Source organism: Mesoplodon densirostris, chromosome 7 (genome assembly GCF_025265405.1).
Source record: "Mesoplodon densirostris isolate mMesDen1 chromosome 7, mMesDen1 primary haplotype, whole genome shotgun sequence".
Taxonomy (NCBI): domain Eukaryota; kingdom Metazoa; phylum Chordata; class Mammalia; order Artiodactyla; family Ziphiidae; genus Mesoplodon; species Mesoplodon densirostris.
In genome coordinates, this window is record NC_082667.1 from 61717495 (window position 1) to 61789583 (window position 72089).

General features: G+C 41.0%; 2 protein-coding genes and 2 pseudogenes across 2 annotated transcripts; 2 read left to right on the forward strand and 2 right to left on the reverse strand.

Annotated features, from left to right (window-relative positions):
• Positions 1-9384: 9384 nt before the first annotated feature.
• LOC132494177 (olfactory receptor 52B4-like) lies at positions 9385-10543 on the forward strand (annotated as a pseudogene).
• Positions 10544-14666: 4123 nt separating this feature from the next.
• On the reverse strand, positions 14667-23267 carry TRIM21 (tripartite motif containing 21). Its single transcript, XM_060104255.1, has 7 exons — positions 23202-23267; positions 21674-22128; positions 21078-21173; positions 19561-19791; positions 16602-16624; positions 15824-15924; positions 14667-15527 (listed from the first exon to the last, which is right to left on the reverse strand). Exons 2-7 carry the CDS (start codon positions 22079-22081, stop codon positions 14977-14979), a joined length of 1410 nt encoding a protein of 469 aa, XP_059960238.1. The 5' UTR covers positions 22082-22128; positions 23202-23267; the 3' UTR covers positions 14667-14976.
• A 12037-nt stretch (positions 23268-35304) lies between these two features.
• Positions 35305-38691, forward strand: LOC132494178 (olfactory receptor 51H1-like). Its single transcript, XM_060105200.1, is given in 5 exon segments — positions 35305-35367; positions 37721-38000; positions 38003-38468; positions 38470-38597; positions 38600-38691. Coding segments are annotated over 5 exon segments (1029 nt in total).
• Positions 38692-68499: 29808 nt separating this feature from the next.
• Positions 68500-69430, reverse strand: LOC132494331 (olfactory receptor 52M1-like; annotated as a pseudogene).
• Positions 69431-72089: the final 2659 nt, after the last annotated feature.

Sequence of the window (72089 nt, forward strand, 5' to 3'; positions counted from 1 at the left end):
GTAGAAGAAAAAGGATCTTGCTGTGATTTATGTCACAGAGTGTTCTGCCTATGTTTTCCTCTAAGAGTTTGATAGTTTCTGGCCTTACATTTAGGTCTTTAATCCATTTTGAGTTTATTTTTGTGTATGGTGTTAGGGGTGTTCTAATTTCATTCTTTTACATGTAGGTGTCCAGTTTTCCTAGCACCAGTTATTGAAGAGGCTGTCTTTTCTCCATTGTATATTCTTGCCTCCTTTGTCAAACATAAGGTGACCATATGTGTGTGGGTTTATCTCTGGGCTTTCTATCCTGTTCCATTGATCTATATTTCTGTTTTTGTACCAGTACCGTACTGTCTTGATTACTGTTGCTTTGTAGTATAGTATGAAGTCAGGGAACCTGATTCCTCCAGCTCCATTTTTCTTTCACAAGATTGCTTTGGCTATTCTGGGTCTTCTGTGTTTCCATACAAATTGTAAAATTTTTTTGTTCTAGTTCTGTGAAAAATGCCATTGGTAATTTGATAGGGATTGCACTGAATCTGTAGATTGCTTTGGGTAGTATAGTCATTTTTACAATGTTGATTCTTCGAATTCAAGAACATGGTATATCTTTCCATCTGTTTGTATCATCTTTGATTTCTTTCTTCAGTCATCATAGAATATATTTAACAGAGGAAAATGGTAGCTATATAAATATTCAATATTAGTGGATAGGTTAAACATATTTTAGTACATCACGAAGGTGGAATATTTAGTTACATATTTTTTCAAGAAATACTTACAGAGTACCAGCATACATCATTTTACTGTGCTTTGCTTTATTGTACTTTGGAGGTATTGCATTTTTATTTGTTTACAAATAGAAGGTTTGTGGCAACTCTGCATCGAGCAAGTCTGTCAGCTCATTTTTTCCAGCAGCATTTGTTCACTTTGTGCCTCTTTGTCACATTTTGATATTTTGCTCAGTATTTCAAACCTTTTCATTATTATTATATTTATTATAGTGAACTGTGATCAATGATCTTTTTTTTTTTTTTTTTTTTTTTTTTTTTGCGGTATGTGGGCCTCTCACTGTTGTGGCCTCTCCCGTTGCGGAGCACAGGCTCCGGATGCGCAGGCCCAGCGGCCATGGCTCACGGGCCCAGCCGCTCCGCGGCATATGGGATCCTCCCAGACCGGGGCACGAACCCGTATCCCCTGCATCGGCAGGCGGACTCTTAACCACTTGCGCCACCAGGGAGGCCCTGATCAATGATCTTTGATCTTACTCTTATAATTGTTTCGGGGTAGCAAGAACTGTTTGCACGTAAGACAGAGAAAACTTGATGATAAATGTGTGTGTTTTGACTGCTCATCTCTCTCCCTCTCCTTAAGCCTGTCTATTGCCTGAGATGCAATGATATTGAAATTAGGTCAATTAATAACCCTACAATGGCCTTCTTGTGTTCAAATGAGGGAAGAGTCACACATTTCTCACTTTAAATCAAAAGCTAAAAATGATTAAACTTAATGGGGAAGACACGTTGAAAACCAAGATAGGCCGAAAGCTAGGATTCTTGTGCTAAACAGTTAGCCAAGTTGGAAATGCAAAGGAAGTTCCTGAAGGAAATTAAAAGTGCCACTCCAGGGCTTCCCTGGTGGCACAGTGGTTGAGGCTCTACCTGCCGATGCAGGGGACACGGGTTCATGCCCCAGTCTGGGAAGATCCCACATGCCGCGGAGCGGCTAGGCCCGTGAACCATGGCCGCTGAGCCTGAACGCCTGGAGCCTGTGCTCTGCAACAGGAGAGGCCACAACAGTGAGAGGCCCGCGTACCACAAAAAAAAGAAGAAAAAAAAAAAAGAAAGTGCCACTCCAGTGAATGATGAGAAAGTCAAACAGCCTTATTACTGATATGGAGAAAGTTAGTGGTCTGGATAGAAGATCCAACAAGCCACAACATTCCCTTAAGCCAAAGTCTAATCCAGAGCAAGCCCCAAACTCTCTTAAATTCTATGAAGACTGAGAGAACTGAGGAAGTTGCAGAAGAAAAGTTTGAATGTGTAGCAGAGGTTGGTTCATGAGGTTTAAGAAAAGAAGCCATCATACAACATAAAAGTGCAAGATGAAGCAGCAAGTGCTGATGTAGAAGCTGCAGCAAGTTATCCAGAAGATACAGCTAAGATAGTTAATGAAGGTGGCTACACTAAACAACAGAGTTTCAGTGTAGATGAAACAGCCTTGTATTGGAAGAAGATGCCATCGAGCACTTTCAGAGCTAGAGAGGAGGTCAATGCCTGGCTTCAAAGCTTCAAAGAACAGGCTGACTTTCATGTTAGGGAATAATGCAGCTGGTAAATTTAAGTTGAAGCCAATGGTCACTTACCATTCCAAAATCCCAGGGCTCTGAAGAATCATGCTAAATCTACTCTGCCTGTGCTCTAAAATGGAAAAACAAAGCCTGGATGACAGCACATCTATTTACAACATGGTTTACTGAATAGTTTAAGCCACTATTGAGACCTACTGCTCAGAAAAAGAGACTCCTTTCAAACTGTTACTGCTCATTGACAATGACCTTGTCACCCAAGAGCTCTGATGGAAGATGTACAATGAAATTAATATTGCTTTCATGACTGCTAACACAATATCCCTTCTACAGTGCATGGATCAAGGAGTAATATATAAGTCTTGTTATTTAAGAAACACATTTCATACGGCTATAGCTGCCATTGATAGTGATTCCCCTGGTGGACATGGACAAAGTAAACTGAAATCCTTCTGGAAAAGATTCACCATTCCAGATACTATTAAGAACATTCATGATTTATGGTAAGAAGTCAAAATATCAATATTAACAGGAGTTTGGAAGAAGCTAACTCCAACACTCATGGATAACTTTGAAAGGTTCAAGACTTCAGTGGAGGAAGTAACTGCAGAAGTGGTGGAAATAGCAAGATAACTGGAATTAGAAGATGAGCCTGAAGATGTGACAAAATTGCTGCAATCTCATGATAAAACTTTAATGGATTAAGGGTTTCTTCTTTTGGATGAGCAAAGAAAGTGGTTTCTTAAGATGGAATCTACTCCTGGTGAAGATACTGTGAAACCGTTGAAATGACAACAAAGGATTTAGAACATTACAGAAGCTTAGTTGATAAAGCAGCAGCAGGGTTTGAGATGACTGACTTCAATTTTGAAGGAAGTTCTACTGTGGGTAAAATGCTGTCAAACAGCATTGCATGTTACAGAGAAATCGTTTGTGAATGGAAGAGTCAATCAATGTGGTAAACTTCATTGTTGTTTTATTTTAAGAAATTGCCACAGCTACCTAACTTTCAGCCACCACCCTCCTGACTAGTCAGCAACCATCAACACAGAAGCAAGATCCTTCACTAACAAAAAGATTAGGACTCACTGAAGCCTCAGATGATGGGTAACATTTTTTAGCAATAAAGTATTTTTAAATTAAGGTATGTACATTGTTTTTTAAAGACAATGCTATTGCACACATAATAGCCTAGTATAGTGTAAATATATTTTGGATACACGGGGAAATAAAAAATTTGTGTCATTGCTTTATTGTGATATTCACTTTATTGTGGTGGTCTGGATCTGAACCAGAAATATCTCTGAGGTATACCTGTACTAACAATGTGTGTGGCATTGTGTCATACTGAAGACAAATGCAGCTGTAATAAAGGAGCAGAACAAAAATGTTGAAAGAACGTTTGTTACCATTGAAAATTTCTATATTATGAAATTAAAGAGCATGGCACATGTACAATATGATCCATCATCACAATGTAAAAATCCATAAATAGAGCAGAGAAAAACTTGGAGGGTTATCAATGAAAATGTTCCAGTGAAAATCCCCTGAAAAAGGGAACTGTGGTACACTGTTGATGGGAATGTAATTTGGGGCAGCCACTGTGGAAAACAGTATGGAGGGTCTTCAAAATACTAAAAATAAAACTACCGACTTCCCTGATGGTGCAGTGGTTAAGAATCCGCCTACCAATGCAGGGGACATGGGTGTGAGCCCTGGTCCGGGAAGATCCCACATGCTGCGGAGCAACTAAGCCTGTGCACCACAACTACTGAGCCTGAGCTCTAGAGCCCGTGTGCCACAACTACTGAAGCCCATGCGCCTAGAGCCCGTGCTCCATAACAAAGAGAAGCCACCGCAATGAGAAGCCCATGCACCGCAACCAAGAGTAGCCCCTACTCGTCACAACTAGAGAAAGCCCCCACGCAGCAACAAAGACCCAACACAGCCAAAAAACAAAAACAAAAGAAAACTACCATATGACCCAGAAATTCCACTGTTGGGTATATATCCCCCCCAAAAATGCTAATTCAAAAAGATACACCCCAATGTTCATAGCAGCACTATTTACAGTTGCCAAGATATGGAAGTGTCAACAGATGAATGGATAAAGAAGATACACACACACACACACACACACACACACAATGGAATGCTACTCAGCCATAACAAAGAATGAAGATTTGCCATTTGCAACAACATGTATGGACCTGGAGGGTATTATGCTAAGTGAAATAAGTCAGACAGAGAAAGACAAATATTGTATGATGTCACTTATATGAGGAATCTAAAAAACACAACAAACTAGTGGATATAACAGAAAAGAAACAGACTCACAGATATAGAGAACAAACTAGTGGTTACCAGTGGGGGGAGGAAAGGGAGCAGGAGCTATATAGGGGGAGGGGATTAAGAGGTACAAACTATTATGTATAAAATAAGCTACAGGGATATATTGTACAACACAAGGAACATAACCAATATTTTATAATAACTGTAAATGGAATATAACCTTTAAAAATTGTGAATTACTATATTGTACACTTGTAACATATAATATTGTACATCAACTCTACTTCAATGAAAATAAATAAATAAATAAAAAAGAAAATCCTTCAATGAAAGAATCAAAGCATTAGTCTAAATACAAAACAATATAATTAAATTTTAAGTGGATTTAATTTTGTTCAACATCTCATTATGGTGTCATTAACATAGTTAGCACTTAATACACATTGGCTTGAATGAGTGATGAATGTGAATACATGAATGTTTGAGAGACTCTATAGCAGGGATCCCCAGCCCACGGGCCACGGACCGGTACCAGTCTGTGGCCTGTTAGGAACCGGGCTGCACAGCAGGAGATAAGTGGCGGGCAATCGAGCTGTATTTACAGCTGCTTCCCATTGCTCGCATTACTGCCTGAGCTCCGCCTCCTCTCAGATCAGCTGCGGCATTAGATTCTCATAGGAGCGGGAAACTTAGTGTTAACTGCGCATGTGAAGGATCTGGGTTGCAAGCTCCTTATGAGAATCTAATGCCAGATGATCTGAGGTGGAGCTGAGGCGGTGATGCTGGCACTGGGGAGCGGCTGCAAATACCGATTATCATTAGCAGAGAGGTTTGACTGCACAAAGACCATAATAAATCAATTGCTTGTCGACTCATATCAAAACTCTATCAGTGAGTGGCAAGTGAAAACAAGCTCAGGGCTCCCAGTGATTCTGCATCATGGTGAGTTGTATCATTATTTAATTATATATTACAATGTAATAATAATAGAAATAAAGTGCACAATAAATGTAATGCCCTTGAATCATCCTGAAACCTGCCTTCCCCCTCGCCCCCTCGCCCCCACTCTCTGTGGAAAAATTGTCTTCCACGAAACCGGTCCCTGGTTCCAAAAATGTTGGGGACCGCTGCTCTATAATACTTCAGCTCCTGAAGTGTTTCTATGCCTTCTGGAAGTCAGGGTTGATGAAGATGCACTGGAATAAGTTCCGGGGACTTGACCAAGTTCCGGGGACTTAACAATTCCCATCTTTTGCCCTGACCTCTCACTCCAAAACTTCTCTCCCACCTCCTTTTCTCTCTTAAGCTCATATAACCTCTCCGGCATTCTTTTCACATGAGGCTTCTGGCACTCAGACAAGAAGGGTTAAGGGCTTTACAGTTACATCACTAAGGAGATCCTCAGTAGAGGAGATCCTAGGGGAGAAGAGAGTCACATGAGTAAGCCCATGGTCCCCAAAGATGCTCAGAGAAAAAATAATTTGCCCTGCAGTTCCTCCTCCGGCTTGGTCCCCTGGCCATTGAACACAGTCTGCTGGTTATCGGAATACCCTGCCATCTAGGCAGGGGCATGGCTTCAGTCTGCGATTCCTGATGGCTGTGATAAACAGTTTGGGGTGAGGAGAGATGTAGGTTGGTACTGACCAGGATGGGCTGGTGCCTCTTTGGGTCCTTCTGCCTATGGGCAGGAATGGTGGGGATAAAGGAGGTGGGAAATGCTGAGTTTATTGATGAGAGAGATGGGAAACAATAATGAATCGTCTTCATCCTTTGGTCACCCAATAGAGGCTGTATTAGGAATTTTCCATCCCCTGAGAGCAGAGTCAGAGAGGACAGACCAGAATGTGTCTGCAGAATCTTTGTGGCATGGTGGAAACAGTGGCATGATAGGCAAGAAATCTTACTTCCTCTGTAGCCTTGGGAAAATTGCCTTTCCTTCTGTGGCTTTTGTAAGTAATAAATCATGCAAAATTATTCTAAAGCAGGGATTGCCAAAAATTTTTTGTAAAGGGCAACAGCAAATATTTTAAGTTTCGAATGTGGTCTCTGCTGCAACTCTTCAATCTGTTCCACGAAAGCAGTCACAGACAATACGTAAATAACTGGGCATGGTTGTGTTCCAATAAGATTTTATTTATAAAAGAAGGTGGTGGGCAGGATTTGGCCCACAGGCAGCAGTTAGACGACCGCTGGTATAAAGTGTCAACCAGCATTGATATTTTACATCTCTGATTCATGTTTGGGCAATTCCAGGGTGGAACTGGTGAAGCAGGGTGGGGGGTTGTCTTGTGAATTGCATTCCCAGAGAGAGTTCTTTGTTCTGGCATATGTTAGAGGACTGTCAGGCTGGAGGCAGAGGTAAGAGTTGAATAACATTTGGAATCTCCACCTCCCTGAGGAAACTGATTTAATGGGAGGAAAGCCAGCATGCTGAATGGAGATAGGCAAAGTTATGACTTAGATAAGTGAGAGTGAGTTTGACTGGGTAATGACTGTGCGAATTTCGGTGGGTATCTACATGAAAGAAAGTTTAAAAGTGTGTGTGTATGTGTGTGTCTGTGTGTGTGCATGCGCGTTCATGGGGAAGGGCTGTTTGTGTGAATAGGGAAAATGTGTGTTAGTGTGTAAATCATCAAAATTTGTGTGAGCAAATATGTGTTGTGACTGTATAAATGAATGTGTATGATAATATGGTAATATGAATGAAAGTTTGTGTGTTTGTGGATTTGAAGCAGGCAGAGCTGGAATTGAACTCAGGTAGGTCTAAAGCCCATATGATTTTTCCTCTATTACATTGTCTTACATGTCTCAGACATTCTGGCAAAATAAAAGAATGAGAAGGGAGTGGAGAGGAAGCCAAAGAAAGGTGGTTAGGTAATCAACAAACAAAAGTGGACGTTTCAAAAGCTAATGGAAGCTTTGGCTTTAATAATCTTGGATTCAAATATCAGCTTAGCCTCTAACAGGTTGTTTGACTTTGGGCAGTTGCCTATATGAGATTAGTTTCTTCACGCATGAACTAGTGATCCTTTCAATTTCATACATTTGGTGCAATAATTAGAAATAATAAATATATCTAACAGTAGATATTTAATGGTTGCTGTCATCAAATAAAGAAGTATTAATGATAGAAGTTGGAGATTACTAGTAATAAGAAATGAAAAGTAATATTAGATTTGGCAACTATGATATGATAGATTATTTTGGAAAAGAAGCTTTAATGGCATATTGGTGTTATAAGTAAAATGGCATTGGGTAAAGATTACGAGGGTGGTAAGAGGATAGATGAAGGGTGCACATCCCTCCTTTTGTAAAACTGAGGTGAACAGGGGAAGAGACACACTAAGGAGAAGGGGCCAGAAGAAAGGGAGAGTTTGAAATTACCAGAGTGACAGATTAATGCAGAGAAGGTTGGGGTCCAGTGCACCAATGGAGGGCTGAGCCTTGAATGGGAGCGGGAGGGAAAAGACAATTCAAATATAAATTTGTAGGTGGCAGAATGAGGGTGGTTAAGGGAATTAACAACAGGTGACTTTTGTTTTCTCCCTTTGATCAGGAGTCAGGAAATCACAAGCACCTGTTGAAGGGGACCAAGGTGGAGTAAGGTAGATGTGATGTGATTCAAAGCATGGTGTGGGTAGCCAAATTCTAGCTCCACCATTTACCAGCCAGGTGACCTTGGGTGGGGGGATGACGAACTCTCTAAGCTCTCTTTGCTCTCCATGGGTAAAATGGGAAAATGAGTACAGTTATCTCACATGGTGGTGATTGAGATAATGCACGTGCAGCCCTTAGTGCAGAGCTGCTCCTAACTGATCTCTGTCTCAGTCCTCCAACCTGCCTCTTCCCTTCCCCGGCCTTCTTACACAGTACTGCCAGAGAGAGAGCGACCCCAAATGCAAACTGCACCATGCCGTTCTCTCACTACAAACCCTTCAGTGGCTCCAACTGCTTCAACATAAATTCTAAACTCCTTACACTTGTACCCAGAGCCCTCAGAGATGTGGCCCCTACTTCACTGCCTGACATTATTTCCTATCATTTCGTGCCATGTCCTCCAGGCTATCATAACCCGAATCATGATAATTTTCCTTCAAACTCCATGTCCTTTCAGATCTCTGTGACTTTGTGTTCTCCTCTCCCCTCATGACTTTACTTGGCAAACTCTTACTTATTTTTCAAGGTTCAACTCAGGGTGGCACCTTTAGAAAAACTTTTCTGAACTCCTAGAAAACTTTCCATGTTTCCACAGCCCCTGTGTTTAACATTCTTCTACACTATCTGTATTGTATAGCTATTTTGTTTAATTGTCTCTCCCCTCAAGTAGGTCCTCCAGGAGCCATGGTACATGCTCAGTGTGTTCAGTAAGGTTTGTTAAATTGATAACTCAGTTACCATTTGCCTTTTGAGATGCATATCCCATTCTGATGGTCAAAGTGGAAACTGCAGTGATATTCACAGCTCTCAACTGTTTGTAATAATCTGATGCTAAGATCCTATGGCATTCTAGAGCTGGAACAACTCTCTTACAGATATCTAGTTCAACTTTAGTTTTAAAGTGATAAAAGAGAAACCCAGAGCAGGGAAGTAGTTTTACTGAGATCACATAGCTGGTGAATAGAATGGCAAGGAGTTTTAACCCATGTTTCCTGATTTCCTGACCAGGTCCCTTTCTACTTCTCATTCAGTGAAAAATGATCTGTTTCCACTTCCCCCACTCCAGCCCCATTCACCTTTTTGGAAAGAGAGAAGAGATGACTGCCAAATCCCATATACCAACATCCAAATGACTCATCCCAGGCATGGCAACCCCCAACCACACTGGTACCAACCATTCACTCTTCATTCTGCTGGGGATCCCTGGCCTGGAAGACCAGCACATACGGATCTCTTGCCCCTTCTTTATTTCTTTTTTTTTTTTTTTTTTTTTTTTTTTTGCTGTACGCGGGCCTCCCACTGTTGTGGCCTCTCCCGTTGCGGAGCACAGGCTCCGGACGCGCAGGCTCAGCGGCCATGGCTCACGGGCCCAGCCGCTCCGTGGCATGTAGGATCTTCCCGAACCGGGGCATGAACCCGTGTCCCCTGCATCGGCAGGCGGACTCTCAATCACTGCGCCACCAGGGAAGCCCCCTTCTTTATTTCTTACCTTGTTGCTGTCCTTGGGAATAGCCTCCTTCATCATCGTCACTGAGTGCAGCCTCCATGAACCCAAGTACTTCTTCCTCTGCATGCTGGCTGTGGCTGACCTCATCTTGTCCACTACCACTGTGCCCAAAGCCCTGGCCATATTCTGATTCCATGCTGGAGAGATTTCCCTTGATGGCTGTGTCACCCAAATCTTCTTCATCCATGCCACCTTCATTGCTGAGTCAGGAATTCTGTGGGCCATGGCATTTGACAGCTGTGTGGCCATCTGTGACCCACTGCACTATGTCACAGTGCTCCATTGTGAAGTAATCATAAGGGTTGGTCTGGCTGTGGTCCTGAGGATCTTCTCTGTGATACTCCCAGATGTGTTCCTTGTGAAGAGACTACCTTTCTGCCATAGCAATGTGAGTGCATGGCTGTTGCTAAATTTGCTTGTGCTGACATTCGTGTCAATGTCTGGTATGGCTTGTCTGCTCTGCTCTCTACTGTAGGGATAGATGCCTTGCACATCTTGGTTTCCTATACCTTCATCCTCAATGCAGTCTTCCTCCTCCCTTCCTGAGGAGTTTGGCAAAAGGCCCTAGGCACGTGTGGCTCCCATCTTGGGGTCATTTCCATGTTCAACTTACTGGCATTTTTACCATAATTGCCCAGCAGTTAGGGCATCATGTTCCTGCTTATGCCCACATTCTGCTGGCAAACATCTGCATGTTAGCCCCTCCTATGCTAAACCCCATCATTTATGGGGTCAAGACCAGGCAGATTCAAGAGTGTGTGGTTAGTACTTTGTCTTCACAGTGGAAACACTGCTGAGTTTGTATGACAAGTGATATGTTTATCAACATAGGACCTCACATTTCCTTTGCCTACTTTGTAGAGGTTTATGAACAAAAGGTGGTACTGACTGTGAACAAAGTGATTTGTCATGGCTTTTAAAGATAGAATGCCATGTTATCTTGAGAAGGGTGGTGTTTAGGAAAGAGCACAAGTTGTCGGATCAGAATTAGCTTTGAGTCCTGGGTTCACCAAAAGTGATGTGTTTGACCTGGAGGAAGTTACTTATTCTCTTAGAGACTCTTCATAGCGCATGCATAGGGTTCCAGAAAAATAGAAATATCAAAACCAAACTAAATCATATTAAACAATGAGAATTATTTTCTACAATGAACTTGTCTAGGACATTGAAATTAAAACCTATAGGCAGAATTATATTAATTTAATAATATATACATTTGAGATATCTATATTTATATCTATAAACTTTTATTCTGAATTAGAAAAGGGACCAATGGAACAGAATAAAGAACCCAGAAATAAACACTTGCATATAAGGTCAATTAATCTTTGATAAGGGTGTCAAGAATTCTCAATGAGGAAAGGACAGTCTCTTAATAAATGATGTTAGGAAAACTGGATATTCACATGCAAAAGATTAAAATTGGGCCCTTATCGTACGCCATACGCAAAAGTTAACTTGAAGTGGATTAAAGACTTAAATGGAAGTCCTGAAACTATAAAAATCTTGGAAGAAAATATAGAGAAACACTTCTTGATATTGGTCTTGGCAATGATTTTCTTGATATCACACCAAAAGTACAGGCAACAAAAGCAAAATAAAGATGTGGGACTACATCAAACTAAAAAGCTTCTGCACAGCAAAGCAAACAATCAGTAAAATGAAAAGGCAACTATGGAATGGGAGAAAATATTTGCAAATCATATATCTGATAAGGGGTTAATATCCAAATATATAAGGAAGCCATGAAACTCAGTAGCAAAACTCAATAGCAAAAACCCCACAAAAAACAAAAAACAAATAACCTGACTAAAAAAATGATCAAAAGACCTGATTAGAACTTTTTCAAAGAAGACATACAAATAGCCAATAGGAACATGAAGAGATCCTCAACATCATTAATTACCAGGGAAATGTGAGTCAAAACCACAATGAGATATCACCTGAAACCTGTTAGAATGGCTATCATCAAAAAAAAAAAAAGAGATAACAAATGTCAACAAGGATATGGAGAAAGGGGAACACTTGTGCACTGTTGGTGGGAATGTAAATTTGTGGAGCCATTATGAAAAACAGTATGGATGTTCCTCAAAAAAGTAAACATAGTACTATCATATGATTCAGAAATTCCACTTCTGGGTATATATCTGAAAACAATGATATCAGTATCTCCAAGAGCTATATGCACCCCCATGTTCACTGCAGCATTATTTACAATAACCAAGACATGGAAACAACCTAAGTGTCCACTGACAAATGAATGGATAAATAAAATGTGATATATATATATATACACACAGACACATATATATACATTTATGTTATTCAGACAAAAAGGAAATCTTGCCCTTTGTGACAACATGAAAGAACCTTGAAAACATTACATTAAATGAAATAAGTTAAAGATAAATACTGTATGATATCATTTATAAGTGAAATCTAAAAACAAAATCTAAAAACAAAAATCTAAAAACAAAAACAATCTCATAGAAACAGGGAACAGATTGGTAGTTGCCAGAGGTGAGGGGTTGGGAGTAGGGGAAATGGGTAAAGGTGGTCAAAGGTACAAACTTTCAGTTGTAAGATGAATATGTTATAAGGATGTAATGCACAGAATGATGACTATAGCTAACAATACTGTATTGTGTATTTGAAAGTTCCTAAGAGAGTAGATCTTAAAAGTTCTCACCACACACGTACACAAATGTAACTATGTGAGATGACAGATGTGTTAACTAACCTTATTGTTGTAATTATTTTGCATATATATGTATATTAAATCATTACATTGAGTACCTTAAACTTACAAAATGTTATATCTCAATAAAGCTGGGAGAAAAAGAAGAAAAATGTGGTACATATACACAATGGAATATTATTCAATCATAAAAAAGGAAATCCTGCTATTTGTGACAACATGAAAAAAACTGGAGTACCTTATACTAAATGAAATAAGCCAGACACAGAAAGACAAAAACAGTATGATTTCTCTTATATGTACAATCCAAAAAAATTGAACTTTGGTAAGCATAAATTCATTTTCTAGGTCTGTGGGTCTGTTTCTGTTTTGTATATGAGTTCAGTTGTATCATTTTCTTTTAAGAGTCCACATATAAATGATATCATATGATATTTGTCTTTGGCTTACTATGATAATCTTGTGTGTGACATGCAGGTGTGTACTTGGATCACTTGTTAGTAATTATTGGTGGGGATAAAAGTTGAGATATTATGAAATCTCTATTTAATTCCTTTTGGTGGAGACCCAGGGGATGGCAGTATGTCATCTGTGTAATGTACATCTCCAAGTATCAGGGTAACCCAATATGTCAAGGTATTCAGATTTTGAGAAATGAGAATATTTAAGTTTATATCATTATGGCAGTCTCCTCCCACCAGTATATCAATTGAAGGGAAAAACCCCCCACCATCATTTACATTGGTCAAACCCAAGACAGAGACACAGAGAAGCAGAAAAGCTGATATCATACCCTACTCTTCTATTAAAAAATATTTCTCTATGACCCATGTTGGGTATACAGAATCCAACCCTCCCCCAGTACATCCCATTCATAGAGGACTGAGTTCTCCTCCATATTCTCTCCAGTGTATCAACCAAGGCACTGGTCGACTTTGCCAACTTACACTGATTTAACTCTGTGATGTTGTCTCTTGCCTGAGGATTCTGTTCTTTTTATCTTTCCATCAAAGTATCTTCTTTCTGTCCAGTGTTAAGATAGACCATTACTCATTCCTAGAAACAACTCCTTTATTCAAAAAGCTCTTTTTAAGGTCACTGACATCTTTGTATAGTATCTAAGTTTTTCATGAAATATTTAGATGTGCTAAGGGCAATCTGAGATTCTATTTAGATAAGGAATCAGGGTTCCTAGAAGGATAGTGGCTCTCAGGCAGCCTACTGATGCTCAGGTGTAGCGCTTCATTGTGCCAACCTTAAAAGCTTAAATTCAAGAAAGAGTTTGCTGAAACCAAGTGATACCATTACCTCTATCCTGGCCTTCACACCAGTAAGGGTTCAACTGGAGAAGGAGAACTAGCAGGAGATAAATATTAAAAGATTTACTCATTTACTGCAAAACATTCACTTATACAACAGTGGGAGCTGGCAAAGCAAGTTGTAAATCTGCAGGGCAGGCTATCAGGAAGGGGAAGCTGGGACTCTTGGGCATGCATTGAAGCTTCTGTTCACAAGTGGAATAGCTTCTTCAGGAAAGCCTCAGATCTGCCCTTAGGGACTTTCATCTGATTGAACATTAGGTCCACCCAGCTTATCTAAGACAGTCTCCCTTATTTAAAATCAAATGATTATGGACTTTGATGACATCTACAATACCTTCACAGCAACATCTGGATTAGTGTTTGATTGAAAAACTGGGGGCTTATAGCCTAGGCAAGTTGGCATATCAAAACCCATCACACCTGCCATTTATATTGATATGCTCTTTAACCAACCCCACTAACAACAAGATGTGGTTGGGAGATAATAGTGGGAATGGGGGAGCACATCCGGCTGGATATTTAACATGGCAATCTAAGGCATGCATAATTCAGCCTTTATTTTACCTTTTTTTTTAAATTTGGCTGCACCACGGGGCTTGCGGATCTTAGTTCCCTGACCAGGGATTGAACCCACACCCTCAGCAGCGAAAGCGCGGAGTCCTAACCACTGGGCCACTAGGGAATTACCTCAGCCTTTATTTTAAAAGTGTGGCTGCTAATGGCTGTTTTTCTATAGGCAGTGGGGAGCCACTCGTGATCTGATGAGTGTATGTTGGAAAGATAATCCTAGATGTGTACGAGACAGGAATGATGGGATAGACTGAGGCCCAATTTATTTAGGAAGCCCTTTGCAAGATACATAGTAGGGATCTGACCAAAGGCCTAGAGATGGAGAGGAGAAAACAAAACTCGAATCACATAAGGAAGGCAGAAACGTGTTTTAGTTGATCCAGATGAGTCTGGGGGCCAAATACAAATAGCTTGTTTCATGGAGGGAAACATAAAGCAATGCAGGGCAGGAATATTGGTGTTGCAGGTCATTTGACATAGACCTCTGGTGACCTCCCTGCCAAAGTTTGCCTGCTGGCATCCTGACACCTCTGCAGAGACAAAGGTGGTTTGGAGTTCATGGGCAAAGGAGACAGGGCCAGTGGCTGAGAAGGGGAACCAACAGAGAGGTGCTGGTGTCCAGAGAGAGCCATCTGGATCCCTACCTGCCCATCGTCAGTGGACAGAGGATCAGAGGGGCTGCATTTCTTCCTCCGTCATTGAAACCAGGATTGAAGAAGGGCCGCAGAGGTCCAGTGAAGGCACATTCAGAGAAGGTGTAGATGAGAGAGCCATGGTCGGTGATGTTGTAGAAGGAAACAGTGCTGGCCTCATAGTCTAGGAAGATCCCAACTCGGCGTGGAGGCACCTGAAGGTGGAGGGGAGTCTGGGGGCAGGTGCCAGCCTCATAGTTTTGTTTGTTCCATAGCCAAATTGTCCAGAAGCCATTGTTGGGGCTGAGCGAAAACTGCCCCTTCCTCTGCACGGAGTCTCTACAAACCCCCAGGTCCCAGGCCTCCTTTCCCGTCACATCTACCTCCCAGTAAACTTTTCCGGAGTCAAAGCGCTGGGCACCCAGGACCATGGGGTAGGTATCAAATCTCTCCTCATTTTCAGGCACTTCTTGCTGGGTGTTTCCAAGCCTCACTTGTCTCCGATTCTGCGAAAGGATGAGCCACGGATTGGCTGTATGTGGATCCAGGGTGATGTGTACTGCAGAGAGAAGACCACAGTCAGGCCAGGAGAGTGTGGGGAGTCAGTGACCCTGTGCCTGTGGTGGGGGGATGAGGATGAAAGGGTGACCCTGAGCCTCACTGGGTGAGGAAATGACCCCCTAGCCAACTCTGACCCTTGCCCTGACCTTTGAGGGAACCACCTTCCCTATTTCTGCCCCTGCCCCACCTACTCTGACCTGCCATCTCTCCCCCACCCTGGGATGCACTGTGCAACCTCCTTATCCCCTTTCACTCCCCGGCAGGCCAGTCCCACACCCCTGGTACTGGCCTCACCTCCACATGTCCTCAGCATCTTCTTAACCCCGGGCACATAGTACACATTCCTCAGGTCTGGGGAGGTGATGTCCAGCTCCTTCAGGTTGCAGGACTCACTCCTGGGGGAGAAAGAGTTAGAGACCCTGACTCCAACTCCTACCTCACCCAAATCCTGTTGCTATAATCGCCTTCGGGGAGGACTGATCATTTAATATAATGCAAATTTGCAAAAACACCTCCTCTGTTAGGATTCCTGAGGGTGAAGGGCAAAAGGAGGTAGGATTTAGTTTCTATCCAAGCCTTGCTGGCTACAATGGGCCTCTGCAGCACCTGGACAGTCTGTATCTCCACTCCAAGCCTGAGGTCACCACGCAAGCACATTCTGTTTCATTGTACATCAAGGTGTCTGATACAGGCTGAATCGCTTCCATGAGGAACCTAAGGAGTCTCACCCCTATCGTGGGTCTCACCCATGGCTCTTTCTGGGAGGTTTGAAACTGGTTAGATTCTTTTTAAAGAAAGAGTCCCAGCAGGCTGTAGACTCAGAATTTCCCTGTTGGTCATAACTTCACTTTGTGAAGACGTTACAGTCCATTTACTTTGGGCAACTCACCAACTGAGATGTCCATTAATTAGCCTTCTGAGACCAGAAAATATTTCATGGAGGATTGGGTCTTTGAGAATAGGGAAGAGGATGGGGATAACTTCAGTGCATATTTTCTAACTCAAAACCATTTTTCACAGGTATATATGCCTCCTGCTGCCCCATCCTCTAACAAAGAAAACCTCTCCTTACCTTTCCAGGACACTTTTCACCTCCTGAGGAGAAAAGAGACAGAGAGTAAGATCTGGAGTCATTGGTTTACGACTGAGACTTCAGTCCTGTGGGTGACGTGATGCCACCCTGAGGTTCACAGGGCACTGCTCTCTGCCCCATCCCTCTGGGCCAAGGCCCAAAAGATGCTTCTGACCAGCTTGGAACAAAAGGCATGTGTGGGTGCTTGTGGGGGAAGCAGAAACCCAGCATGGGTGTGACTTACAGTTAGGGGAAGCAAGAGCAGCTTACAAACTCTGACTCAGAAAACAAATTAAAAAGACCAGATTCTTGATTGGGGTGGGTGGGAGAGAAAAAAGGGGCAAATAGCCAGCCTGGCTGAGGCCCAGAGACAGTCACAGAGAAAGAATGGCCAAGTCAGCATGCACAGAAACTACTCTTATTTGTGGGCTTGCACCATTTGGGGAGGAAGGGCTGGCTAGTTAGAGCTCTGTCCTCTGCTGTAGTTAACGTAGCCCCCGTCATGTATGTGAAACCAGAACATCTGAGAATATTCTGTGGCAGGGGTTGGGGTCCTTACCTGGGAACTGGTAGGCTCCTAGGCCCAGGCAAAAGTGCCTTAGAAAGCTCTGCTCAGTGCTGGGCAGAAGCAAGATTTAGATAACGGGAAGAAGAGAGTCTGCCAAGTCAAATCAATCCTGTGGGCTTTTTTGCACAAACCAGAAATGGCTTCATGACCATATCTGACCCAGAGACAGTGAAAAGGTGTGGGGAAAATAGAAACCATAGAATGTTACAGCATAGAGGGACTTTTGAGACCATCTAGTCCAAAGGTTCCCAAAGTGAGGCAAGCATATCATTGGTGGATGTGAGATGACTTTAAGTAGAACACACATCAATGAATTTATGTTTTTTTAAAAACTATTTTTTATAAACTCATTGATGTGTGCTCTACTTTTTTTTTTTTTTTTTTTTGTGGTACGCGGGCCTCTCACTGCTGTGGCCTCTCCCGTTGCGGAGCACAGGCTCCGGATGCGCAGGCTCAGTGGCCATGGCTCACGGGCCCAGCCGCTCCGCGGCATATGGGATCCTCCCAGACCGGGGCACGAACCCGTATCCCCTGCATCGGCAGGCGGACTCTCAACCACTGCGCCACCAGGGAGGCCCTGTGTGCTCTACTTAATACCTCTTACTATTCAGGTGAACTTGGTTAAGCTATTTAGCTTTAGTCTCTCACTAAATCTCTTCACATCTCTGCACCTTAGTTTTCTCATCTATGAAACGGGGATAACAGTAGCATCCAACTCATTGCATTGTCATGAGGGACTAAACACTTGGTATGTTATATGTGCTATTTAAGAATTTGCAGTTATTAATATTATTGTTATGAAACACATTAGAAAAGGTATCAGTAACATAACACATGGCTACTATTGTTTAGGACAAATTTCTTTTTCTTTTTTTTTTTTTTTTGTATAACTTGTCTTGTTTAATTATTACTAAACTCCTATTAGGTAAGTACTGTTATTTATATTCCATTTACAGATTAGGAAACAGGCATAGAACAAGCAAAGTCACAAGGATAGCCATATAACTCAATAAATCGTGCAATTAGCGTATACATCTAAGCTATATTACCAAATGAGAACACTGGTTTAGGCCAAATAAGGGAGAAACAAAGTCACATTTTAATATTTCTCTAAAATTCTCATTTCCTGGTCCTGATTTTCCTGGGAGGACAAAATTATGCTCACAAGGTTTAATTTTATTTTCTCAGTTATTTTACTTTTAGCTTTATTTCCTCATTTCCAATCTACTGTTTTTATGTTCAGTAGGTAGTTCATAATATAAATGATAATAAAATTAACTAACATTTATGCAACCACATACTGTATTCCAGGTACTGTTCTAAGCATTTTACATGTACTGAAACCGAGCAGGACCCTGTGCGGCTTTCCCAAGAGTGGACCATTTTTTGGTCCCCTCTTTTTTTTCTTTTCTTTTTTTAAAATTGAAGTATAGTTGATTTTAACTGAAGTATAGTTAATGTTTCAGGTGTACAGCAAAGTGATTCAGTTACACATATATATATATACATATCGATTCTTTTTCAGATTCTTTTCCATTATAGATTATTGCAAGATATTGAATACAGTTCCCTGTGCTATTCAGTAGGTCCTTGTTATTTATCTATTTTATATACAGTAGTGTATATCTGTTAGTCCCAAATCTCTAATTTATCTCTCATCCCCTTTCCCCCTTGGTAGCCATAAGTCTGTTTTTTATGTCTGTGAGTCTGTTTCTATTTTGTAAAATAAGTTCCTTTGTACTATTTTTTTTACAGTCCACATATAAGTGATATCATGATATTTGTCTTTGAGGACAAATTTCCTTTTAAACTAAATTTATTCAGGTAAAAGAGTGAGACAATTTAAAGAAAAAAGTAACATGCTCAAATCATTTGGGTAGTTCACAGAAGTAGCAGAAAGTGTAAAGATGATAAATTTATGACTAAAGCCTGGGGAACCCCTGTTATTTAGCCCACTCCCTCCCCCTTGTTTCACAAATGGAGAAATTAGGTCTAGGAAAGGAAAATGACAATTTAGGGTAACAGAGAGAATTGGTGGCAGGGCTGGGGCCAGGCTACTGTCTCTTTGAGATATGTAATACTATAATATCCATTTAACACATGAGAAACCTGATCCTCAGAAAGATTAAAGTCATGAATCTGGTATGTATTAGAGCAGGCACTTACCAGAGATGTCCATTTCTTTTAATTGCTGCATGGAATATTCCCACCTAAATTTGTATCTTTCCATGCCTTGAATGCAAACCACTCATGGGTCTGAATTCCAGTTTGTTTTATTTAAGAAAACTCCAGGGACCAAGTCTCCGTGTGCTCTGAAGGTAGCCCCGAAGAGCTCTGGCTTTTTTCAATTACTCCTTGAATCTCAGAGGGGAGCCCGTCCTCAGGCCTCACCTGCAGCAGTTCCAGCGCTGAGCCCCGACTCCTCCTCTCTAGTTCTGAGATCAGCTCCTGCAGGGCCTGGCTCTGCTGGGCCAACCTGGCCTCTGTGGCCCCCAGGACTCTCAGCTGTTCCCTCTCATCCTCCTCCAGCTTCTGCAGTTGCCTCTGCTCCTCTTCAGCCAGGAAGTTTTTCTGTCTTACAAACTCTTGGTGAATCCTCAATTTGTGTGCCTCAACCTTCCCCTTTGGTGTCAATGGAAAGAAAAGAGTTGTTTTTTTTTTTTTTTTGCGGTACGTGGGCCTCTCACTGTTGTGGCCTCTCCCATTGCGGAGCACAGGCTCCGGACGCGCAGGCTCAGAGGCCATGGCTCACGGGCCCAGCTGCTCCGCGGCATGTGGGATCCTCCCGGACCAGGGCACGAATCTGTGTCCCCTGCATCGGCAGGCGGACTCTCAACCACTGCACCACCAGGGAAGCCCTAGAGGTGGTTTTTTATCAGTCTCCTAAGCTTTGGGAATGGAAGTGCCCATATCTATTTCTATTCCTGGAAGACTCACCACTCTGGCTCTGTCTGGGAATAAACACACACGTCTACAATTTTGCTGGGGAGGTGGGGGGCTGAGACTCCTGGGACTAAGAGGGGAACGGGGCTGCTGGGAGCGCACCATGGCTGCCCTCCAACCGCAGTGGCATCTGCCTATGGTATCGGAGATTTCCTCAACCTCCTTCAAATTGCCACCCAAACATGCCCCTTGGTCTTCATATCTCAGTGAGTAACTGAGAGAGTAACACCCGGCCCCACTGCCAACAACCTCGCAAAGACAGGCTCACAACCCCGTTCCTAAGTTCTGGGGAAAAGGAGTCTTTGGGATATTCTTGGCTTGCTCTCTCCTGCTTGTAACTGGAGGGTCACTCGATGACACAGGATGACCTCTTTTGCCATCACAGCCTGACTCACCTTTCCCCGGTCCCAAATCTTCCTCTTCTGGGATCTCCTGGCCTTGAGCTCCTTCCCCTCCCTTCTAGTCCCTGGCACGCCCCGCCTCCTAATTCCTGGTGCAGAACAAGCTGTAGCTCTCCATTACACTTGGACCAGTGACCTGGACATGGTCAAGCAACCAACTGGTCAGACTGTTTTTCCTACCTTAGACCTTGATGGTTCCCTTAAGTCTGTTCCTCACAGCCCTTGTCATTTCCCGATGGGCCAAGTCATTGGCGTCTCTCCTGGGATTCCTCCATCTCAGACACTGAGGCTCTGTGCTGTCATCTCCAGAGACTAGGCTCAAGGAGAAGGAGCTTCAGGGTGTGTCTTGTCCCTCAGCAGCTTCTGTTAAGACTCTCCATCTGATTGGAAGCTCTCTTTGAGCTCCACCCTTTTTTATTCCCCTCCATCAGGAGACCTAGGGGACAGTTGGTTCTTGGGGAGTGAGATATAGGGACTGGCATAGCTATGGTTAGGGCTTTCCTGAGTCCAGGACACTGGACCCTCCCCAGGCTTCTAAGATTCCCTTCAGGACATGACTCTTGCCTTCCAGGCTGCTTTCTTCATTGCAACATCCACTTCCAACTTCTCAGTCAACTCCTGCTTGTTTCTTAGTTTCTGTAGTGCCACCTGGAGCTTCTCCTGCAGAGAAAGATAGCAGGTTAATGCCCACTCAGATCAAGAAGTAAGATGCGGTGGCATGAGGTGGGGGAAGATCATACTGATTCTTAGAAAAGTCTGAGTGCAGAGGATGAGCGAGAACTAGAGTCTTTTTGGGGTAGGAATTCTGTGGATGGGAAGACTTTGGAAAAAGCCTGATGTTTCTTACAAAACAGAGCCACACTGTTAGGGTAGTGGGGACGGGGGCACTACTCATTCTTAATTAACCAGGAGGCCACAAGGAAACATGATCCATGCAGCATTTCCCCATAACATATACTCTGCTCCTGGGGAATGAGAAAATTGTGCTGAGCTTGCAATTCTCCCCTTAAATAAGACACAGAAGGCAGGAGACCCCCATCCTTTCCCCATCCCCTGAACTCCACAGGTGACTCTCTCCCATTCCCAGCCCTGGGGAACAAAGCAGTCATCAAGGCCCTATCTCCTTTCTACCTGTTCGTGCCTCCATGCTAAGGCCTCACCTGGTACTCCTGAGCAGCCTCCTCAATAGGGACCATGGGGTGGCCACGGTGTTTCTGGGACTGGGAACACACCCAGCAAAGGGCCTTCCCATCTTCCTTACAAAATAGGTGAAGTTTCTCTCTGTGCACCAGACAGAGCTCCCCTTGTGTGCCCTCCTTGGCATCCTGGCTGATTTTTCTAAGATTCTCCACCATGTTGGCCACCTGTCGATTGGGCCGGAGGTTCCGGAGCAGGAAGTGGTGCCGGCACACAGGACAGACACTGCCCCCAGCTTTCCCAACCTCAGAGATGCATTCCTGGCAGAAGCTGTGACCACATTCGATGCTCATGGGCTCCACCATGGGATCCAGGCAGATAGGGCACGTGACCTCCTCCCACATCATTGCCAAGGGCACTGCTGAGGCCATAGGGGTAATGTTCCTACTAAGCAACACTGGGGAGATCTTCCAGTGGCCTAGTGGGAGAGAAGAGGAAAGGAGGAGATGAGAAGAGCTGTGTGAGAAAAGCAAGACAATTCAAGGGAAACCACCAGGGAGAGTGAAAACAAGAAAAGGAACTCAACCTGAATAACAAGAGCTTCTCCTCCATAGTCTGGTTCACTGATCCAGTCAGACAGAAGGGGAAACTGAGTCCCCAAAAGAGATAGCAAAAATTGTTGAGAACCTGAGATACTGCTGCTTACAATTCGACTTTCATCATGTCCATCTCTTCTTAAGCCCTCAGTGCTCGGGCTTTACCTGTCCATCTTCCATCTCAGGCCACTGGTCTTCGACTCTGTTGAGAGCTAATCCTAATAGTAGCGACCATTTACCATGCATCTTCCATGTGCCAAGTGCTACATACTTCACATAGATCTTCATTAATTTTTGCAATAATGGCAGGAACTATCTATATCTATCTGTAATCTGAATATATATAAGAATATTTATATTTATTCTTATATATTCTCATAAGTATATATCTGTACATGCACATATGTATATGTGTATATACATATGTGTATACACACACACATACACACAAATGTGTGGTTGATTGAGCACTCCCTGGGCTCTTCTCAGCTACTCTGAACCTGGCACCTGTCTTCGTTTCTTCCAGGGCATAGACCCATACGTTTCTAACATTCTAAGCAACCCTGTCCCTCTCACCTCCAGAGGGGGCCTTTTGGGGATGGGAGTCTGAGGGATTGCAGACCCACCCCACACCGGGCTCCCCTGGACCACCCTCCGAGCTAGGTTGCGATCCTAGTTCTCCCAGTTTCCCTGGGTCCTTCATCCCAGCTCAGGTGCCGGCAGCAGGGCAGCCCGAGCTCCTTCCTGGAAGTCAGGTTCGCAGCCCAGCCTCCACCCAGGCAGCAGGGGAAGAACTGCTGGGTTAGGGTTGAGGGAGACCTGCTGCGAAGGGAAAAGTGAGATCGCAGGCTCTAGGGGTGGGCACTGCTTAGGAAGGGGCTCTTCAGATCTGGGGAAGGGGAGAGAGGTCCCCAAGGCAGGGCTGGGGGACCTCCGTCTAGCCAAATTCACTCACCTTTTCAAAGAACTTAGCAGATACTAGCCGGCTCCCCGTTTCACTTTCGATTTCCTGTCAAAGGCCAGTCTGAAAGGGAGGGGGCGGAGCAGGAGGAGAGTGGGAGGGGCAAAGGGAGGAGGAAGGAGGAGGGGTTGAGGTGCGGCCTGTGACGGGAACCGTGGGCGGGGGCTTTTTGGAGGCTGGGGCTGAGTGAAAGCTCCGCAGCACTTAGTCCTTGCTTTGCTCTCCCTCCCGTGTCCTCACTGTCTAATAGAATAAAATATCGTTATCTGCTGCGTGGAGAAGTCATGCTGCTTTATCTGACACTGGTCATCACCCCACGCCTACGTGGTGTGCCCGCGTGCAGGAGCGGCTCTTAAGGAGGTTTGGATGGACAGGAGTGCCCGGGAGCTCTCCCGCAAAGGCCACCTTCTGTTTCCTACTTCCCAAAACAATTCCTTTTCAGGAGACTTGATATTCTTTTAATATCGGGGGAGAGAGATTTTTTCGCATTACCCCAAGGTGGCATCACAGCAGTGAGTGGTAAGAAGGGACTTGACATTTATTCAGCACCAACTGTGCACTTATCACTGAGCTAGGGATTTTCTCTGGCTGTTTTATTATTATTATTAAAGTTGTGGGAAAATACACATAACATTTACCATCTTAACCAATTTTAAGTGTATAGTTTAGTGGCATTCAATACATTCACATTGTTGTATAGCCATTACCACCACCCATGCACAGAACTTTCTTCATCTTGCCAAACTAAAACTCTGTACCCATTAAACAATAATTTCCCATTCCCTCCCCTCAGACCCTGGCAACCACCGTTCTGTTTTCTGTTTCTGTGAGTTTGACTATTTTAGGTGCTTCATGTAAGTGGAATCATACAGTATTTGTCCCTTCATGACTGGTTTCTTTTACTTAACGTAATGTCCTCAAGGTTCATCCATGTTGTAGCATGTAACAGGATTTCCTTCCTCTTTAAGGCTGAATAATATTCCAGTGTCTGGGTATACATTTTGATTATCCATTCATCTGTCAGTGGATGCTTGGGTGGCTTCCATCTTTTGGCTATTGTGAATAACACTGCTAGGTCAGGTTATATTATTTAAGTCACACAACAACTTAGCGATTCAGGGTTTATTACTCATATTACAGGAATGGACACAGAGGCTGAATGGAGTGAGGTGACTTGCTTTAAGTGACGCAGTAGGCATAGGTGCATGAGAGTTAAAGTTCCAGGGAAAACCCTCATTTTAGGGACAGCCAGGAGATAACAGGCTGCCCTGATAGTTCAGGCAGAGGCTGCAGGGGCAGCTGATAGAAATGTGGCTGTAGAGGAGGAAGGAGAAAAGAGGAAGGATGGTAAGGCTAGAAGAATTCTCAATTCCTTCTTACTCATTCTTTTTTTTTTTTTTTTGGTCCCTGTATAACTTAAGGTAAAAACATCCGTTGATTTTCACTTAATATTTACTATAGATTTTGGAAACCTAAAGACACTTCATGCTTCTTTGAAATTTCCAATTCTGTTTTTAAGAGAATTTGCTCAGTGAAAGGCTCTCAGGTGATATCTAATGTCCAAATTGTGCCACTGTACCCAAACTTAATTCCAGGAACATAGTCCCAGAAAGCAAAGTTGGAAACAGAGTTAAACAAACAAACAAAAATGAAAGGTAGAAGAGACTTGTATGTGAGTTTGAAAACACTCAGAAAATGGCCGCTTCACATCACTACAGACCCTTTGTGGTTTCCAGCAGGCACGAAGTAGAACTGTTGGGAGGAGAACTGTAGAAAAGAGCACAGGTCTCATGACAGGGCAGACTGGATTCAGTGCTAGCCTTGCTATTTACTAGTGACATACCATTTCTCTGAGCATCAGTGTCCTCATCTATTATATGACGATGTTAATACATATGCCACAGGGTTTCTTTGGCAAATGTTCAATAATATGCACACAGATCAATTAATGTAATGCATACATAGCTGCAACAGTTCCCACCTTGGCAATTGGCTATAGGACCAAAATTGCCACTCATTCCAAATTCTCCTCATTCACTGCCAGCACTTTAGTACTTCAGTGTTCTTTTCCTAGTAAGTTGACCCAAGTCTTCATTCCTGAAGGTTCAATATCAATGTTCCTGTCTTTAATGCATTGGCCATTGTTACAGGACAATGGTAACTAGGAATCTCTCCAATGCATATTTTAGGTTTTAAGCATAGTCCTCCTTGCCCCCATTATGTACCAGCAACCCAAGTTCTCTTGGTAATAGGGATAAGTCATTCCAGCTAGTATAGAAACCCCATCCTCTATTTCTTCAGTGGCTGAAGAAGCCCCAAAGAGCCAGGGGATAGTGTCAAATTCCTATTTATTAGAACAGATTTTCTTATGCTGGTGGAAGAGCTTCTCCTTTCTTTACTAGACCCTTCGAACAGTGCTGAGCCCTATGTTGGGGGGGTGGAAAGAAAATGTTCTGTAAATATTACTAGTTTGATGGTAACAGGGGCCACATCCGCCTCCCTTCTTGATTCTCTGAAGAGTGTGTTTATAATGGATATAAAAAATGCCATCACATATTAGTTGTTGATTTTAAGCATGTACCAGAATTTATGGTACAACCTTCCTATATCATAGGGTGGGGTTTCCAAATTGCTGCCATACCTGAGCCTTCAGCAGTACATCCCAGAGTTTTGTTGGGCCAACTTTTTCTGGCTGATGGTGTATATTGTCAGACCACTGCATTCCACAGGGCAATCCCATTATCAGAATTCTTGGACTGTAAAATCAGTTCCTTGGTTGCAGGTGATATTGTTGGATACACAGATGGTGTAAGTCTAAAAATGGTGGTGCTGGCAGAAGCAATGTAAGATGGAAAATGAATCTGTCTCTGGAACAGTACCTATTATGTGAGGACAAATGGCTGTCTGTTCAATGTAATTAACATTCCACTAGAAGACTGTCTAGATTCTCTTAGAAATAGGGAAAAATCAGGCTTCAGAGTTGGCCTTTTAGGTGCAAGTGTCGGTAGCAGCAGGGATATAATCTCTGCCTGAGCATGAGTTTCTCCTCGAAGCTATCTGTTTACCATTACTGATAAAGACACTTGTATAAGAGCCTACTGAACAAGCAACATGTGACTGGGAAGAGGCTGATCAACATCCACAGGATGGGTCATCTAACTTACCTGATTATTGAGTGCCTTCTCTGTGTTGTATGTCCTCTGGTATGTATTCACATGGGACAAAAATATTTTCACTCTGGACCCTTTCCTAGAGGTTCAATGCATACTTCTATCCATAACTCTTTGTTATCAATCTTTGAATCTTTTATTTTTCAGCCCTGGACCACAGGCTAACCTGTAAGACACAGTCAAGGTGGTATATATATCATCTACATCAATTCATCTTTTCTTTTCTTTTTTTCAAGCAAAGCAGACAACGCCCTGCTTCAAGTTTTGTCCACTGGGAAGATTTTCCTTCACCACTGTCTTGCAGGATGATATGCATTGGATACTAATCTTGTGCACCATATCAGATCCTCTTGAACCCCCTCTTATTCTCTTAGCACCCTACCAGTGCTGGGTTACCACTCCATACACACACTTTCGGATTTGGATGAGACATCACGCTGCAGGGCATGGGATCCAGATTTCTGAGCAGCTGTTATAGGCAAATGCCACAAGCAAAAAGTGAAGGGGGTTAGTTCTCCATGAGGTGAACATTGATAGGAGAGATAGGAGAGAGTGGGACTGATAAATTCCCTTCCTTTCTCTCCCATGGACTACTTCTAGATGAGGCTCCTTCTTGCAGTTCTGATGAGCAAACCCACTGGCCAAGGAGCTTGTCAGGTCTTCTTTGAAACTCATTATGAATCATTATCCAGTGTGATAATGCATTGAATTGCATTGTTTTGCATTTTTTCCTCACCTCACTTCCCTTTCCCCCAAGGCTGATTGTCTTGCTTCTCTTTTTTCTTACCCTCACTGCCTGCTGAATAAAGGTCACTAATTTAATCATACCTCAGGTTCACCTAGAGAATCTGGTCAATCTTCCTCCAATATTTGCAATGCCTAAACCCAGTTAGAAACCAGATCACAAGGGAGCCTGGGAAACCCAGCATTCAGGAATTAACCTCTTGCAATAAAGAGGGAGAAGGGATATATTTGAGAGCAAACATGCAAATGACTGGCTCGGTGTTTTATACATATCATCTTATTTATAACTCTCTAGATAGTCTTATCATCTCAGTTTTATAGAGTAGATGCTGATGCATTTAGAGTCTAGGTACCTGGCACAGGGTACCTAGTTTAAAAGTCAGGAGTTTAAGTTCTGCTTGATGCCATATACAATGATCTTAACTATAATCCAGGCAAGCCTTTTGTTTTTATGTATTTAGGGCCAATGTATCCTTAAAGTCTCAACTCAAACACCATCCTCTTTTACATAAAACCTTCCCTATTCCTCCTTGTCTACTAAAGGAGAGAGTAATATACCAGTTTAGTTTTTACACACATTTACTCTTTTTTTGAGGCATAAGCTACTAGAGGATAGGATTGATGCCTATCTAATCTCTGGGTAAAGCACAGTGAATAAAGGGACCCCAAATTTGTGAACCATTTCAAATAATATTGGATAATTTAGATTTTAGAATGAGTCAAATGGGGAGCAGTCTCTCATAAGAAGATAGAATTACACTTAAGTTTCACCTGCCTACTTCCATTTATCATTCTTTATCCCATCCCTGATTTGAGAGCTGACTCTTGCATTAGCCATATTTATTACTTGTAAGGCAAAGAAAGCATCCTAGAATTAGGTACTGGAAAAGCTAAAGAAAATATTTCATCAGAGAGATGTCAGTATTTCAACAAACATTTAGGAATTCATTAAAAAATGACCTCTTTACCCCTAGAAACTGAAATATAAGAAACTCCAAAATTTCTAAAATTTCAATGAATGAAAAAATGGTGTGTAATAGGTATAGGAAGGCTTATATTGGGGTGTGGCCCACGGAGGACAGAGAGATTGGTCTCCTGGTTGAAAGAACCACCTGGAAAACCGCAGGAACTGCTAATAGCCTCAAGCAGACAGAACCTGGAAATATCCTGTTCCCTAATCTGCAGGAAACACTGGAACCTGGAGTGGAATAAAGAGAAGTTAGGACTCACAGATATAGAGAACAAACAGTGGTTACCAGTGGGCATGGAGGGGAAATATAGAGGTGGAGGAACGGAGCTTACAAACTACTGGGTGTAAGATAGCCTTAAGAATGTATTGTACAACACAGGGAATATAGACAATATTTTGTAATAACTGTAAATGGAAAGTAACCTTTAAATATTGTATAAGAAATAAAAATAAAAATAAATATAAAAAAAGAGTTGTCAGGACGTCCTGCAGTGTAGCCTGACACCTCTACATTGTCTTCTTTTCATACTAGAGAGAAAGGAAGAGAGGATGGCTTTTCTACAAAATAACTGACCAACGTTCTCAAGACTCTCAAGGTCATGAAGACCAAGGAAAAATTGAGAAACCATCACAGACCAGAAGAGACTAAGGAGACATGATGACTAATTGGAATATAGTACCTACATTGAATCCTGGAACAGACAGAAAACACACTAGTGAGAAAACTGGTAAAATCCAAATAAAATCTGAACTTCAGTTGATAGTAATGTACCAATATTAGTCCCTTAGTTTTGACAAATTTACCATATTTATGTATTATGTTAACATTAAGAAAACTGGGTGAAGGGTATACAGAAATTCTCTACACTATCTTTTTAACTTTTCTGTAAATCTAAATTTATCCCAAGATAAAAAGTTTATTTTAAAAGAGCCAAGGGCTTCCCTGGTGGTGCAGTGGTTGAGAGTCCGCCTGCCGATGCAGGGGACACGGGTTCGTGCCCCGGTCTGGAAAGCCAAAACTCTGACTCTGAGTGGTGGAGGAAGTGTGGCATATCAATGGACAATGCAGAAGAGTCCAGGCAGATTACTGAAGCCTGTTCTCAATTTCTTATTGGAAAGGAAAAGGGAGTATGTATGGAGCTTATATGATGTGTCAAGTTCCTTTCTGAGTGCCTTTCTATTGTAATATATTTCTAACCACGATGCCATGAAATAATCATTATTCCCGGTTTACAAGTGAACCATGAAAGGTTCAAGGAGTTAAAGTCATTTGCTCATTATCACACAGTTGATGAATGACAGAGCCAGAAATGGATCACAGCTTTTCTACATCACGCTTGATGTATGATCCCTGAGGGTATTAACAGGTGAGAGATGTTGCTTCATCATTATAACTGTTTTCAACCACCTTCATTCCCCAGGTACAGGCATAAAGTTAGATAGAAAACTTTTCTCCTTTCCAACACACTCTCCACGTTTAAAGCACTTACACATGTCTCTTTGGTTACATGCCTGATTTCTCATTCTCTCTAGAAATGGAAATTCCTTGCAGCCTCTGTTACCCCAGGAGGACAGACTACGCCCCAGTCTCTAACTATTACCGACCAGGGCTCTTGGCCTTCCCCAGTCAATAGAAATTGACTAGAGGCCAGACAAGAAATTCAAGCAAGGCTTTATTGGGGTCCCTGCTGCAGCAGGGTGGGGAGTGAGAACAAACAACAGGTCCCCTTGCTTGCTGCCTGAAGTGGGGGACACGTTTGTTCCTTATATGGGGTGAGGGTAGGGCTGTGTCCAGGGGTCGTGCCAGAGGGGTGGCTTAGGTGTTTTGCCCACTGCTTAGGTGGTGTGTGCAGGGGGCATGCTCAGTACCCTGCTTTTGCTCCCGACCCCCTGTTTTTGCTCCAGGCTCTTCAAAAGTGGCAATTGGGTTTTTTTGGTCTCTTTGTAAATTTTGGGTCCAGAATTTGTCCCATCTGGGCATGCATGCAGTTATTTTTAGTCCCGTACAGTTTCTTTGTATTTTGTTGCTTGAGGAGAGGTGTGTCCAGGTGCAAGCACTGCAGCAAAGGGCCCCAGGCCCCAGCCTGTCTCAGAACCATCCTCTTAGGCCCCACCTGCCTCCATTTATCGCTGGGCTACTTAGGGGCTGGCTCTTTGGGAAGGAGCAGGCGCACTGTAATCTCCTTCTGGCGGCCCTTGTGAGAAATCATCAGGATGTACTGCTTGATACTTCCTTCCAAGTCCCATGGCTGCCTGGCCCAGCACTCAGGGGGTTCAGGAAGTTCAACTATGAAAATCTCTTGGATTTGCACGCAGATCTCAGCAGACCTGTTATTTCCCTACCTCCATCAGGAGGGTTATAAAGTACTGGTCTTTAATGACACAGAAAATGCTTTTCACAAACACCGGTTCAGATGAAAGGAGACGCAAGCTCTGGAGCCATGGTGAGTGCTGGGACTGGGGTGTCAGAGCTGGGGCCTGGGGTGAGGGCACTGAGCTTGGAGGCCTTGCACCACTGCCCTACACCAGCATTTCTGCCTCTGGGCAGCACTAAATGGTCTCTGCTCAGGGCAGGCAGCTACCCTCCAGGTCTTCCCATAACCTGAGAGGTGAGAGTTACCTCAAGGCCTTTGCCATCCTCCTTCTTATAACATAATGGGCTTGGGTGGGCTTCAGTAATGAGTTCTTATCACATCAACGTCCTTTCTGAGCTTGACAGTTCCTTGCTGAGAAACATGGTCACCTCATGATAAAAGGAAACACTGGGGCTTCCCAGGTGGTGCAGTGGTTGAGAGTCCGCCTGCCGATGCAGGGGACACGGGTTTGTGCCCCGGTCCGGGAAGATCCCACATGCCACGGAGCGGCTGGGCCCGTGAGCCATGGCTGCTGAGCCTGCGCGTCCGGAGCCTGTGCTCCACAACGGGAGAGGCCGCAACAGTGAGGGGCCCGTGTACCGCCAAAAAAAAAAAAGAAACACTGATCCTTCTCAGTCCGCGACTAACTAGCCAAACTGACACAACAAGCTCCAGATTCCCCAGATTCACCTGCAGGGGCTGCTCCTTGCACAGGCTGAAACTGACAGGTTTCCTGCAGCCTACTGTGGGTCTTCTGATTATGGGGCAAAGATAGTCATAAAGGATAGACTCTGCCTTAATTTGGGGTCCAGCTGCATGAGCAAACCTCCCCTTAGGCAGCATATTCTGACAAGTTTGAGCAGGCATAGCGGGCTCACTTTCTAGCTCATCCTTAGCTAACTCAAGGTGAGAAGGCTAGTAGCTATGTAACAGCTGATCAGAGTTAACGTTCATTAAGGGATTAGGAATTCTTGGTGACCTTATTTAACCTCAGCACAACTCAGTGCGAGAAATTTCCCTTTTACAGGTGAGAACGTTAGGACAGAGAAGTGTTAAGAAATTTGCCCATGGTCATATAGTTAATCAGTAGCAAAGCCAGGATTTAAACTCAGGTCATATAGTTAAAGCCAGGATTTAAACTCAGGCGGTCTGAGTCTGGAGCACATACTTCTACTCTGTACTGCCTACCCTGGATAAGATATATGTAAGATGCCAACCTATCCCAACCTCTGAAATGCTAATGTGACGAGACTCATGATTTTAATAGAACATCTATTATTCATGCTATTTAAGACATTCAAGAAAGTTAAAGAGATATCACATTTACAGACATATCAGGCATCCTTAGCAGATTTATCTTTGTTAATCCTGGAGGGAGAATCATAGAAGGCTGTGTTACAACGTCTTCACAGGAACTGGTGATTTACACAAACAGGCCTCTAAACCAGATTGATTCTACCTATCTACCTACTTACCTATCTACCTAGCTATCATTTTAACTTAAATATTATTCAGTACTAGGACATTCTTGATCCATTCCAGACCCTGGCATCTCTTCCTAAATAACCAGGCTTCACCAGTTAAATCTAATCAAGGATTTTGATTGACAGCTTTTGAAATGAGGCAACACTTATATAGTCAGATTTGAAGGGAGTCTCCTGTTTAAAAACTTTTAAAGAGATCAAGTAGAGAAAAGAATTTTAAAAAGACTGATGGGATCAGATTTATTTAATCATGATTTTTTTTCTATATAGATCCCAAATCTATAAATAAACTAAGACTTTTAGAAGAATTCCAGTTTTATTCCTTTACTCAGATTTCACTGCAATTTCATTGATAGCTTTCAGGATTTAAGTCTTGTATTAAAGTAGTGGCCTCTGAGCATCTCTTAGTTTATATGTAGTATGAAATGGACATCTCTCCACACATTCCTTCTTCAGCCCTAGAACATAATAAAGCTTAACACTTCTAGAAAGCAGCAGGAGATGGAGGGGGTCTGAGTTGTTTCTGAGGAGCTGGAGCCCCTGCAGACAGGTAGTGGCTTCCCAGTTACAGGTGCCTGACCTAGACAGGTTTGTTCTAAGCTTATTTCTGAGCAGAGAAGTATTAGAGCTAATCTTGGCTAAAGCACAACAGTATCAAGGGCTTGGGGAAAACTTGGATCCCCATCTCCCGATAGTTTTTGCTAGGCTAGGACTGCAGTGTCAGGGCCTATTTTTCTGTAACCTCCCTTTTGGCCCTAGGCCTGGGGCTTCTTCAGTCCCAGGACTCAGCTGGCAAATCCAGAGGCTTAAAGCCTTACATCCTCTTGGGCATTAGTTGCCATAGGAATCTTCTTGTGGGAAGAGGGTCTCCAACTTTCTCTAAGCTGGGTCATTTTTTTTGGTGGCTCATAATTTGGCCTTGAACCATCTGGGGACAGACTTCCTTGATTAGATAAATATAATCTTTGCACTATTCCTGGTCTTCTGGAACCTGGATGAGTAAAATGGTGGAGGGGCAGAGAGTGTAGTTTAATCTTTTTTCACTCATCCTTGAAAGGGTCTGCTATGCATTGATCCTCTCTCTCCATCTCTTTCTTTCTTTCATTGTTTCCTCCTGCAGGTAGTTTTATCACATTTTTCTTTTGCTCTCTCAGGAGACTACTTCTTTGAGGAGAACATTCTTCTTCCTAAGCCATAAGCCTGTAACTAAGCTCATGCAGTGTGCAATACAGAAATTGTCAGTAAGCATGTGGGCCCCTTATAGTCTTAGAACTTCAAGGATTGATGCATATAAGCAGTCAGGGAGGAGGTAGGAGTGGTAAATGAGATCTTATAAATCTGTAATCCTATTTCATCTTCTTTGGGGATGAGAATTTGCAGCTTTCATAATATTAATAACCATCATAGCTAGCAGACAGAGGCAGCATAACACAGTGCTTAAGAGTGTAGGCTCTGAAGTACAACACAGGGAACTTGACTCAATATTCTGTAATAACCTAAATGGGAAAATAATTTGAAAAGGAATAGTATATGTACATGTATAACTGAATCATTTTGTTGTACACCTGAAACTAACACAGCATTGTAAATCAACTACGCTCCAATATAAAATAAAAATTAAAATAAATAGAAATTAGAGGAAAAAAATGAATGTGGGATCTGGAATACGACTGCTTAGATTTAAACCCTGGCTCATCCACTTTCTTACTTCATGATCTTAGACAAGTTATTCAACCACTTGGTGCCTCAGTTTTCCTATATGCAGAATGGGAATGGAAATGATTCCTACCTCATAAGGCAGTATATACTTGATAAATATGAAGCATTATTATTTTTAAGCGCTTATTATGTGTCAGGCACTATACTAAGTGCTTTGCATGTATTCTCAATCTCTATATTGATTTCAAGAGACAAATATTATTTTCAAAGATTTTAGAGAGGAGAGTGCTGAGGGATGGACAGATGCATGAGCTTTGGAGTCAAATGGGATGTTCTTAAAGCCAGTCTCTTCTGCTTCCTCTTAATGGGGTCACTGACAGGTTTCCTCATCTCTGAGGCTCTGTTTCCTCATCTACGGAAAGGGGATGACGCCACTCACAGGCTTTGGAAGGAGGTGGATGTCATGAGATATGGGGCGTGAAAATCCTAGGTGTCTCTGCTTATTGTTACATTTTAATAAATGCTAACTGTGTGCTAAACAGTTTATAGTCTTTCCCATGTTCACAACCACTCTGCGAAGTCAGTGTTATTGTTCTTTTTTTTTTTTTTTTTTTTACGTGATAAGGGCATAACTTTTTGGTGAACTCCTTGTCACCCTGCAGCATTAGAACAGGGGGAGGAGGATGCAGCCTCCCTTGTATCACACACCGCTGAATTCTTGGGTGCAGGTGGGCTGTGCAAGGTAAATTGGCCATTGCATTCAGACGATGAGCCACAACCTGTGTGGAAAGGTTGGAAGAACTGGGAGTGATGGAAGCAGAGAGGCCTGGCTGGACTGGTTTGACGCCCACTTCTCTTAGCGTATGACTTCACCCTGGTCTCAAACCTCTGCATCTGCTTTAAAGGGAGATGGGGTTGGAGGGAGGGGACAGAAAAACGGCCTTTAAATTAGCCTGAGGACAAAGGATCGAATAACCACAAAGTGCCAGAATTGCTTTTTCTTATATGAAGCAGTTAAGAAAGTAGCCTTTGTCTTTAGGCCAGCTTGGATTTAAATCCTGGATCTATCACCTAACATCATGACCTTGGGAAAGTTACTTAGCCTCTCTGAGATCCAATTTCTTCATCAGAAAATGGGAAGATATCCCACAGGGTCAGAGGATTAAGTAAGCATATGTGTAGAGAGCATTTATAAAAGACAAATGTGTTGTTTTCTGACTCTTAATATTATTTAGTAAAAAAAAAAAATAAACTTAGGACCCTGAAGAAGTGTCAGAAAGCAAGAGATCTGGCAAAAAGCAGAAAAAATAGGGCAAGGCAAGGTGTATTTAACTCCAGCACAGTGATGCAGGGATCTCTAGGGACCACAGAGAAAGAGGATGTCCAAGTTGCTTGAGAAGATCCAAATGCTTGAGAAGGCCGTTCTATTTTTCAGGTGGGATTGTGGGCACTTGGTTGTCCTTTTACTCTGCTGTGGACAGAAGCTTTGTGCAAAACTATATGATGCCATATGGAATGACAGTCCATGAAAACATTGCTCGCAGGCGGGCCTCAAGCTGCTATTTTTGTATGGGTTAAGTGGCATCTGGAGAAAAAGCCTTTCCATCTGGGCTCTGGCCTATCAGATACTGTATGTCTTGCCTGACAGTTTGGTAAATGTTTAAGAGCTTTCTGATAGCACATGGCTTTGAGCATCAGGGCTGAGTTGAGATCAGGATGATTCACTTTGGCTTACAGCAAGTTATTCAGCCTGAGACTCGGCTCTTTACTGTGAAGATGGTAGGGAACATCCTTACTCAGTGTCTGAGCATAGTCAATAGATGATAGCAATTACTCTTACTATCATTGTGAATAATCATTATCAGAAACCAGCTGGTGGAATCACACACGCTCACATTGGAACAAATAAGCACATTCCTTTAGGGGACTCCTGCTTTACGTGAGCTTTCATTGCTGTATGCTGTTTCCTGGCACAGTTCTTGACACATAATGGAAAGTCAGTTTAGTAAGACGGTGATTGTAAAACATAAATCAAACCATCTATTTGTTCCTTCAATAAATAGACATAAAGTTGAGTGGAGGGAGGCAGACAGAAAAGACTATATATATAGATAATGCATGACATATACAGGCAAAATCAGGATAGTGGTTTATCATTGAGAGGATGGAGTGACTGGAAGGGGTAACAAGGGAGTTCTGGGAGGCTGACAATATTCTGTTTCTTGATCTGGGTGCTTGTTACATGGGTGTGCTCACTTTGAGGAAATTCATCAAGTTTTACATTTAGGAGATATAGGCTTTTCTATGTGTATTTTATATTTCAACAAAAAAGACATTTTAAGAATTATCAAATATGGTAAGTTTGATGAGTAGAATGATAGCTTATGAGTAGCATTTATAAGGCTTAGGGGAGAGGTGACTGTATAGGCTACAGATGTCGAATGAACAAGGTCCTTCCTCTTCTGGACCCAGTATAAAGATCTTACTTAGACCTGATCCTGAAGCATCAGGGACCAGTGAGGATCATTAAAGTTATGGTAGGAGATATATTCCTGAAACAAATATGATCACTGTGTTTCCTCCCCAGGCGCATACTCCTTTCAATGTCCATGCTTGCCTTTTCTTCAATATTCTGATCATGATTCGAATGGAAATTTAGAAGGTGAATCAGAATACAGAAAGACTGAAGAAAGTGGGATAGTTAGGAGGCTTTTATAATATCAAGGGAAATGTTGGTAATTTGGGCTAGATTATTTTCATTGGGATCTGAAAGGAGGGGATAGTTCAAAGTTGACTTGGGGAACATATTACAGAGTGAAAAGAGATTCTAGTTTTTTTTTTTTTTTTTCCTGGAGTTTTCATGGATAATAGGAAAGGGAGGAAGGTCCAACAGGTCTTAGAGGGTGAACTCGGGAGAAAGGGGAATTATAATTTGTGGTTCTGCTGGACGTTCAATTTACAATGTACACCAATGCACACCAATGTGAAGATACTTAATAGACAAATGGAGACAAACGTTCCCATTGCAGAGGAAAGAAGCTGGGGAGGCTTTGCAGCCCAAAAGTGTTATGTGAAGTAATGGGAATATATGAGCTTACACACTACACTCTGGGCTCCTTTCTAAATGTTATTAACCCTGGGGTTCTGGAAACTCATGATTCTCTGCCTGGCTCTGTAGGTGATGCCCCTCAAGGCCTGTCAGCTTCACCCTCCAGCCCCCAACTCTGGAGAATTTCAAAGCACTTGGTGCTGTCATAACAGCTTTTATGATAAGAGGGATGAACAAAAAGATATTTAAGAGAAAGGTGCCTTCTAATTAAGCCCATGGCCATAGGGCTGTCTCAAAGGCAAGGTCAGAAGAAAATGTACAAGTTTAAGCAGCCAGTGAGGTGGAGGTGGGATTGGGTAAGAAGGAGTTTAACAAAAGTGAATTCATCTCAGTTCCCATCTTGTTTACCAGATTTAGCTTCAAAGAACTGTTGAATACTTCCTCTAGACCAACCCACCTTCACGGGAGAGAAATTTGTCACTGTTGAGCATGTTGGAAAGAACCTTTGCGCTCCAAAGGCTTTTCCAGAAAAGATACACAGAAAATGTTGGTTCTTTAACAGCACCAGAGGAAAAAACAACCAGCCTCCTCAGAGGGTGGTTTTGAAAATACATCATTTGTTTGAATGTGTCTCTTTTGTTAACAGGTAGGTCACACTATGGAAAACCTGTCGCTAAGAATAAATAGAAATGGAGTCTAAACTGCTTGTTCCTAACATCATACTAAATTTCAACAGAAAATTATTCTCCCTTCATTACTTATTTTGAGAATACAGGCTGGAGATAGGCTTTTGGGTATAGCTTAAGTGAGAAAGGAGGTTGTTTATTTAGGCCAAAGAGAGAATAGATACTGAGAGGCTAAAGCAATAAGCAGAGATTAGCTCATAAAATTTATTCAACATCACTTTATTCAAGGAGAAGATTAAATTACACAGAAAATGGAGGGAATGGAGCTCCTCAGAGGAATGAGTTTTCTCTCATGGCCTGAGAAAGGGTGACAGGGCAGCTTTTCCTTTCCAGCCCTTAGTACTTGGTAGGGACTTTATAAGTGATGATCAAATGAATGAATGCTTCTTACATATAGGGTGGACAACTCCCTCCTGGAATCACTGTTTCCTGCAACACCAGCACTTCTGGTCATTCTACCTTCCTCCTCACTGGCTTCCCAGGTCTGGGAGCTTCTCATCATTGGGTTTCCATCCCCATCAACCTCATCTGTGTGGTTTCCATCCTGGGTAACAGTATCATCCTCTTCCTGATCTGCACAGATCCAGCCTTACACGAACCCATGTGCCTCTTCCTGTCCATGCTGGCAGCCTCTGACCTGGGCCTCTGGGCCTCCACCTTCCCCACCATGGTGCAGCTCTCTGGCTGGGTGCTGGTGAGCTGCCCTTCAATCTTTGTGCGGCACAGATGTTCTTCATCCACGCCTTCACCTATGTGGAAATTGGTGTGCTGCTGGCCATGGCCTTTGATCGCTTTGTTGCCATCCGGGACCCTCTGAACTATGCCTCAGTTCTGACCCACTCAGCCATGGCTGAAGTGGGGCCTGCCATCCTGGAGAGGGCCGTCCTGCTCAATCTCCCAGGACCCATCCTCCTGCGGTGTCTGCTCTTTCCCCAGATCAGTGCACTCTCACTGTTACTGCCTGCACGTGACCTTGTGGGTTTGGCCTGCTCAGAAACTCAGGTCAACAGCCTGGTTGGCCTGGTCTCCATCCTCCTCTCTTTGGGCTTTGACTCTTCCCTCATCATACTCTTCTATGCCCTGATCCTACAGACCGTGCTGAGCATTGCATCACCTGGGAAACAACTAAAGGCACTCAACACGTGTCTCACACCTCTGCATTGTTCTCATCTTTTACTTGCCCAAACTGGGGCTGTCTGTGTTGCGCCAAGTAGAGAAGCACAGCTACCCTGCTCTGGCAGTGCTTATGGCCAACCTGCACTTCTTGGTTCTGCCCTCATGAACCCCATTGTCTACTGCATCAAGTCTAAGCAGATCTGTCAGGGCCTCCTAAAGCACTTTCAGCAGAAAAGGGTTGATGTCTCATAGAGCAGCAGAAGGACACAGTGGCACACAACCCCTGTGGGTCAACCTGGATCTTGGGGGAGGATTAGTGGTGGAGTTAACTTTTGAAGTTTCTGAATGATTCAGATCTTATGACTGAGCCTTTTGTGGGGCAGCATCAGCTTCTATAATTACAGTTTTGGGGGACTGAGATCATTGGAAAGCATGTAGAAGTATCATCTTGGTAATCCTCTTGTTGCTCTGATCAGAGTTGAACTATTTCATACTCATATATACTGTAACATCTCCTTGCCTAAGGGACTCACTGAGAGGATGTGTGTGCATATCTATTCGTACAGGCACTTCTATCCTTTTCCCCACTGGATTTTACCCCCAACCCATTTCATTTCAAACCTAAGGAAGAACTATATTTCTATTCTATTATGTATAATAAGAATATTATGTGTAAGTAAGCTATATTCACCTTAATACTAGCCCTCTTTTCCCACATTTAATATTAACCAGCTCATATACCAAGACATAGAAAAGGGGAGTGGTTGGTGGGAAACACGTAGGATAATACTGTACCTGCTGAGTTCATTTAGCTCCTATTTACACCTTAGGGAGTGGCAGTTTTCTTTTGGTTCTCTTCATGTGTGTCTCTGCTTTGAGCTAGAGAGAAAGTTTGGTGTTGCCAAGCCCAGGGAAGCTGCTCACTGTCCATTTAGATTTTCTTGTGATTAAGTATTGATATTTGAAATTATGGTTAGGTCCACTTTCTGAGCCTGCATTAGAGCCCACAAGAGGAAAAAGTCCACATTTGTTGCTAGATTCCATCGTTTTTTTAAGAAAGAATTTCACCTAGGATTTACAAAATGGCTGTCTCTAAAACTGCCAACCCTATCAGGTATGATTAGTAAAGATTTAAATATTAATTTTCACATTCTGATGTCACTACTTAGTAACTGCATGATGGGTGAGCCATTCCCATGCATGAGACAATGAAAGGAATTCCTTCAGCATTAACAGCTCCTATCTTTCAGGTCTATATTATTTTTTTTCTTCCTTCCTGAGGGGAGTTCTTTTTATTGATTCATTTTTTTTAAAAGCCAGTTTATTGAGGTAAGATTGGCATATTAAAAGCTGTGCATATTTAGTGTATACAACTTGATGGGTTTGGCGATAAGAGGTCTACTGTGCAGCATAGTCCCTGTCATTAACAATACTGTATTGTATCTTAAAAATTTTCTGAGAGGGTAGATCTTGTGTTCCTATCAAATATAAAAATAATAATAAATAAAAAAGGCAAGAGGAAACTTTTGGAGTTGATGGATATGTTTACGGCATAGATTGGGGGGATAGTTTCACAGAGCCCTTAATTTTATTGGTGTCATCTACTTGATATTTTTGAGATGTGAGCCTTATCATTCTGACTGAACACTTTTATCACAGGAGGCTGGGTAGGTTTGCAGCAATGTACACTTTAGCCATTTGCCTTTATTTATTAAATTGAAATATAGTTAATTTACAATGTGTTTGTTTCTGGTGTACTGCAAAGTGATTCATTTATACACACACATATATATTCTATTTCATATTCTTTTCCATTAAAGTTTATCACAAGATATTGAATATAGTTCCATGTTCTATATAGTAGGACTTTAAAAAAAATCTATTTTATATATAGTAGTTTGTATCTGCTACTCCCAAACTCCTAATTTATCCCTCCTCCCATTCCCCTTTGGTAACCATAAGCTTGTTTGCTATGCCTGTGAGTCTGTTTCTGTTTTGTAAATAAGTTCATGTTTATCATATTTTTAGATTACACATATAAGTGATATCATATGATATTTTTCTTTGTCTGAATTACTTCACTTAGTATGATAATTTATAGGTCCATTCAAATGACATTATTTCATTCCTTTTAATGGCTGAATAATATTCCATTGTGTGTGTGTGTGTGTATATATCTGTATATTACATCTTTATTCATTCATCTGTCAATGGACATTTAGGTTGATTCCATATCTTGGCTATTGTAAATAGTGCTACTATGAGCATAGGGGTACATACACCTTTTTGAATTATACTTTTGTCTGGGTATATGCCCAGGAGTGGGATTGCTGGATCATATGGCAACTTTTTAGATTTTTAAGGAATGTTTGTACTATTCCCCATAGTGGCTATATCAGTTTATATTCCCACCAACAGTGTAGGAGGGTTCCTTTTTCTCTACATCCTCTCCAGCATTTAACATTTGTAGACTTTTTGGTGATGGCCATTCTGACTGGTGTGAGGTGACACCTCATTGTAATTTCGATTTCATTTCTCTAATAATTAGCTATGTTGAGCATTTTTTCATGTGCCTCTTATTGGCCATCCATATTCTTTGGAGAGATGTCTGTTTATGTCTTCTGCCCATTTTTTTGATTGGGTTGTTTGGTTATTTTTGATATTGAGCTGTATGAGCTATTTGTTTATTTCAGAAATTAAGCCATTTTTCTTCTCATTGTTTGTATATACCTTCTCCCATTCCACAGACTGTCTTTCTGTTTTCTTTATGGTTTCCTTTGCTGTGCAAAAGCTCATAAGTTTGATTAGGTTTCATTTGTTTATTTTTACTTTTATTTCTATTGCCTTGGGAGACTGAAGAAAACATTGCTACAATTTATTTCAGAGAAAGTTTTGCCTATATTCTCTTCTGGAGTTTTATGGTGTCATGTCTTATATTTAAGTCTTTAAGCCATTTTGAGTTTATTTTTGTGTACGGTGTGAGTTAGTGTTCTGAACTTCATTGATTTGCATGTAGCTGTCCAGCTTTCCCAACACCACTTGCAGAAGAGACTGTCCTTTCTCCACTGTATATTCTTGCTCCTTTGTTGAAGATTAATTGACCGTAGGTCTGTTGGCTTTCTGTTCTGTTCCATTGATCCATATGTCTATTTTTGTACCAGTACCACACTGTTTTGATTACTGTTGCTTTGTGGTATTGTCTGAAGTCTGAGAGGGTTATGCCTCCAGCTTTGTTCTTTTCCCTCAGGATTGCTTTGGTAAGTCTGGGTCTTTTATGGTTTCACATAAATTTTAGGATTATTTGCTCTAGTTTGGTGAAAAATGTCATGGGTAATTTGATGGGGATCACATTAAATCTATAGATTGCTTTGGGTAGTATGGCCATTCTAACAATATTAATTCTTCCAATCCAAGAGCATGGGATATCTTTCCATTTTTAAAATCACCTTCAATTTCTTTTTTCAATGTTTTTTAGTTCCTAGCATACAAATCTTTAACCTCCTTGGTCAGGTTTATTCCTACATATATATTTTTTGATGTGATTGTAAAAGGGAATTTTTTTAACTTTCCCTTTCTGATATTTCATTGCTAGTGTAAAGAAATGTGACAGATTTCTGTTTGTTCATCTTGCATCCTGCTACTTTGCTGAATTCGTTTGTCAGTTCTAGGGGTTTTTGTGTGGAGTCTTTAGGGTTTTCTATATATAGTATCATGTCATCTGCATATAATGACAATTTCACCTCTTCCCTTCCAGTTTGGATTCCTTTTACTTCTTTTCCTTTTCTGATTGATGAGGCTAGGTCTTCCAGTACTATGTTGAATAACAGTGGTGAGAGTGGGCATACTTGTCTTGTTCCAGATTTTAGAAGGAAGGCTTTTGGTATTTCACCATTGAGTATTATGTTGGTGGTGGATTTATTATAAGTAGCTTTTACTATGCTGCAGTATATTCCTTCTATACCCACTTTGGTGAGAGTTTTTATCATGAATGGATGTTAAAGTTTATGAAATGCTTTTTCTGTATCTAATTGAGATGATCATGTGTTTTTTGTCTTTTCTTTTGTTGGTGTGGTATGTATCACATTGATTGATTTGCATATGTTGAACCATCCTTGTCACCCTGGGATGAATCCAACTTGGTTGTGGTGTATGATCCTTTTTATGTGTTGTTGGACTCAGTTTGTTAATATTTTATTGAGAATTTTTGCATATATATTCATCAGAGATATTGGCCTTTTATTTTTTGGTAGTGTCTTTGTTTGGTTTTGGTCATGGTGGCTTCATAGAATGACTTTGGGAGTGTTCTCTCCTCTTCAATCTTTTGGAAGAGTTTGAGCAGGATCGGTTTAAGTTCTTCTTTTTATATTTGGTAGAATTCCCCAGTGAAACCATCCAGTCTTAGACTTTTGTTTGCAGGGAGTTTTTTTTTTTTCCTTCTAAAATTACAGATTCAATTTTACCTCTAGCAATTGGTCTGTTCAAATTATCTATTTCTTCTTGATTCAGTTTTGGTGGGCTACATGTTTCTAGAAACTTGTCCATTTCTTCTAGGTTGTCCGGTTTGTTGGCATATAATTGTTCATGGTGTTCTCTTATAATTTTTTGTAGTTCTGTGGTAGTGGTTGTTATTTCTCCTCTTTCATTTCTTATTTTGTTTATTTGGGTCCTTTGTCTTTTCTTCTTGGTGAGCCTGGCCAGAGTTTTGTTGATCTTTATCCTTTCAAGAAACGAGCTCTTGGTTTGATTAATTTTTTCTATTATTTTGGTCTAAAATCTTTGTTTTTATTTATTTTCATTTAAAAAAATTTTATTGAAGTATAGTTGATTTACAGTGTTGCATTAATTTCTTCTTTACAGTAAAGTGACTCAGTTATACACACACATATATATATGTATGTATATACATACATATATACATACATATATATATATGTGTGTGTATATATATATATTCTTTTTCATATTCTTTTCCATTATGGTTTGTCAGAGAATATTGACTATAGTTCCTTGTGCTATACAGTATGACCTTGTTGTTTATCCATCCTGTATAAAACAGTTTGCCTCTGATAATCCCAAGCTCCCATTCCTTCCCTCCCCTCCCCCCCACCTCCCTTGGCAACCACAAGTCTGTTCTCTATATCTGTGAATCTTTTTTTGTTTCATAGATGTGTTGATTTGTATTGTATTTTAGATTCCACATATAAGTGATATCATATGTTATTTGTCTTTCTCTTTCTGACTTACTTCACTTAGTATGATAAGCTCTAGGTCCATCCATGTTGCTGCAAATGGCATTATTTCATTCTTTTTGATGGCTGAGTAATATTCCATTGTATATATACCACATCATCTTTATCCATTCATCTGTTGATGGACATTTAGATTGTTTCCATATCTTGGCTATTGTAAATAGTGCTACTATGAACATAGGGGTAAATGTGTCCTTTCGAATTATACTTTTCTCTGGGTATATGCCCAGGAATGGGATTGCTGGGTCATTGGCAACACTATTTTTAGTTTTTTGAGGAATCTCTATACTGTTTTCCATAGTGGCTGCACCAATTTACATTCCTTCCAACAGTGTAAGAGGGTTCCCTTTTATCCAAACCCTCTCCAGCATTTGTTACTTGTAGACTTTTTGATTATGGTCATTCTGACTGGTGTGAGGTGGTACCTCAAAGTAGTTTTGATTGGCATTTCTCTAATAATTAACGATGATGAGCATCTTTTCATGTACCTATTGACCATCTGTGTGTCTTCTTTGGAGAAACGTCTATTTAGGTCTTCTGCCCATTTTGTTGTTTGGATTGTTTGTTTTGTTGTTGTTGAGTTATAAGAGCTGTTTGTATATTTTGGAGATTAAGCCCTTGTCAGAGGCATTGTTTGAAAATATTTTCTCCCATTCCATAGGTTGTCTTTTCATTTTGTTTATGGTTTCCTTTGCTGTGCAAATCTTGTAAGTTTGATTAGGTCCCATTTGTTTATTTTTGCTTTTATTTCTCTTGCCTTGGGGGACTGACCTAAGAAAACATTGGTATGATTTATGTCAGAGAATATTTTGCCTATGTTCTCTCCTAGGAGTTTATGGTGGTATACCTTATGTTTAAATCTTTAAGCCAGTTTGAGTTTATTTTTGTGTACAATGTGAGGATGTGTTCTAAATTCACTGATTTACATGCAGCTGTCCAACTTTCCCAGCACCACTTACTGAAGAGAATGCCTTTTTCCCATTTTATATTCTTGCCTCCTTTATCAAAGATTTTTTAAAAAACATCTTTACTGGAGTATAATTGCTTTACAATAGTGTGTTAGTTTCTGCTGTATAACAAAGTGAATCAGCTTTATGTATACATATATCCCCATATCTCCTCCCTCTTGTATCTCCCTCCCATCCTCCCTATCACACCCCTTTAGGTGGACACACAGCACTGAGCTGATCTCCCTGTGCTATGCAGCTGCTTCCCACTAGCTATCTATTTTACATTTGGTAGTGTATATATGTCCATGACACTCTCTCACTTTGTCCCAGCTTACCCTTCCCCCTCCTTGTGTCCTCAAGTCCATTGTCTATGTCTGTGTCTTTATTCCTGTCCTGCCCCTAGGTTCTTAAGAACCATTATTATTATTATTATTTTTAGATTCCATATATATGTGGTAGCATACGGTATTTATTTTTCTCTTTCTGACTTACTTCACTCTGTATGACAGTCTCTAGGTCCATCTACCTCACTACAAACAACTCAGTTTCTTTCTATGGCTGAGTATATTCCATTGTATATATGTGCTACATCTTCTTTATGCATTCACCTGTCGATGGACACTTATGTTGATTCCATGTCCTTGCTATTGTAAATAATATTGCAATGAACATTGTGGTACATGACTCTTTTTGAATTATGGTTTGCTCAGGGTATATGCCCACAAGTGGGATTGCTAGGTCGTACGGTAGTTCCATTTTTAGTTTTGTAAGGAAACTCCATACTGTTCTTCATAGTGGCTGTATCAATTTACATTCCCACCAACAGTGCAAGAGGGTTCCCTTTTCTCCACACCCTCTCCAGCATTTATTTTTTGTAGATTTTTTGATGGCCATTCTGACCGGTGTGAGGGATATCTCGCTGTGGTTTTGATTTGCATTTCTCTAATGATTAGTGACGTTGAGCATCCTTTCATGTGTTTGTTGCCAATCAGTATATCTTCTTTGGAGAAATGTCTATTTAGGTCTTCTGCCCATTTTTGGATTAGGTTGTTTGCTTTTTTGATATTGAGCTGCAAGAGCTGCTTGTATATTTTGTATATTAATCCTTTGTCAATTGCTTCATTTGCAAATATTTTCTCCCATTCTGAGGGTTGTCTTTTTGTCTTGTTTATGGTTTCCTTTGCTATGCAAAAGCTTTTACGTTTCATTAGGTCCTATTTGTTTATTTTTGTTTTTATTTCCCTTTCTCTAGGAGGTGGGTTAAAAAAGAAAGTGCTGTGATTTATGTCATAGAGTGTTCTGCCTATGTTTTTCTCTAAGAGTTTGATAGTGTCTGGCCTTACATTTAGGTCTTTAATCCATTCTGAGTTTATTTTTGTGTATGGTGTTAGAGAGTGTTCTAATTTCATTCTTTTACATGTAGCTGTCCAGTTTTCCCAGGACCACTTATTGAAGAGGCTGTCTTTTCTCCATTGTATACCCTTGCCTCCTTTATCAAAGATAAGGTGACCATATGTGCATGCATTTATATCTGGGCTTTCTTTCCTGTTCCACTGATGTATATTTCTGTTTTGTGCCAGTACCAAACTGTTTTGATTACTGTAACTTTTTAGTATAGTCTGAAGTCTGGGAGCCTAATTTCTACAGCTCCATTTTTCTTTCTCAGGATTGCTTTTGCTATTCAGGGTCTTTTGTGTTTCCATACAAATTGTGAAATTTTTTGTTCTAGTTCTGTGGAAAATGCCAGTGGTAGTTTGATAGGGATTGCATTGAATCTGTAGATTGCTTTGGGTAGTAGAGTCATTTTCACAATGTTGATTTTTCCAATCCAAGAACATGGTATATCTCTCCATCTGTTTGTATCGTCTTTAATTTCTTTCATCAGTGTCTTATAATTTTCTGCATACAAGTATTTTGTCTCCTTAGGTAGGTTTATTCCTAGGTATTTTATTCTTTTTGTTGCAATGGTACATGGGAGTGTTTCCTTAATTTGTCTTTCAGATTTTTCATCATTAGTGTATAGGAATGCCAGAGATTTCTGTGCATTAATTTTGTATCCTGCTACTTTATCAAATTCATTGATTAACTCTAGAAGTTTTCTGGTGGCATCTTTAGGATTCTCTATGTATAGTATCATGTCATCTGCAAACAGTGACAGCTTTACTTCTCCTTTTCAGTTTGGATTCCTTTTATTTCTTTTTTTCCCTATGATTGCTGTGGCTAAAACTTCCAAAACTATGTTGAATAATAGTAGTGAGAGTGGGCATCCTTGTCTTGTTCCTGATCTTAGTGGAAGTGGTTTCAGTTTTTCACCATTGAGGATGATACTGGCTGTGGGTTTGTCATATATGGCCATTATTATGTTGCGGTAAGTTCGCTCTATGCCTACTTTCTGGAGGGTTTTTATCATAAATGGCTGTTGAGTTTTGTCTACAGCCTTTTCTGCATCCATAGAGATGATCATATGGTTTTTCTCCGTCACTTTGTTAATATAGTGTATCACATTGATTGATTTGCATATATATTGACGTATCCTTGCATTCCTGGGATTATCCCCACTTGATCATGGTGTATGATCCTTTTAATGTGCTGTTGGACCCTGTTTGCTTGTATTTTATTGAGGATTTTTGCATCTATGTTCATCAGTGATATTGGTCTATAGTTTTCTTTTTTTGTGACATCTTTGTCTGGTTTTGGTATCAGGGTGATGGTGGCCTTGTAGAATGAGTTTGGGAGTGTGCTTCCCTCTGCTATATTTTGGAAGAGTTTGAGAAGGATAGGTGTTAGCTCTTCTCTGAATGTTGATAGAATTCACCTGTGAAGCTCTCTGGTCGTGGGCTTTTGTTTGTTGGAAGATTTTAAATCACAGTTTCAATTTCAGTGCTTGTGATTGGTCTGATTATATTTTTATTTCTTCCTGGTTCAGTCTTGGAAGGTTGTGCTTTTCTAAGAATTTGTCCATTTCTTCCAGGTTGTCAATTTTATTGGCATAGAGTTGCTTTTAATAATCTCTCATGATCCTTTGTATTTCTGCGGTATCAGTTGTTACTCCTCCTGTTTCATTTGTAATTCTATTGATTTGAGTCTTCTCCGTTTTCTTCTTGATGAGTCTGGCTAATGGTTTACCAATTTTGTTTATCTTCTCAAAGAACCACCTTCTAGTTTTATTGATCTTTGCTATTGTTTCCTTCCTTTCTTTTTCATTTATTTCTGATCTGATCTTTATGATTTCTTTCCTTTTGCTAACTTTGGGTTTTTTTTGTTCTTCTTTCTCTACTGCTTTAGGTGTAAGGTTAGGTTGTTTATTTGAAATGTTTCTTGTTTCTTGAGGTAGGATTGTATTGCTATAAACTTCCCTCTTAGAACTGCTTTTGCTACATCCCATAGATTTTGGGTCATCGTGTTTTCATTGCCGTTTGTTTCTAGGTATTTTTTGATTTCCTCTTCGATTTCTTCAGTGATCTCTTGGTTATTTAGTCACATATTGTTTAGCCTCCATGTGTTTGTATTTTTTACAGTTTTTTTTTCCTGTCATTGATATCTAGTCTCATAGCATTGTGGTCAGAAAATCTACTTGGTATGATTTCAACTTTCTTAAATTTACCAAAGCTTGATTTGTGACCCAAGATATGATCTATCCTGGAGAATGATCCACGAGCACTTGAGAAGAAAGTGTATTCTGTTGTTTTTGGATGGAATGTCATTTAAATATCAATTAAATCTGTCTGGTCTGTTGTGTCATTTAAAGCTTGTGTTTCCTTATTTATTTTCATTTTGGATAAACTGTCCATTGGTGAAAGTGGGGTGTTAAAGTCCCCTACTATGATTGTGTTACTGTTGATTTCCTCTTTTATGGCTGTTATATTAGCCTTATGTATTGAGGTGCTCCTATGTTGGGTGCTTAAATATTTACAATTGTTATATCTTCTCCTTGGATTGATCCCTTGATCATTATGTAGTGTCCCACTTTGTCTCTTGTAATAGTCTTTGTTTTAAAGTCTATTTTGTGTGATATGAGAATTGATACTCCAACTTTCTTTTGATTTCCATTTGCATGGAATATCTTTTTCCATCCCCTCACTTTCAGTCTGTATGCATCCCTAGGTCCGAAGTGGGTATCTTGTAGACAGCATATAATTGGGTCTTGTAATTGTATTCATTCAGTCAGACTATGTCTTTTGGTTGGAGCATTTAATCCATTTACATTTAAGGTAATTATTGATATGTATGCTCCTATTACCATTTTCTTAATTGTTTTGGGTTTGTTATTGTAGATGTTTTCCTTTTCTTGTGTTTCTTGCCTAGAGAATTTCCTTTAGCATTTGTTGTAAAGCTGGTTTGGTGGTGCTGAATTCTGTTAACTTTTCTTGTCTGTAAAGATTTTATTTTCTCTGTTGAATCTGAGTGATATCCTTGTTGATTAGAGAAATCTTCATTGTAGGTTTTTCCCTTTTATCACTTTAAATATGTCGTGCCACTCCCTTCTGGCTTGCAGAGTTTCTGCTGACAGATCAGCTGTTAACCTTATGGGGATTCCCTTGTATGCTATTTTTTTGCTTTTCCCTTGCTTCTTTTAATATTTTTTCTTTGTAATTAATTTTTGATAGCTTGATGAACATGTGTCTTGGCGTGTTTCTCCTTGGATTTATCTTGTATGGGACTCTCTGTGCTCCCTGGACTTGATTAACTATTCCCTTTCCCATATTAGGGATGTTTTCAACTATAATGTCTTCAAATATTTTTTCAGACCCTTTCTTTTTCTCTTCTTCTTTTAGGAACTCTATAATTTGAATATTGGTGTGTTTAATGTCCCAGAGGTCTCTGAGACTCTCCTCAATTCTTTTCATTCTTTTTATTTTATTCTGCTCTGTGGTAGTTATTTCCAGTATTTTATCTTCCTGGTCATGTATCCATTCTTCTGCTTCAGTTATTCTGCTATTGATTCCTTCTAGTGAATTTTTAATTTCATTTTTTGTGTTGTTCATCATTGTTTGTTTGATCTTTTATTCTTCTAGGTCCTTGTTAAATGTTTCTTGTATTTTCTCAATTCTGTTTACAAGAGATGGATTATCTTTACTATTATTACTCTGAATTCTTTTTCAGGCAGACCGCCTATTTCCTCTTCATTTGTTTGGGCTCTTGGGCATTTACCTTGCTCCTTCATCTGCTGCATATTTCTCTGTCTTCTCATTTTGTTTAACCTACTGTTTTGGGGGTCTCCTTTTTGCAGGCTGCTGGTTTGTTGTTCCCATTGTTTTTTGTGTCTGCCCCCAGTGGATGAGGTTTGTTCAGACTTGTGTAGGCTTCCTGGTGGAGGGGACTGGTACCTGTGTTCTGGTGGGTGGGGCTGGATCTTGTCTTTCTGGTGGGCAGGGTTGCATCTGATGGTGTTTTTAGGGTTATCTGTGAACTTATTACAATTTTAGGCAGCTTCTCTGTTAATGGGTGGGGTTGTGTTCTCATCTTGCTAGTTGTTTGGCATGGGACGTTCAGCAATGGAGCTCGCTGGCCATTGGGTGGAGCTGAGTCTTAGTGTTGAGATGGAGATCTCTGGGAGAGGTCTCACTGATTGATATTACTTGGGGCCTGGATGTCTCTGGTGGTCCAGTGTCCTGAACTTGGCTCTCCCACCTCAGAGGCTCAGGTCTGACACCAGACTGGAGTACCAAGACACTGTCAGCCACACAGCTCAGAAGAAAAGGGAGAAAAATGAATGAAAATAATTAAAAAAAGAAATAGAAGAAAATAAAATAATTAAAATAAAAATGAGAAATTATTAAATTAAAAAAGAGTAATAAAAAAAGAGAAGAGAGCAAGGAGACCAATAAACAAATCCACCAATGATAACAAGTGCTAATAACTATACTAAGATAAAAATGAAAATCAGAACAAGTCAGTCACATACAGCAAACCCGAAGTCTACAGTTGCTCCCAAAGTCCACCATCTAAATTTTGGGCTGATCTTTTGTCTATTCAGGTATTCCACAGATTCAGCGTACCCCAAGTTGATTGTGGGGATTTAATCTGCTGCTCCTGAGGCTGCTTGGAGAAATTTCCCTTTCTCTTCTTTGTTCACACAGCTCCTGGGGTTCAGCTTTGGTTTTGTCCTCACCTCTGCATATAGGTTGTCATCAGGCTTCTGTTCCTGCATAGACAGGATGGGGTTAAAGCAGAGGCTGGTTAGGGGGCTCTGCGTCACTCATGCCAGGGGGAGGGAGGGGTACGGTAGTTACAATTGGGATGCAGGGTGAGCCTGCAGTGGCAGAGTCCAGCGTGACATTGCAGCATCCTGAGGCATGCCGTGTGTTCTCCCGGGGAAGTTGTCCCTGGATCACGGGATCCTGGCAGTGGCATGCTGCACAGGCTCCCAGTGGGGGACTGTGGATAGTGACCTGTGCTTGCACACAGGCTTTTTGGTGGCTGCAGCAGCAGCATTAACGTTTCATGCCCGTCTCTGGTGTCTGAGCTGATAGCCATGGCTTACTCCTGTCTCTGGAGCTTGTTTAGGTGGTCCTCTGCCTTCTGTGGGCAGACAGGGGAGGAGTCCCCTCTCCTCATGCACCCCGAAACAATGGTCTCTTGCCTCTTAGGCAGGTCCAGAATTTTTCCTGGACTCCCTCCTGGCTAGCTGTGGTGCACTAGCTCCTTTCAGGCTGTGTTCATGCAGCCAACCCCAGTCCTCTCCCTGGGATCTGACCTCCGAAGCCCAAGCCTCAGCTCACAGCCCCTACCCGCCCTGGCGGGTGAGCAGCCAAGCCTCTCAGGCTGGTGAATGCTGGTCGGCACTGATCCTCTGTGTGGGGACTTCTCCACTTTGCCCTCTGCACCCCTGTTGCTGCGCTCTCCTCTGTGGCTCCGAAGCTCCCCCCCCCCGCGCCCACCCACTGTCTCTGCCAGTGAAGGGACTTCCTAGTGTGTGGAAACTTTTTCTGTTTCACAGCTCCCTCCCAGCAGTGCAGGTCCCGTCCCTATTCTTTTGTCTCTGTTTTTCCTTTTGCCCTACCCAGGTACGTGGGGGGAGTTTCTTGCCTTTTGGGAAGTCTGAAGTCTTCTGTCAGTGTTCAGTAGGTGTTCTCTGGAGTTGTTCCACATGTAGATGTATTTTTGATGTATTTGTGGGGAAGAAGGTAATCTCCATTTCTTACTTCTCTGTCATCTTGAAGGTCCCCCATCTTCTTGAGTGTTTAAAGACTTTATTTGAAATTGTTTTCTCGTCCAATTTTTCTCTTAGTGTTAGGACTTCTGATAATTAAAACAAAAAATTTATAAAGATCTAAATGTGAATCTTTCCATTTGGAATGTCTTGATTTAAGACACTTTTGAAAATTTAGTCAAATCTTTTAGCTTTCTTGGAAGAAACATCTGTCTAAATCCTCACCTACCCTAAGACCTAACATATTCACCCATATTGCTATACCAAGAATTAAAGTTACTTTCATGTTTAAATTCTGAATTCAACCAGAGTTCATTTTTGTATATGGAGTGAGGTTGGGATTTAATGATCTTCCATGTGGATAGTGATTTTTTCCAGCTACACTAATTGAACAGGGCTTCCTTTCAATAAGTTCTTACTGAGTTAAGATAAAGGTGGAATGCTGTGTACAAAGAGATAATTGTCCTGTTTACTGTGATCTTCTGGTCTATGAAACTGTACCTGTACAGTTGTGGCATAGTTCTTAGACATATATAATTGAGAAGGCAAGACTCCAGTGGGATATCAATGCAGTGATCTCTGTGTAAGGTGCAACATAACTCATTTTAGCCTCATCCATTCATTCTTTCTTATACTCAAACATTCACATCCCTTCAGGGATGAGGAGTCCAAGAGGTTGCCTAGTTGTAGGACCTCACAATGGGATTGAAGATGGAGGACTGCTCTATTTCCTGTCCCCTATACTTCTACAAAGCTAAGCCAAGTTTATGTCAAATTAAAGCCTATTGTGTCTTATGCACATAATCCAAACACATGACCATTGCTTCTAGTGAGCCGTCTATTCTAATAATTCTCCTTCTGATGGACTCTAATTCAGTGAGGTCTTTTTTTTTTTATTAAACAGTTGTTTTTCAGACATATTTGTTCTGTTCTGTGAGTTCACCTGCCTTGGAGGCATTGGCTACTGTAAGACAATGAGCATGTGCTGCAAAATCCCTAGCATCAATGAAAGGGTGTGTGAGGTCCTTGGATGAAGAGCCTAAGGCACCAAATACAAATAGTAAATCTTCCCCCTTCCCACGAAACTAAATTAAAAAACCTATGTCCACTAGGGAGAAGCAGATTTGGGAGTAGAAATATCCTTGGGTAATGTGTCAGTCCTGAGAGCTTTAGAAGGTTGGGGACACTATTTTCTGAGGTTAGTTGTGAACCAAAATGGGCAAAAACCATTCTATGTGCTATGAATGTTCTAATACCAAAGCTATAGTTTTGGGCTGAGAAAGTCCCTTTAGGTAATAGCTATTAAATCAGTAAGAGACATTTTCTAAGAGTGGGCTCAGTATAGATGAGGATAGGGCAACCTCAGGGAACAGATGGAGAAAGGGACCTCCACATAGGAAGAAAGTCCAAACAACTCAGATTGGTAGTCAACACAACTAAAAATTCAACCCAGTGTCTGAGATGCTGAGGTACCTCCAGGAGTATTTTAGTCTGCTTCCTTTAAAAAACCAGAACTATTTAGAAGTTTTGTCCTCACAAGGGCCAAGCAGTTGGTAATATATCCTTTATGCTCTTTTCCCATCTGTTCTGAGTACAACAATTGGGAGGGAGAGGGAGGGACAACTTAGAATGAAAACTTAAGTGGTAAGTCAATAGTCATAATCAAACACTTAAAAATAAGCTGCTACAGGGCAAAACTGACATTGCAGCCCAGTTCCCTCAATCTGCTAGGATACAGCAGTCTCAGGCTATTCTTGTAGTTGTGTCTCCCTTCCAACCAGGCGTCATGAATTGTGAGAAAGCCTGTTAACTTCAAGCCAGCTCTGCCTTCAGGCTATACCTTGAACTCAATTGCTTGACGACACTTCTGACAGGAGGTCCTTCAGATTTATCTACACTAGAACGACCTTCATGTATTCTGTTCCAGGGTTAGGAAAAGAGAGCATCGCTAAGCTATGTATTGAGGGTTGTGACAGTTACATGGCTTTCATTCTCAAAGGTCTGAGAGCAGTCTTTGAAAAGGGGCTTGTTGAAAGAAATAACCAGTAAACAACCTATAATAGGAAAGACTTTCTTGAGCCAAACTGAGGACTGTAGTCCAGGAGACAGCCTCTCAGCTTCGAGAAACTGCTCAGTTGATGCATGTTTCTGCATAGTCTTATGTTCCTTGTTCTGATAAGGTATCAACATGACAGGGGGATATTCCTTCGAAGTTTCAAAAGAGACAAACTGAGTATCTATACAGTGAGACAGCATGGCCCTCGTGTCTGGGAAGGGAACCTTATCTTTGAAGGAGTGTTAACATGAACACCATAGGAAGGGAGTTATTTATCCTTATCTTTGAAATGGACGTTTTTTACCTTTATGGTTAAAAAGCATGTGCTGTGTGTTTAATAGGCCATGAATAAGGCTGTCTTAGTTCACACAGTATTCAAGCTGAACCAAGTGTAAGCCAAAAAGACTTCCCCATACCTTAATATGTGAACATTTTCCCCATCAGGTTTATAGTCATAGAGGTATTAGCTTTCTCCACAGGACTGCCTTGTGAACACAAGTTGAAGATTTTTCAGTGGGAGTTACCATAGTTGCATTAGAATGGGCCCTGTGAGGAGCAGGTGCCAACATTAAATTAGATGTGTCAGAGGTATACAGAGGGGAAATGCTCATGAAGGAAATGCTCATGAAGTAAGACAAGAAGAATCCTGAGGCTGGAAGAGCCATGAAATCACAATGCAAATCTTATCTAAGAGGGCGGAAGGAAAGAAGAGAAGGAAGGTCTTAGACTTTAGTGTATCTCTAAGACCACTTTGGCAAAGCTGCAGGTAAGTCTTGAGTCAATGGAACTCATGAAAAAATTAGTATTGCACTGCAATAGACCTGTCATATTAGTGCTGTACTCACCCATTGGTTGGAAACAGCTAATAACTAGGGCTTAGACAATGCCATAAAATCCATAGCACAATGATTGAGGCTATCAGTCATATATGCTCCCTGCAGTCAAATCTGAAAAGAATATTTTTTTATGGCCACCACAGTGCATTCTTGCATTGCAGAGGTCTCCTTCGGATTTTAGGAGCAGTTCCTCCATAGTTCCCATGGGCCTGTCTTGCTAAGGGCAAAATTGAAAGGAGGGAAGGATGAGCTCTACAGCCCCAGTTTCTGAAATTCCTCGCAGAGCCACAACTGTTACTCATCCTCTCCTTCTATTTGGAATTCCCTTCACTCTCAGCTCTCAACCCCATAAATCTAGGTGGCTTACGTGTGGAGTGACCCAAACCTTCATTTCTGAGGGGGTTGAAACCTTAATAATCATACTCTTCAAGATGGTTGTGTTTGTACACCCATGGTTACAATGAAGCAAGGGAATACCATTAATCACCCCAGTGGATCATCTGAGTTCTCCACTATTTACAAAGTCTTCCCTGCATTTATTGTATAAGAGCAGCCCTGTCTCCTCAGTTCAGGGTCTACTACTCCTGTCAGTATGGTAACTCCTCTTCTCACCTGTTTGTTCCTGGGAATAGGGGTCTGGAGGAGCCTGATGTTAGCTGTAACTTGTAGCTCAATTGGACCCTTGCTGTTTCCCTTTGAGGACCAGGACTTCCAATTCTGCAAGACCAACATTTGCAGGGAAAGGAAGCGGAAATCCCCTAGTGGATCACTGGGAATGAGAGATGGAATGTTCCTCCCTCTACCCCTTTGTTTCTGGCCTCCTGTATTCTTCCTGTTGGGGAGCTAGCACCATATAGAGATCTGGTTTAGTTCATAGACTGCATCCTAAAGGACAGCACTCCACTTCTGTGAACTGCTGCCTTCTGAACTGCTTTTTAGCTGTGTTTTAGAAGACGGCTCTGGCATTCTGTGAGGCCAACTGCTTCTGGTTGGTGAGGAAATGTAATACTACCAGTGGGTCCCATGGGCATGAGCCCTATCCTTCTCTGAATAATGTCTTTTCTTTGAGTACTGTGTCATGTGGGATGTCCTGTCTATAAATCCAGCATTCAGGAAGCCCTTAAAGAGAAGCGCTGGCCAAGGCTCTGTGAGCAAGAAAGGCAAATCTACACCAAGAACAAGTATGTATCACTGGCAGTGCAGCCCACCATACTTCCTAGGATGCAAGAGACCCAGAGTGGTTGACTTGTCACCAAGTGGCCTCCTTGAAGAATAATCCTATTGTATCTGGGTTTCAGCATTGTTGTCTCTTGCTGACAGGCATTCAAAGGCAGCAGTCAACCTTGGTCATTGGGCTTCTATATGGCTGGGCCCACACATAGTCTCCTTTGCTGTGACTGTTGCTAGTGCATCACAAGCAGTGATGCTTGTACCATAGTCTGGACCTGAAACAGTCTATTCTTGCTTTGGGCTCACTCAAAGCTATACTTCCATATCTTTTTGTATATGAACTAAAGCAAGATTCCTAAGTGAGGAATACATTCTCTTCAGAATCCAATGTGGTATGCATTGTGCTTTCTTTCTGGTAGAAGATGAAAGATGTCGATCTTTTACCTTGATAATGTTTCTTTACCATTGGACCCTTAACATTCACTTAAGTTCTAGGTTCCTGAATATTCCTAGGATTTGTCTCCTACCCTCTGGAGCATATGTGTCTTACTAAGGCCTCTATTATACTAAACACCTCTAGCTCATTTTGCCCAATCAACATGATGTCATTGGTGGATCAAGGTGGTGGTTCATGGGATGCCTAGTCATCTCTTAGAACTATTTTATGGCACATGAAAAAAAGAGTTAACATGTCCCTGAGGCAAACCATGTATGAAAACTATTGCCCATCCCCTGTTAATGGAAACAGCTTCTGATCTTTTATAACTAGAGTGGAAAACAACACACTTGCCAAATTCTATACCATGCACCTGGGAAGCATTTTTTACTCTCTTGGTTGAGAGAAGTGTTAGAGGTTATTTTGCCTTCCCGACTCTTTGGCTCTTACCTCACAGGCCAGGAACACAGGTAGTTACTTCAACTACCAAGAATAGTCATTCTAATTATGCATTAAGTGACTGAGCACTGGCTTTCTCCAGGACTCCATTTACTAACTGGACTCTGCTACCTAGAGTAGAGCCCCAGCTCTAACCCAGGGGACCATAACCATGCTTCTGATTTCTGAGTAACAATGTCAAGTCAAACTCTGTTTGTTAACCTTCAATGTCTTGGTATTCCCCTCTTCTTTAGTATAAAATTGCCTATGTAGCCAGTACCTTTAAGGAAGATCTCAGGAAATCTTCAGGATATATAATATACACTTTTTTTTGGTTTTTTTTTTGTTGTTGTTGTAATTCTTCCACTTAGGGATCAGGTGTCTCTTTAGGTAATGAGTCCAGGACCTGAACATTGGCATAGGTCTGGGAAATGAGCAAGAGACTGACTTTACTGGAGTGAACATCCTCAACTTTCTAACACTCCATTCTTGCCTTGTTCATTTAAAAAAAATTTTTAATTTTAAATTTTTTTAAATTTTATTTATTTTTTTGTACAGCAGGTTCTTTTTCCTTTTAACATCTTTATTGGAGTATAATTGCGTTACAATGGTGTGTTAGTTTCTGCTTTATAACAGAGTGAATCAGTTATACATATATATATGTTCCCATATCTCTTCCCTCTTGCATCTCCCTCCCTCCCACCCTCCCTATCCCACCCCTCTAGGTGGTCACAAACCACCGAGCTGATCTCCCTGTGCTATGCAGCTGCTTCCCACTAGCTATCTATTTTACGTTTGCTAGTGTATGTATGTCCATGCCACTCTCTCACTTTGTCACAGCTTACCCTTTCCCCTCCCCATATCCTCAAGTCCATTCTCTAGTAGGTCTGCGTCTTTATTCCCATCTTACCCCTAGGTTCTTCATGACCATTTTTTTTTCTTCTTAGATTCCATATATATGTGTTAGCATACGGTATTTGTTTTTCTCTTTCTGACTTACTTCACTCTGTATGACAGACTCTAGGTCCACCCAACTCACTACAAATAACTCAATTTCATTTCTTTTTATGGCTGAGTAATACTCCATTGTATATATGTGCCACAACTTCTTTATCCATTCGTCTGTTGAGGGACACTTAGGTTGCTTCCATGTCCTGGCTATTGTAAATAGAGCTGCAATGAACATTTTGGTACATGTCTCTTTTTGAATTATGGTTTTCTCAGGGTATATGCCTAGTAGTGGGATTGCTGGGTCATATGGTAGTTCTATTTGTAGATTTTTAAGGAACCTCCATACTGTTCTCCATAGTGGCTGTACCAATTCACATTCCCACCAGCAGTGCAAGAGTGTTCCCTTTTCTCCACACCCTCTCCAGCATTTACTGTTTCTAGATTTTTTGATGATGATCATTCTGACTGGTGTGAGATAATATCTCCTTGTAGTTTTGATTTGCATTTCTCTAATGATTAATGATGTTGAGCATTCTTTCATGTGTTTGTTGGTAGTCTGTATATCTACTTTGGAGAAATGTCTATTAAGGTCTTCTGCCCATTTTTGGATTGGGTTGTTTGTTTTTTTTTGCTATTGAGCTGCATGAGCTGCTTATGAATTTTTGAGATTAATCCTTTGTCAGTTGCTTCATTTACAAATATTTTCTTCCATTCTGAGGGTTGTCTTTTGGTCTTGTTTATGGTTTCCTTTGCTGCGCAAAAGCTTTGAAGTTTCATTAGGTCTCATTTGTTTATTTTTGTTTTTATTTCCATTTCTCTAGGAGGTGGGTCAAAAAGGATCTTGCTGTGATTTATGTCATAGAGTGTTCTGCCTATGTTTTCTTCTAAGAGTTTGATAGTTTCTGACCTGACATTTGGGTCTTTAATCCATCTTGAGCTTATTTTTGTGTATAGTGTTAGGGAGTGATCTAATCTCATACTTTTACATGTCCCTGTCCAGTTTTCCCAGCACCACTTATTGAAGAGGCTGTCCTTTCTCCACTGTATATTCCTGCCTCCTTTATCAAAGATAAGGTGACCATGTGTGCACGGGTTTATCTCTGGGCTTTCTATCCTGTTCCATTGATCTATCTTTCTGTTTTTGTGCCAGTACCATTCTGTCTTGATTACTGTAGCTTTGTAGTATAGTCTGAAGTCAGGGAGCCTGATTCCTCCAGCTCCGTTTTTCGTTCTCAAGATTGTTTTGGCTATTCGGGGTCTTTTATTTTTCCATACAAATTTTGAAAATTTTTGTTCTTGTTCTGTGAAAAATGCCAGTGGTAGTTTGATAGGGATTGCATTGAAGCTGTAGATTGCTTTGGGTTGTTGAGTCATTTTTACAATATTGATTCTTCCAATCCAGGAGCATGGTATATCTCTCCATCTATTTGTATCATCTTTAATTTCTTTCATCAGTGTCTTATAATTTTCTGCATACAGGTATTTTGTCTCCTTAGGTAGGTTTATTCCTAGATATTTTATTCTTTTTGTTGCAGTGGTAAATGGGAGTGTTTTCTTGATTTCACTTTCAGATTTTTCATCATTAGTGTACAGGAATGCCAGAGATTTCTGTGCATTAACTTTGTATCCTGCTACTTTACCAAGTTCATTGATTAGCTCTAGTAGTTTTCTGGTGGCATCTTTAGGATTCTCTATGTGTAGTATCATGTCATCTGCAAACAGTGACAGCTTTACTTCTTTTCTGATTTGGATTCCTTTTATTTCCTTTTCTTCTCTGATTGCTATGGCTAAAACTTCCAAAACTATGTTGAATAAGAGTGGTGTTAGTGGGTAGCCTTGTCTTGTTCCTGATCTTAGTGGAAATGCTTTCAGTTTTTCACCATTGAGGACGATGTTGGCTGTGATGTTTGTCATATATGGCCTTTATTATGTTGAGGAAAGTTCCCTCTATGCCTAATTTCTGAAGGGTTTTTTATCATAAATCGGTGTTGAATTTTGTCGAAAGCTTTCTCTGCATCTATTGAGATGATCATATGGTTTTTCTCCTTCAGTTTGTTAATAAGGTGTATCACATGGATTGATTTGCATATATTGAAGAATCCTTGCATTCCTGGAATAAACCCCACTTGATCATGGTGTATGATCCTTTTAATGTGCTGTTGGATTCTGTTTGCTAGTATTTTGTTGAGGATTTTTGCATCTATGTTCATCAGTGATATTGGCCTGTAGTTTTCTTTCTTTGTGACATCCTTGTCTGGTTTTGGTATCAAGGTGATGGTGGCCTCGTAGAATGAGTTTGGGAGTGTTCCTCCTTCTGCTATATTTTGGAAGAGTATGAGAAGGATAGGTGTTAGCTCTTCTCTAAATGTTTGATAGAATTCGCCTGTGAAGCCATCTGGTCCTGGACTTTTGTTGGTTGGAAGATATTTAATCACAGTTTCAATTTCAGTGCTTGTGATTGGTCTGTTCATATTTTCTATTTCTTCCTGATTCAGTCTTGGCAGGTTGTGCATTTCTAAGAATTTGTCCATTTCTTCCAGGTTGTCCATTTTATTGGCATAGAGTTGCTTGTTGTAATCTCTCATGATCTTTTGTATTTCTGCAGTGTCAGTTGTTATTTTTCCTTTTTCACTTCTAATTCTATTGATTTGAGTCTTCTCCATTTTTTTCCTGATGAGTCTGGCTAATGGTTTATCAATTTTCTTTATCTTCTCAAAGAACTATCTTTTAGTTTTATTGATCTTTGCTATCGTTTCCTTCATTTCTTTTTCATTTATTTGTGGTCTGATCTTAAGATATCCTTCCTTCTGCTAACTTGAGTTTTTTTGGTTCTTGTTTCTCTAATTGCTTTGGGTGTAAGGTTAGGTTGCTTATTTGAGATGTTTCTTGTTTCTTGAGGTAGGATTGTATTACTATAAACTTCCCTCTTAGAACTGCTTTTGCTGCATCCCATAGGTTTTGTGTCATCGTGTTTTCATGGTCATTTGTTTCTAGGTGTTTTTTGATTTCCTCTTTGATTTATTCAATGATCTGTTGGTTATTAAGTGTTGTATTGTTTAGCCTCCACGTGTTTGTATTTTTTACAATTTTTTCCTATAATTGATATGTAATCTCATAGCATTGTGGTTGGAAAACATACTTGGTATGATTTCAATTTTTTAAATTTAACAAGGCTTGATTTGGGACTCTAGATATGATCTATCCTGGAGAATGTTCCATGAGCACTTGAGAATAATGTGTATTCTGTTGTTTTTGGATGGAATGTCCTATAAATATCAATTAAGTCTGGAGTGTGCTATAAATATCAGTTAAGTCCATCTTGTTTAATGTATCATTTAAAGCTTGTGTTTCCTTATTTACTTTCACTTTGGATGGTATGTCCATTGGTGAAAGTGGGGTGTTAAAGTCCCTTACTATTATTGTGTTACTGTCTATTTCCCCTTTTATGGCTATTAGTATTTGCCTTATGTATTGAAGTGCTCCTATGTTGGGGACATAAATACTTACAGTTGTTATATCTTCTTCTTGGATCGATCCCTTGATCATTATGTTGTGTCCCACTTTGCCTCTTGTAACAGTCTTTATTTTAAAGTCTATTTTGTCTGATATAAGAATTGTTACTCCAGCTTTCTTTTGATTTCCTTTTGCATGGAATATCTTTTTCCATCCCCTCAGTTTCAGTCTGTTTTTGTCCCTAGGTGGAAGTGGGTCTCTTGTAGACAGCATATATATGGGTGTTGTTTTTGTATCCATTCAGCCAGTCTGTCTTTTGGTGGGAGGATTTAATCCATTTACTTTTAAGGTAATTATTGATATGTATATTCCTATTCCCATTTTCTTGATTGTTTTGGGTTTGTTATTGTAGGTCTTTTCCTTCTCTTGTGTTTCCTGCCTAGAGAAGTTTCTTTAGCATTTGTTTTAAAGATGATTTGATGGTGTTGAATTCTCTTAGCTTTTGCTTGTCTGTAAAGGTTTTAATTTCTCCATCAAATCTGAATGAGATCCTTTCTGTGTATAGTAATCTTGGTTGTAGGTTTTTCTCCTTCATCACTTTAAATATGTCCTGCCAGTCCCTTCTGGCTTGCAGTGTTCCTGCTCAGAGATCAGATGTAAACCTTATGGGGATTCCCTTGTGTGTTATCTGTTGTTATTCCCTTGCTGCTTTTAATATTTGTTCTTTGTATTTAAGTTTTGATAGTCTGATTAATATGTGTCTTGGCATGTTTCTCCTTGGATTTATCCTGTATGGGACTCTCTGTGCTTCCTAGACTTGATTAATTGTTTCCTTTCCCATATTAGGAAAGTTTTCAACTATAATCTCTTCAAATATTTTCTCAGTCCCTTTCTTTTTCTCTTCTTCTTGTGGTACCCCTATAATTCGAATGTTGGTGCATTTAATGTTGTCCCAGACGTTCCTGAGACTGTCCTCCATTCTTTTCATTCTTTTTTGTTTATTCTGCTCTGCAGTAGTTATTTCCACTATTTTATCTTCCAGGTCACTTATCTGTTCTTCTGCCTCAGTTATTCTGCTGTTGATCCCTTCTAGAGAATTTTTAATATCTTTTATTGTGTTGTTCATCTATGTTTGTTTGCTCTTTATTTCTTCTATGTCCTTGTTAAATGTTTCTTGTATTTTCTCCATTCTATTTCCAGGATTTTGGATCATCTTTTCTATCATTATTCTGATTTCTCTTTCAGGTAGACTGCCTATTTCCTCTTCATTTGTTAAGTCTGGTAGGGTTTTGCCTTGCTCCTTCATCTGCTGTGTGTTTTTCTGTTTTCTCATTTTGCTTATCTTACTGTGTTTGGGGTCTCCTTTTTGCAGGCTGCAGGTTCATAGTTCCCATTGTTTTTGATGTCTGTCCCCAGTGGCTAAGGTTGGTTCAGTGGGTTGTGTAGGCTTCCTGGTGGAGGGGATTAGTGCCTGTGTTCTGGTGGATGAGTCTGGATCTTGTCTTTCTGGTAGGGAGGTCCACATCTGGTGGTTTGTTTTGGGGTGTCTGTGGACTTATTATGATTTTAGGCAGCCTCTGTGCTAATGGATGGTGTTGTGTTCGTGTCTTGCTAGTTGTTTTGCATAGGGTGTCCAGCACTGTAGCTTGCTGGTCGTTGAGTGAAGCTGGGTGTTGGTGTTGAGATGGAGATGTCTGGGAGACTTTCACCATTTGATAGTGCATGGAGCTGGGAGGTTTCTTGTGGACCAGTGTCCTGAAGTTGGCTCTCCCACCTCAGAGGCACAGCCCTGATGCCTGGCTGGAGCACCAAGAGCCTTTCATCCACATAGCTCAGCATAAAAGGGAGAAAAAAATAGAAAGAAAGAAGATAAAATAAATCAAGATTAAGTAAAATAAAACATAATAAAGTTATTAAAATAAATAATTTTTAAGAAAAAAAATTTAAAAAGTAAAAAATAAAAAGAAAAAAAACTGGACAGACCAAACCCTAGGACACATGGTAAAAGCAAAGCTTTACAGACAAATCACAAACAGAAGCATACACATACAAGCATACACATACACACTCACGAAAAGAGAGAAAGGGAAAAAATATATATATCTTAGGTCCCAAAGTCCACCTCTTCAATTTGGGATGATTCGTTGTCTCTTCAGGTATCCCACAGATGCAGGGTACATGAAGTTGATTGTGGAGATTTAATCCGCTGCTCCTAAGGCTGCTGGGAGAGATTTCCCTTTCTCTTCTTTGTTCACACAGCTCCTGGGGTTCAGCTTTGGATTTGGGCCCACCTCTGCATGTACGTCCTGTGAGGGCATCCATTCTTCGCTCAGACAGGACAGGGTTGAACTAGCAGCTGATTCAGGGGCTCTGACTCACTCAGGCCGGGGTGAGTGGGTACAGATGGTGGCGAGCCTGTGGCGGCAGAGACCAGCATGATGTTGCACCAGCCTGAGGCACGCCGTGCACTCTCCCGAGGAAGTTGTCCCTGGATCCCGGGACACTGGCAGTGGCGGGCTGCACAGGCTCCCAAGAGGGGAGGTGTGGAGAGTGACCTGTGTTTGTGCACAGGCTTCTTGGTGGTGGCAGCAACAGCCTTAGCGTCTCATGCCCATCTTTGGAGTCCGCGCTGATAGCCGTGGCTCATGCCCGTCTCTGGAGCTTCTTTAAGAGGCTCTCTTAATCCCCTCTCCTCGTGCACCAGGAATCAAAGGGGCAAGAAAAAGTCTCTTGCCTCTTTGGCAGCTCCAGACCTTTACCTGGACTCCCTCCCAGCTAGCTGTGGCACACTAGCCCTGTTCAGGCTGTGTTCATGCAGCCAACCCCCCTGACTGCTTTTTAATAACCCCCAGTGTCTCTAGCTTTCTGTGGGGCATCAGTACAAGTTAGAAAAAATCCAACCTCCACTTTTTTACAGGTTCCCTCCCCACAACACCTATGTTTCCAGATGCTTGAATCATCACATGTGCAACAGTGTTTCCTTCTTCTGGGATGTTTTCTTAGTTCACCACCAGTGGAATCTTTAGCACTTGAACCACTATCTTGCACAAGAGAGTAGTTCTGCCCTGCCTACTAACTAGGATGACATCTTTACATCTACCAGGCAGCTAATGAGGCAGTCCCAAATCTCCATCTTACTTTCTGCTTGCTCTGACCACTCCTGGTCCTCAAAGTAGCAGACCACAAGATGGGATTACTCGTGTAAGATGTAGTAGAGGTTATGCCCATGAGAGAGAATGCAGAGGGAGCCAAAGGATGCTGAGTAAGCCATTGGATCAGTGTCCATCTCTCCTCTGTAGGGATTGAGGGAAGGAGAAGGAAGGAATACCTTAGATTTTAATGTATTTCTAAAAGCTTCAGCAAGACCAATGAGTCCAGGAGCCACAGTTGCCTGTCAGAAGTGTTCTGTCTCACAGGAATGGGCCTTATTTGTCCCTATCAAAGCCAGTCATTGGCTGGGGGCTGCTTGTGAGAAGTGTGGCCTCAGCAGAATGTAGTGATGGATTTTAGATGGCATCAGCTGAGCCTCAGTCAACCACATTCTCTGATTTAGGTGATCTGGGAGGCATGTTTCAAGGTTTCCACAACAACCTCTGTGGCTTCTTGTATGATATGTAAACTTGTGAGACTTTTTCTGGTTAGGTAGCCAACTTAATGACTCTTAGCTCTATCCAGATTTCACAATATTTGTGTTAAAATACATAAGACATGAGATCTGAGGGACTATGGTATTCCATAACCAATGTGACAGACTGTATACTCTTTGGAGAATAAAGGGAAACTAACTCATGTGCTAGGCTGAATTCCAAAGGAAGAATGCCATAATTGGGTCCAAGTTTGTCTAACTCCCTTAAGTATATTCTCCCTCAGAAAATCTCTGTTCTGCACTGAAGGAGAATGTTTCCAATTTTTCTCCTGAGGTTAACTTGGTGGTTTGATGATATGGTAAAACAAGTTTTAGAGGTAGTTCTGAGTCCTGGGCCTTGCCCTTTCTCTCTCATCCTCCACAGAATCGTCTCTGAGAGCCAGTGGCACTATATACTTGGCACTAACTCTAAACCTTTTCTGCTGGTCCCCAACCATGGTCAGGATGAGTAAACTAGAGGACTTATGATTGCTTCTCCATTTATAGGAAGACCACTTGACTCCTCCAAACTCAGACATAAGGTTCAGGAACAATAAATGATGGAGTGATGGGATGGATTTTAGAGATGTTAGAGGAGACATGAATATACTTGGAACCTAAATGATCTCATTCTAGATATCCTGGTAGATAGCTAACATTAACTTCAATTAATTATTCCAATTAAAAATTTGAAATTATTCCAATTAATTGGAATAGTCAAAGCAAAACTGTAAGTCAGGTTTTCTGATTGTTATGAAGTGATCTCTCCTTTGCACTTGACTACTTCCCTTTATATCATGCCCAGTGATAGTTTGTATACCTGAAGCTTAGTATATTCAACATCTTCCTGTGTGTTTAGTTTATGGAGTTGTGGAGTTTGTCATTGAACTTGAATAGAATCCAGCTCTACCCTTTGTCATCTCTCTGAGAAGGGAACGCTGAGAGGAGACTGATTTGGTGATCTGTGCACTCCTGGTTCTGGGAATAATGGTAACATCTAACATCTGTCATGTTGGGAATGTTAAATGCACAGTCATCCTACCTTGCAAGATGGTTTGCAGCTCCTTGCCAGCTGAGGTAAAGGAGGATTAGAAAGGTTAAAAGCTTTAACATTAGAAACAAACGTCTTACTTCCTGATTTTTTTACCTCTCAAAACTCCCCAAGGTTACTCAGTTTATATCACTTCTGGGAACATCAGTTTCCTCACCTACAAAGTAAGGATAGTAATTCCTGCCCTTACAGTATTGTTGCAAGAATTACATTAGTGATTTTTCAATTAATAACAGCTAAGTGCTATATATTATCCATTTTCTAGGTGTTGAGCTACTATTTAATCTGGAGGGTAAAGTCAATGTTCTTAGAAATGCTAGCACTCTTCCCTTTATTTTGTGATCCATCTAAAAAACAGCACATTATGATCAGGGATCCTACAGATGGATCAGGGTTAATGAGAATTTCTGTGGGAAGGGCAAGGTTTTCCTTTCCATGGAGCCCTCACATGCTTCAGGCCACTTGTTGGGAGCAACCCACAGGGAAAAAATGAAGGCAAGGCTGACATGGTCTCCTTGACTCACTGCCCTGCATTGAGCTGATTTTTCTTTTCCAGGCCGTTCTTTCATGAGTGGTATTCCTCATACCTATTAGATCTACAGGTGTCTTTTTCTAGAACACTTCATGTTTTATAAATGCAAGCAGTTTTAGCAGCACCTCAATTGTTAAAGTCTTAAATTAGAAAATGCTTTTGTTGAAATTAGAACACTCCCTAACACCATACACAAAAATAAATTCAAATGGATTAAAGACCTAAATGTAAGACTGGACACTATAAAACTCATAGAGGAAAACATAGGAAGAACACTCTTTGACATAAATCATAGCAAGATCTTTTTTACCCACCTCTTAGAGTAATGGAAATAAAAAAGTAAATAAACAAATGGGAACTAATGAAACTTAAAAGCTTTTGCACAGCAAAGGAAACTATAAACAAGATGAGAAGACAACCCTCAGAATGGGAGAAAATATTTGCAAATGAATCAACGGACAGAGGATTAATCTCCAAATATATAAACAGCTCATGCAGCTCAATATTAAAAAAACAAACAACCCAATTCCAAAACGGGCAGAAGACCTAAATAGACATTTCTCCAAAGAAGACATACAGATGGCCAACAAACACATGAAAAGATGCTCAACATCACTTATTATTAGAGAAATGCAAATCAAAACTACAATGAGGTATAACCTCACACTGGTTAGAATGGGCATCATCAGAAAATCTACAAACAAATGAGGGTGTGGAGAAAAGGGAACCCTCTTGCATGGTTGGTGGGAATGTAAACTGATACAGCCACTATGGAGAACAGTATGGAGGTTCCTTAAAAAACTAAAAATAGAATTACCATAAGATCCAGCAATCCCACTACTGGGCATATACCCAAGAAAACCATAGTCCAAAAAGATACATGCACCCCAATGTTCATTGCAGCACTATTTACAATAGCTACGTCATGGAAGTAACCTAAATACCCATCAAGATACGAATGGATAAAGAAGATTTGGTACATATCTACAATGAAATATTACTCAGCCATAAAAAGGAACGAAATTGTGTCATTTGTAGAGACGTGGGTGGACCTAGAGACTGTCATACAGAGTGAAGTAGGTCAGAAAGAGAAAAACAAATATTGTATATTAACGCATATATGTGGAATCTAGAAAAATGGTACAGATGAACCAGTTTTCAAGGCAGAAAATAGAGACTCAGATGTAGAGACAACTGTATGGACACCAAGGGGGAAAAGCAGGGTTGGAGGGAGTGGTTGTGGGATGAATTGGGAGATTGGGATTGGCATATATACACTAATATGTATAAAATAGATAACTAATAAGAAACTGCTGTATAAAAAATAAATAAAATAAAATTCAGAGAAAAAAAAGAAAATGCTTTTATTGCAGCCAAGGCCACTTTGATGAAATGACCCAGTTTTTTAGGATTTACGTATTTAAGTACACACAGAAAACAGTAAGTAATATTATATAACATCACAAAATATTATAAACTGCAAACAACATTTGATCTAGGCAGTTCAAACTCTTTATATAGTTCATAAAGCAAGAGTATTCTGATCTATTGTGTATAAAATGTGAACAATACAATGTACCTCATAAAATATCTGGGCATTTGTAAGAATGATATAAGTGCTGAAAAAACACTAACTGCTACTTGTGTTACTGATGTTGTCATTGTTTTGCCTTCTCTGTAGCTTAAATATGATTTAGTAACTAAAAAAATCTACCCTTAGAATTTAGAGCTATGCAATCTTTTTTAAAATTTATTTTATTGAAGTATACTTGATTTGCAATGTGTGTTAATTTCTGCTGTACAGAAAAGTGATTCGGCTCTACATATATATACATTCTTTTTCATATCATTTTCCATTATGATTTATCACAGGATATTGAATATAGTTCCCTGTGCTATACAGTAGGACCTTGTTGTTTATCTACTCTCTATATAAGAGTTTGCATCTGCTAATCCCAAACTCCCACTCTGTCCCTCTCCTCCCCTCTCCCCTTTGGCAACCACGAGTCTGTACATCCTTTTCTAGCATTACTTTGGAATTACAAAACCCATAGAACAAACGGCCTAACATCTCAGACTGCTTGAAGTTCCCAAATGGGAAGCTGACCACAATATTTAAGTACTTTCTCCATGAGCTTACTTGAAAGAAGGAGGTATCAGTCATCTGATCTTAGTTTCTATCTTCAGGATTTGGAGAAGTCGTTCTCAGATCTGCTTGGTGGGAAAAACATAGACAGTGGGATTGAGGATTGGAGGAATGAGGAGGTAGAAGGTGACCAGCAAGGTGTGGATTGGAGGAGGCACCTGGTGACCAAATTGGTGAATGAGGGAAGAAACAGCAGTGGGAACATAAAAGATCAGGATAGCACAGATGTGAGAACCACACATCCCCAGGGTTTTAAGCCTGGCCTCAGGAGTAGCCAGCCTCATCACAGCCCTGAAAATCATCACATAGGAGGCAGCAATGGCCACTGAGTCCAGGATCAAGACCAGAAAGCCAATGCTCAGCCCATAGGTATTGTTGACCCTGCTGTCACCACATGCCAAGGTGACTACAGCCATGTGCTCACAGGAGTGGGAGATGACATGGGCTTTGTAAAGGGTGGGCACAGGCGGATCATCAGAGGCAGGGGTCCAATGTAGGAGTACACCCCAGAAGAGGGCAGTGGCCAAACGTCCCACCATAGTATGAGTGAGCACTGTGGTATGATGGAGTGGGTCACAGATGGCTACATAGCGGTAAAAAGCCATGGCAAGGAAGATGCCTGACTTCACTGTGGCAACATTTGAGCCAAGCAGGCATTCAAGCCAATGTCATCAGCACCAAACCAGAAGATCCCTAGCAGTTTGGGCATAGTGGATGTGGACAGAACCAGGTCAATGATAGCCAACATGCACAGGAAGAAGTACATGGGCTGCTCCAGGCTACGCACCACCCTTACCACAGCCAGAATAGTGACATTCCCCACCATGGCCACCAGATACATGTAACCAGAGGGGATGGAGAGCCAGATGTTCAGGGACTCCAGTCCTGGAATGCCAGTGAGCTGGAAGGAACTGGGTGCGAGCAGACATTATGAAAAGTGAGCATGGCTAGTTATAAACAACCCTTCTTACTTGTGCCCCAAAATTCAGTAGAACTTTTTTTCCAGAGATAAAATACAAGAATATTCTTAGGTCCCATAATAAGGAATAGGATCATTGACTAGATAAGATTCTATAAAATTCCTTCGAAGTTACAGAATAATGTCACAATATGCTATTACTGTGTTATGCCCACAAGTTTACCAAGCACAAGCCAAAATACCTATTTGAGTGAAATGTATGAGTATCTTTATGCAATATGTCTTTCAAGGAGTAATGTTTTTGCATCAGTGAAAATGACCTAAGGCGGACAGGTAACTATTTAGTAATTTAACGCTGTAGGTTATCTCTGAGGTATTTCTCAGGATTGTATTAGTAGGATTCAGAGTGAGGGCTCCTTGATAAGAGATGCATTGATGATGAAAGATACAGTGACAGACCCCTGGGACTATCTAGACTCTATGGTAAGTCAAAGCTTAATCTTGGGGCCAGCATTAGCTATTGGATGAGCTGAAATGCTTAATCTTCAGGCCAAAATCAAGGTGGATGTGGGCAGGTGAAGAAGACTTTCCAGAGGGTGGAACAAAATAATTTCTGACAGGTGAGAGCTATGATTGGAGCTCAGTTTGTGTGTCTGCCCAAAGGTAGATCCCTGCAAGGGCTTTCTGCCTTCTTGGAGACTGAATGAGGATAAGATTCCAGAAGCAGAGAGGGTTCTCCCTGGGAAGGAAAAAGATAATATTCAGTACAGAATAGCAAGAAACCTAGATGAATATTGGACCAAAGAAATGCCTTTACTCAGAGTCCAGAGCAATTGCCTAAAGGGGAGATGAATATTTAGAAAGAAGACATGGAAATAGTTTTGTATTTATTTTAGGGTCTAAAGGATCATAACAGAATGTGTTCCTGCATATACCAGAGGAATGCCAAGGGAAGAAGCATTTAAGAAGCTTTGTCTTCTACATCTTGAGCCTGTTGGGTTGAATATAGCAGAGCAGTCAATAGTCTGGGCTTTGGAATTTTCCAGATCTGATTTCAGATCTTGGCAGTAGAAACTTGAAGCAAATTACTTTATCCCATTAGTTAAATACAATAGACCTTATTCTACAACAAAATTAAGTAGTGTGTCCTAGAGAAGTCATGAGGATTGAATAAGAATGCAGTGTCTGAGGCACAGTAACCCTAAGCTTTAGCTCTTCAGACAGTTGAGACTAGTGTGTAAAACCAAAGATACATTCAGTAAACTTTGAGGAACATTGGAATGTCTCTCTCCAGGTAGCCATGGTGGTGGGAGGATGAGAACTTGTGTAAGCTGGTTGTAGTGACTTTATCCCGCAGAATTCCTTGCTTGAGCTGGGTTTTCACTCCATCTCAAGGTTCTCATAGATGACTATGAATGAGAATAGAGAAAGTGTAGGCAGAAGCAGGAAAAAGGGAAGGTGAAAAGGCTGAGTTAATGGGGCTGGGAAGGAAAGAGTGCACAGGAACCAGCCTGTGATTGAGGTGAGGAGGTGGGGGTGAGGCAAGGCTCTAGGCTGGGGGGAACCTGTCTTGGTTTCTTACCCTTTGTGCTGATTATTCTCCATCTGTACCTCCAGATCCCTGTTCTATATCCCCAGAAGCTGACATTTATGGGCTACTGTTTTTTTTCCCCACTGATTTCTAGGTGGGCTCAGCCAACGAGAGGCAGGAGATAAGAGGGTGAGACTAGACATCAAGAACTTATTCCCCAGTCCCTTCCTGCCAGGTGCCTTTGGCAGTATTGTGATTTTCTACGAAAGACCACAGCTCCTGAAAAGTGACCCCCTCCCCGCACTTGTGTTCTGGCAACTGCGTCTTGCCTTACTTGGTAGGCCTGAGTTAGCTGATGCTGCTCCCTGGGGTTGGTCCTTGGCCTCCACCATCCCTTGTCAGTTTCCTTAACCCTTCCCAGGCCTCTGTAGTTGGTCTCTTCAGTTGCCCCCTTGACCATGTCACTTCTTCTTTGGATATATCAGACCAGATCCCAATAGTATACAATCTTCACCAGTATTATCTCTTGAAAACCTGCCTGCTTCCTCACTAGGACACATTGGAAAGTGGACAACTTCAAAGAAATAGTTCCAAAGGCAAAAGAGCTCTAATCTCATTGTGGACAAATGCTAAATGACCTTTACCATGATTTTTAGATTTACAATAAAAGGGGACTTGTCTACTTCACTCCTACCTCCTAGTTTACTGGCTCTCATAACTTGATGTTATACCAAGCAAAGTGTAATCATGTGAAGAAATCTAGTTTCCCTCCAGAAAAGAGAGAGTCCTTAAATGGAAAAATCAGTGAGACTTGCCAAGTGAATTTGTCTTCTGTTCTGATGCTTGTCCCCCTTACTGCGGTTACCTTCCTCCTATGTTAGTGGGGAAGCTCTTTGAATGTCTACCTTCCCTTCTGAAGTTATTATTTCTTTTTTCAAAATTCAAAAGTTTTATTTCTCATCTATTAATTCTATTACATTTATTTATTCAGTTTTACTGTTTAAAAATATATCAAAATAAATAGAGAAATTTATACCTATCTTATCTATATATGGAAGAACAGCTGGTACCCAAGGTGGCACCAGCAATCCTAGCAGCTCTTACTTTATTTATTATTTATTTTATTTTATTTTATTTTATTTTTTTAGATTTTT

Coding starts and splice junctions, on each gene's coding strand:
- TRIM21 (XM_060104255.1), bottom strand. CDS start 22,081: ATGGCCTCAGCAGTGCCCTTGGCAATGATGTGGGAGGAGGTCACGTGC. Junction 21,174..21,673: donor AGGCTGCTCAGGAGTACCAG/GTGAGGCCTTAG, acceptor CTTTCTCTGCAG/GAGAAGCTCCAGGTGGCACT. Junction 15,528..15,823: donor GATGCTGAGGACATGTGGAG/GTGAGGCCAGTA, acceptor TTCTCTCTGCAG/TACACATCACCCTGGATCCA.